General features: G+C 34.6%; 4 protein-coding genes and 1 long non-coding RNA gene across 7 annotated transcripts; 4 read left to right on the top strand and 1 right to left on the bottom strand.

Moving 5' to 3' along the window:
- The first annotated feature begins 21,590 nt into the window (after positions 1-21,590).
- On the top strand, positions 21,591-26,317 carry LOC112277974 (putative pre-mRNA-splicing factor ATP-dependent RNA helicase DEAH5). The gene has a single exon (XM_024510910.3). It carries the CDS (start codon positions 21,855-21,857, stop codon positions 25,536-25,538), a length of 3,684 nt encoding a protein of 1,227 aa, XP_024366678.1. The 5' UTR covers positions 21,591-21,854; the 3' UTR covers positions 25,539-26,317.
- A 1,084-nt stretch (positions 26,318-27,401) lies between these two features.
- LOC112293673 (uncharacterized) lies at positions 27,402-29,616 on the top strand. Its single transcript, XM_024543375.3, has 6 exons — positions 27,402-27,572; positions 27,930-28,017; positions 28,132-28,196; positions 28,491-28,559; positions 28,804-28,853; positions 29,313-29,616. The coding sequence occupies exons 1-6, from the start codon at positions 27,495-27,497 to the stop codon at positions 29,461-29,463; spliced, it is 501 nt and encodes a 166-aa protein (XP_024399143.1). The 5' UTR covers positions 27,402-27,494; the 3' UTR covers positions 29,464-29,616.
- A 67-nt stretch (positions 29,617-29,683) lies between these two features.
- LOC149989773 (uncharacterized) lies at positions 29,684-30,419 on the top strand. Its single transcript, XR_016501783.1, has 2 exons — positions 29,684-29,771; positions 29,894-30,419. It is a non-coding gene; the product is annotated as an uncharacterized LOC149989773 (long non-coding RNA).
- Positions 29,838-33,333, bottom strand: LOC112293654 (peptide deformylase 1A, chloroplastic). Of its 3 annotated transcripts, XM_090248230.1 has the most exons (7): positions 33,180-33,333; positions 32,649-32,892; positions 31,725-32,381; positions 30,947-31,102; positions 30,674-30,763; positions 30,348-30,418; positions 29,838-30,120 (listed from the first exon to the last, which is right to left on the bottom strand). In XM_090248230.1, the coding sequence occupies exons 3-7, from the start codon at positions 31,929-31,931 to the stop codon at positions 29,868-29,870; spliced, it is 777 nt and encodes a 258-aa protein (XP_090104356.1). In that variant the 5' UTR covers positions 31,932-32,381; positions 32,649-32,892; positions 33,180-33,333; the 3' UTR covers positions 29,838-29,867. The 3 variants fall into 3 exon arrangements, with proteins under 3 accessions (XP_090104356.1, XP_090104355.1, XP_024399106.1); XM_090248229.1 differs by having other exon boundaries at positions 31,725-32,900; positions 33,180-33,301; XM_024543338.3 differs by lacking the exon at positions 33,180-33,333 and having other exon boundaries at positions 32,649-32,901.
- A 33,057-nt stretch (positions 33,334-66,390) lies between these two features.
- LOC112279043 (uncharacterized) lies at positions 66,391-68,901 on the top strand. Its single transcript, XM_024513101.2, has one exon. It carries the CDS (start codon positions 66,391-66,393, stop codon positions 68,899-68,901), a length of 2,511 nt encoding a protein of 836 aa, XP_024368869.2.
- The last annotated feature ends 2,651 nt before the right edge of the window (positions 68,902-71,552 follow it).

Here is a 71,552-nt window from a genome sequence, read left to right as displayed (position 1 = left end):
ATTTTTTAAAACCTCATTTGGTTTTTATATAATTGATTTGTTTGTTGATATTGTCAATGTTGAGGATTTTTTCTATTAAACATTCTTTAACATTGATATCTTTAGGAATAATATCAATGATTCTATCAATATATAACTTATTAATGGTATCACTTGTATATAGAATTTAAGTAGGTTTTTTTAATTCATTTTGGAACAAATTCTTTTGATTCAACTTAAAATTAAGATCAATAACCAATATCATTATATTCATCATAATCAACTACCTTGCTTGTATTTACTACATATGTTCTATTTTTTTATTGCTTTAAATAATATTTTTGCTTTAAAAAAATATTTTATATTTTATAATAGATTTTATACTATTTTCATTTTGATAGAATACTAATTATAATATTTTACAATATATATTTATTCTTTCTTATATATCTTTTGTAGCCAATCATCTACACCATTAATATTTGCAACAATCTAAGTTTTGGTGTATTTATTGTTGAAAGTGTTGATAATATTTTGCTAGTGATAAATGCCATGATTTCCATTCTTTGGATATATATATGTTTTTTTAATATAAAAACCTAATATAAAATTCACTTAAAAATCTCTATATTTTACAATTTGAATGCATACATTTGTATATTGAGGAATTTTTTTCTTTATACTATTTATTATATATACCATGTAAATTAATATATGAAAAAATTATAAATTAAATATAAATTCTAAAATTATCCTATTTATATTATAAAAGTCTTTGTATAGTAAAATAAAAGATATAAAATTGTGCTTATAATTATCTAAATAATCTTATTTTTACTATTTTTTATTTTTTTTGTTTGTTTTAAATTTTTCTTAAAATAAATCATTACAATTTTTTTTTAAAACTTTTACACAGAAAAACTTATTAAAATTGAAAATACATAATATGAAATTTAAAGCATAGAATAAATCTTTATGACCAACAATTTTTTGAATATTAAAATAAAGAACATCATCTAAAAATCTTATAGCTACCAAAATCTTAAAAAAATATTTTTTTGAGTTCTACATATGAAGAATTTAAAATAAATAAATGAAAAATGATTCATATCTAAATACAAAAAATAAATACTATTTTTTTAACATCACAATTAAAAATTATTGATCCTACACTTCTTCTAAAATACTTACATACACTCAAAGAAATTAAAATTTTTACTTTTTTTTCTAAATTATCTAAATAAAATAATAACGTAAAATAAATTCTATATTTAAATTTATTTAATTCTTTTTCACTAAGAACACACAAGCACAATAGCATACTAAAAACGTATGTTAAAAACAGAATATTTAGGCTTAAGTAAACATCTCTTTTTAAAGATTTTACAAGCATGTGATAACAAAAAGATATATATCTTACAAAAAACAACTCAAAGTCACAATAATTTATGAGTTTTAACAAAAGCACGGTTCTTATGCTTGATTAGAATTTTAAATGTTATTTTCAAATAAAAATTTATAAATTGAATTCAATTTCTCTAATATGCCAATTGTAACGAGGCTAAAAATTTTCAATCTACAATTGGCAGCAAGATAGTTGAATTTCGGAGTATGTTTATTTATTAAAAAATTTCAACCTTAAACTATATCTATATATATATATATATATATATATATATATATTTGTTTTAATTATTGAGCTAGACCATAAAGTGGATTGCTTCCTATTGATAGGCTCAACTTAGTCTACTTCTCTTAATTTGCCTTCAGTCAAATTGTCTATATTTTTTTATTAGAATATACTATTGTACCATTGAAAGTTGGATTTTATCTCTCTCTCTCTCTCTCTCTCTCTCTCTCTATATATATATATATATATATTTTTTTTTTTTTATCTACATTAATTTTTATAGTTTTGAACAATCAAATAGATTATGAATCCAAACTAGTGAAGTCTACATGACTAAAATAGACAAATATGAGAAACATAATTTTCTTAATATTAGAATTATTTTGTTTTTTTGTCTACTGCATATTGTATTGTTTTGTGTTGCAAAAATATCATACCTTATAAGTTATCACATTTAACTTTTAAAGATGTTTGTGGTGATTGCACCACCTTCTACTATATTAATTTTTTATCTTTGTCTATTGTTTAGTTCCTAAATTGTCTTAAATATGCATATGTTTGTCTTATTAAAAATTAGGTATTAGAATATGAAAGTAGATTTCCAAGTATATATGGTATTTTGAGGAGTAAAAAAATAAAAACCAAATTAACTAGATTTTTTATTTTTTATTTTTTATAATTATTTAAATCAAATATTATTTTTCTTTATCATTCTTGAAGATATTCATCTATTTCTTATAATAAGATCATATAAATGTAGATGATTACGTATAAATTTTAAAACTAAAAATCTTAATCAAATAATAGTAAATAAATATAAAAATAATATTATATTAAAATTTTGAAGTTTTTAAATTTTATTTTAATTATATTTTAATTTTTAATCTATAAATTAGAATTGATTTTTTTACACAAAAAAAATATGATACTCATTTTTCATGAGTTTTTATTATAGAATTGACTATTTTTAAAATATATATTTTTTAACATAAAACTTTTAATATAATTTTAAATTTGATTAGTAATTATCTATAAACATAGTTAATTTATAAGACATATTAAGCTAAGGTAATGACTTCATGTTATAAATATTTAATAAAAAGATTCTATATATATTCTTAGAATATTATATTAGGTTCTAAAAGATTTTAAAAGATCTTTAAAACATTTCAATAAAAGATTTTAGAAGGTTTTCAAAATATCCCAAAAGATTCTAGAAAATTAAAATAAAATTAAAGAAGTTCTCTAATAAAGATCGTAGAGTTGTTTCGTCTCTAAGTAACATAGAAACTTCTTGAAAGGCTTCTTAACATCTAATATATATATTAAAGTTGATGCTAAGGCAATCTTCGCTCTTAATAATACATCTTTAAGAGGTCTAATTCATCTTTCTTGGTATTGATCTTGTACTTATTTGGTATAAACAAATTTATGCTAGCTTATTTATTGAAACTCTTATATTCAACTTCTTATTTATTCTTATATATAGTATATCCATGACAATTTTTTGACACTACCTTCTTATCAATATTAGAATTTGATTGTTTTTGATAGACAGTAAATTATCTCTCTTTTTGAAACCACTTGAGGAATTTAGAAGATATGAATTACTCTCTTCTAAATTGATATTATTTAGTATATATATATAATAGTTGGAAGTGAAGATGTTAATATAATTGAATTTATTAAGTCTAAGTTAGATACTATTATGAATACACTGAATGTTTTATCTTGTAGAACTACTAAAGTTTAAAAAAAAAATTACAAGATATTATAGTGATGTAAGATTTGAAGTAATTTAGCCTATGATGCAACTATTTCTTTAAGCTTCTACATTCAAAGAAGCAATGGTGTCAAAGACATGAATCTCAAAGAAAAAAATCCTCAATACATTCTTATGACACTAAAAAGAACTAGAAAGTCACTCAAAGATGATATCATATTGAATTACAATAGCTATTGCCAAAAACTTGAAGACTAGAAAGTCTTGAAATAAGACTAAGAACACAAAGGTGTTGACAAGAGTGAAGAAAGCTTCACTCTTGCCTCTATATATACTCTTAATTAAGAGCTATGTGGTAATGTTCTATAGGACCTCCAAAACATATTGACTTTATAAGACACATATCTTAACTTGCAAGGTAAATTTTCTATATGTGCACTACATAGTTAATTTGTTTCACAAGCTATGAAGACATGATTAACTTGTTGACCAAGTTTCTAACCTATCAAGCAACTACAAACATATATAAAATCAAAGTAGCATCTATAAAGCTTCTAAGAAGCTTTTTTAGAATGTATTATGAAATTAATTTACTTTTATCTACTTTTACCTACTTCTATCTAATCATATAGGTATTTATCAAAGTACCTATGTATATCCATGATATTACCACCCTTTTTAGGAATAAGTTCTATGAGGAGTGATTCTCATATGTTGAAGAAATCTAAGATGTAGCAAATTATATTTGCCACATATTCAAATCTTTGTTCTCTTTGAAGATGGTTGATAGGTCCACTTAGCCAGCAATATTATCCCATATCAGGGTAAAAAGATCACCCTATTATTTGATCATTGTTGAGGCCTTTCTAACTTCTTTAAAATAAAAAATTTGAAACATTGTCAAGAGTTTTTTCTATCTCTAATAAAATCACCAAACATCAAGAGTCTCTTCCAAGGTCATGATATCAAACACATTGTATCTTGCCATCTATTTGCGGAAGGACATGTCATTCTAAAGGATCTTCATCTCAACTATGTCGTCTTGAAGGTTGTGACTATTGTAATATCTTATGTGATAAGTTAGCAAATGAAAGCTCTTGAATTAAATCTACTGGTTGTTAGTTTTCCATATCTTTAGCGTCATAAATATACAAAAGCTACAAAACAAAATAGATGATAGAATGTTATCTTTCTTTGATCTTATTTCTTTTATAGGAAAGATTAGCTATTCTTCATCTTGATTTTGATGGATGTCATTGATGAAAATTTTTAACTCTCTTTGTTGTATTTGGAAGATTTTTTGCTGGCTCCTATGTGAGTTCACTAATATCATATCTACGCCAATAAATAAGATATTTCAACCTATTTTAGCATCGCCTTGAATCTGAGACTTCTTCTACCTTGAATTTTTCATTATTATCCACTTTTATAGAGAGAGGTGGCATTTGTCTTTTTTCCAAGATATTCACTGTCTTATATGGCTCAAAAAGAGACATGTAAAATATAAGGTGGATCTTTATAGATTCTAATAGATATAATTGATAAACAATAGGATTGACTTATTCACTAGTAAAAAAAGGTCTAAGTCTATGATAGTTCAATTTGTATTATTTTTTTGTCATTCTTGAGCTTCCTTAAATTACACCTTTATTGTTGTATATAGCTTTGACAAACGATTTGCCAAATCTTTTGCCACATGATTATCAAATTTTGAAAAGTCAAAAATATCAAGTTATGGATGATAACCTTAGTTGGTAAAGAAAGACATTTGTTGAGTGGAAGAATGTATGAAATTATTGTACGCAAACTCTACCAATGGTAAAACAGTTGTTAAATCATCTTGATAGTAATTGATGGTATATCTTAAGTACTGCTACAAAACTTGATTCACTTGTTCTGTTTGTCCATCAATTTAAAGATGAAAAGCAAAAGAGAGCTTTATATCCACTTTTAAAATCTTAAAAATTATTTTTTAAAATCTTGATATAAATTGAATCTTTCTATTTGATATAATATCTTCAGATAATTCCCGATAGCAATAGATATTGTTAAAAAAAAGCTTAGCCCTTTTTTTATCTATGATAGATTTTGTATATGGTATAAAACATGTCATCTTGATAAAACGATTTATTACTACAAATATAGAATCATATGAACTTAAGATTGAAAGATTTGTGGTAAAATGCATAGAAACGGAAGACCATGATTGTTCTAGAATATGTAATGGCTGAAGAAGTTGATAAGGTTGATAGCAAGGAGTTTTGGATCTTGAACAAATATCACATAATTGTACAAAGTCTTTAACTACATTTTACATTTGAGGCAACTAATGATCTTTCAATATTAGCTCTAAAATCTTGTTGTATCCAAAATGTCTGGATATTGAAAAGTCATAAAAAGTTTAAAGAATATGTAATTATATCCTACTTTTTAGAATATACAATCATCCCTTGAAATAGAATAGGTTGTTCTTGAATTCAAATTTGGAAGTATTATGAGACTTAGAAGAATTATTTTTGATATCATGGAGAAGAAGATCAAAGGTCATATTTGATTGAATTTGTGTCATAGACCTACTCATGTAAGCTAATAATTACATATATAAATAAATAGAAGTAAGTAAAAGTAGATAAAAGTAAATTAATTCTATAGTATTTGATATGAAAGCTTCATAGAAGCTTCATAGACGTTGTTTTGACTTTGTAGGTGTCTTTAATTGACTTTTTGGAATTAAAAACGTCGTCAACAAGTTGACCATGTGCCACACATGTTGTTAGCTTGAAGACTAAGCTAACTATGTGGCCCACACATAAAAAAACTTCCCTTATAAGTCAAGGCATGTGTCATACAAAGTCAACACATATTGGAGGTCCTATAGAATGTCTCCCCTTAGTCCCTAGTTAGATAGTATATATAGAGACAAGAGTGAAGCCTTCTTCACTCTTATCAACTGCTTTGTTATTTCCAGTCTAGTTTCAAGAGTCTTCATGTTTTCTAGTGTTTCGCAATAGCCATTCCAATTTTTCTTTCAATATACATACTTGTTTATTTATATTTTGTTACCTTTCTTTGAATGAAGGCTCACTTGTCTAAATTACTTTTTCATCGAGTTCTTGTCCTTGACAGACTGACAAGAATACACTTATAATATCAAAGCTTTGTCTTTTCTTGATTAAGAATAGATTACTCCTTTTTTTTGATAAGACATAAGCGTAATAAGAATTGCGGATTACCTTCTTTTAAAATAATATTATTTTTAGTATTTTCTTTGTTCTCAAGTTCGTTCTCTTATTTGTCTTGAGCAATATTAGATATTTTTTTTTTCTACGTATTACCATGGCAGAGTTTGTCAAATTGAAGAGTGCAATGACACAAATGCAAGAACAACTGAGGTAATTAATGCTTGTGATGCATCAACTTAATTCACCAACAGAAGAAGGAAGAAGAATAATAGAAAGTGGAGATGTAGAGATAGTCAGAGCTGCCTCAACATTTATATTGAATCATGCACTTTCTCCCATGGTAGAACACGATTCAAATACTAGTGAACCAAGAATTGCCTTACCTGAGAAATTTGATGGTACGAGATCAAAGTTTCGAAGATTCATTAATTAAGTACAATTGACAATCGAACTTCAACCCCAAAGCTATCCAACTCCAGGATCACAAGTCAGATTTATTGGAATACTACTTTCCAGTTCTACATTATCATGGTTTTTATCTTTTCTTGAATGATAAGATCCAATATTAGATAATTTAAAAGCTTTCTTGGTGGAATTTTGATCTATGTATGGAGAACATGATACAGTTTGTGTTGCAACAAATATGATCCATATCTTGCGACAAGGAAATTGATCTGTAACAATATATGCTTCACAATTTTGACAACTTGTGATTGATATCAAGTGGGATGATGCTGCATTCATTAGCCAATTCTTTTATGGACTACAATATGAGGTAAAAAAATTAATGCTCAATTTATCTAATCCTCAAACATTGAGTCAAGTAATTGATTTTGCTGTAAAATGTGACAATCGACTTTTTGAATTTTGATCTGAGAGTCACATAAGTAGGCTTCAACATTATTATAATTCAATGGCAATACCTACGTCTTTTCAATTCATATCTTCAGAAGTAAAAGATATGCAAATCGATGCAATACGTTTCAAATCTCTTACTGAATAAGAAAAGACTCGTTGTTGTCAAGAAAGATTATGTTTATATTGTAGAGAATCAAAATACACTGCTCAACATTGTCCAAAGAAATGATGCAACCACAAAATGAGGAGTATGGCTGTTAAAGAAGAAAATATATCAAAAAATAAGTTTGTCCAGCTACAATAGGGACCGTGCGACTGGAACCTTGCACAATATCTAGTAAAGGTCATATTCTCTCCTCAGAGCCCTCTCCTTGTTTTACATTAAATGTTATTTTAGAACCTAAACATTACAAAGCCTCTGCCTTGTTAGATTCAAGAGCCTTAGCATGTTTCTTAGATGAAGAATTTACTAAAAGACATAGCATATCTTTAGTAAAGAAAACTAAATTTGTTCATGTAGAAGTCATAGATGGTCGTCCATTGTCTTTTCGAGATATTACTCACAAAATCCTTCCTATAAAAGTAATAATCAATGGTCATAATATTTTTGTAATATTTAATATCATTAGATCTCCCTCTAATCCATTCATTTTAGATTTATTACGGTTAAAAAAATATAACCCTCAAATAGATTGGATTTTCCGAACTCTTATTTTTTCTAAAAGTATAACTACCAGTGTATTTAATCAAGTAGAGAGTCATAAGTCCAGTTCAATTAAACCCATGTTTATAGGTGCAAAAGCTTTCTTGCATGCTGCTATGCAAGAATCACCATATATTATGTATGCCACACCCGTTTTTAACTGTGCAAAGATTTCACGTGGCATTCCAAGCCAATATCAAGAATTTCAAGCTGTATTTGAAAAAAAGAATGCAAATACACTCCTGGAACATCGTCCCTATGATTGTTCAATTGACCTTCAAGAAGAAGCACAACCGCCATTCGGACCAATCTCCAGTTTACCACTAAATAAGTTGACTGAATTCAACGAGTATATTGAAGAAAATCTAGCCAAGAATTTCGTACGCCATTCTAAATCTCCAGCAGGAGCTCCAATTCTATTTGTGAAGAAAAAAGATAGATCATTGCGGATGTGTATTGATTATCGAGGACTCAACAAGATTACCATCAAGAATAGGTATCCACTACCTTTAATATCTGGACTTCTAGATCAGTTGAATCAAGTTAAGATCTATACAAAAATAGATCTCCAGGGAGCATACAATCTAATAGGCATCAAAGAAAGAGATGAATGGAAGACTGTATTTCGAACTAGGTATGGACATTTTGAATACAACGTCATGCCTTTTGGACTTACAAATGCACCAGCAGCTTTTCAATATTTAATGAATGATATTTTTTGAGAGTTTTTGGACGATTATGTGGTCTATTATCTACATGACATCTTGATCTATTCTAAGAATCCAGAAGAACATGAACTTTATATTCATCGTGTGTTACAAAAATTAAGAGATACGGGACTCTATGCCAAGATAGAAAAGTGTGTATTCTATACTACTCAAGTCGATTTCTTAGTTTACATCATTTCAAATGATGGACTTATGATGGATTCTAAGAAAGTTCAAACTATTATAGATTGAAAGATGCCAAAAACGGTAAGAGATGTCCAATGCTTTTTGGGATTTGTCAACTACTATCGGATCTTCATCAAAGACTTTTCTCAAGTTGTAGCTCTACTTACACGTTTGACTTGTAAAGACAAACTCTAATGGAATCAAGAAGCGGAAGTTACTTTTGAATCTTTGAAGACATCGTTTGTTTTTGCAACAATCTTCTATCATGTTAATTTTTTCAAAGCGTTCTTTATGGAAACAGATGCATCAGACTTTGTTCTGGGTGCGGTTTTGTCACAAATGGGAACAGATGACAAACTTCATCCAGTAGCCTTTTATTCAAGAAAATTCTCATTAGTAGAAATCAATTATGAGATCCATGACAAATAAGTTCTTGTAATTGTGGATTCTTTTCAAGAATGGCATCATTATCTCGAAGGCACTTCTAGTCTAATCACTATATATACGGATCACAAGAACCTTGAGTATTTCATGTCTACACGCATATTAAATCGTCGTCAAGCTTGTTGGAGCATGTCTTTATCAAGATTCAAGTTCATCATTACTTATCGGCCAAGAAAACAACAAGGTTTGTTCGATGCCTTATCTAGACGTTCTTATCTTGTACCAAAAGAAGGAAATGCAGCTTTTGAGCAACAAAGAATGGTTCTCTTGAAGCCAGAGCAATTTCATCTTCGAGCAATAAAATCAATATTGACTATTGATTTAACTTTTCTCAAACAAGTCCAGTTAAGTATGTCTTTAGACCCTCTTGTTCATGATATCAAGAATAATTCTTCTAAATCTCATGATCCCTCTAAATTTGAGTTCAAGAACAACCTACACTATTTCTAAGGATACCTATATGTTCTAGAAGGAGAAGCACGTTTACGTGTTCTTCAAGCTCATCACAACTTCCTAATGGTAAGACATTTTGGATACAATAAGACTTTGAAGCTGATATCTAGAGATTTTTGGTGGCCTCAAATGTGGAAGGTAGTCAAAGATTTTGTACAATCATGTGATGTTTGCTCAAGATCAAAAACTCCTTGTCATCGACCTTATAGACTTCTTCAGCCATTACCCATTCCAAAACAACCATGGTCTTCTATTTCTATGGACTTCATCACGGATCTTCCAATCTCAGGTTCTTATAACTCTATATTCGTGATAGTAGATCGTTTTACTAAGATGGCACACTTTATTCCATGTACAAAATCTATCACAGGTGAAGAAACAGCTAAACTCTTTTTTGACAATATCTATCACTATCATGGATTATCCAAAGATATTATATCAGATAGGGGAATGCAATTTGTATCAAGATTTTGGCGGACTCTTTTCAAGATTCTAAAAGTGGATATAAAACTATCTTTGGCATTTCATCCTAAAATTGATGGACAAATGGAGCGTGTTAATCAAGTTTTGGAGCAATATTTAAGATGTACCATTAACTACGAACAAGATGATTGGACAACTCTTTTGCCATTGGTAGAGTTTGCATACAATAACACGGTTCATTCTTCTACAAAACAAACACCTTTCTTTGCTAATTATGGTTATCATCCACGATTTAATACTTTTGACTTTTCAAAAGTTGATAATCTTGTTGCAAAAGATTTGGCGATTCATTTGTCAGAGCTACATGCAACGATGAAGGCGCAGTTAAAAGAAACTCAAGAACAACAAAAGGTCAATGCAGATGTCTATCAAAAGGAACAACCACCATTCCACTTGGGTGATAAAATATAGCTACTTTGTCGCAATATCAAGACCACTCGTCCTTGTGACAAGTTGGACTATCGAAGGCTTAGACCATTTTTTATTTCTGCACAAATCAATCCAGTTGCATATTGTTTATATCTACTAGAGTCAATAAAAATCCATCCATTATTCCACGTGTCTCTTCTTGAACTATATAAGATAGTGGACATACTAAAAAGACAACAAGCTCCACCTCCTCCTATAGAAGTGGACAATAATGAAGAGTTTGAAGTAGAAGAAGTCTTAAATTCAAGGCGACGCCAAAATAAATTAGAATATCTTGTCCATTGGCACGGATATGATATTAGTGAACGTACATGGGAGCTAGTAAAGAATCTAGTAAATGCAACAAAGGTGGTAGAGGCTTTTCATCGACGACATCCATCAAAATCAAGATGAAAACCTTCTTTATAAAAGAAACAACATTTAGACATGATAATTTTCTACTTTCAATCCTTGTTTGTAGCTTCTTTGTAGTTGTGATGCTCAAGAGATGGAGAACCAATAACCAACGGATTTGACTCAAGAGCCTTCATTTACTGACTTGCCGGATGAGACATTACAATTGTCACAATCTTCAAGACGATGCAATCGAGATGAAGATCTTCAAGAATGACATATTCTTCCTCGAATAGATGGCGAGATACAATGCATTTGGTATCACGACTTAGGAAGGGACTCCCTATGTTTGGTGATTTTACTAGAAGTAGGAACAACTCTTGATGGTGTTTCAAATATTCTATTTGAAGGAAGGTATGAAGGCCTCAACAATGATCAAATAACTAGGTGGTCTTTCCGCCCTGATATGGGACACTACCGATGGTTGAAAGGCTCTATCAATCATCTTCGAAGAGAACAAAGATCAGAGTATGTAGTGAATACAATTTGTCGCATCATAGATTTTGTCATCATATGATGACCGCTCCTCGTGGAACTCGTCCCTAGAAGGAAGGATAATGTCATGGATCTACTCATATAAGCCAATAATTACATATATAAATAAATAAAAGTAAGTAAAAGTAGATAAAAGTAAGTTAATTCTACAGTATTTGGTATGAAAGCTTCCTAGAAGCTTCATAGATACTATTTTGACTTTATAGGTGTCTTTAATTGACTTTTTGGAATTAAAAATATGGTCAACAAGTTGACCATGTGCCACACATGTTGTTAGCTTGAAGACTAAGCTAACTATGTGGCCCACACATAAAAAAACTTCCCTTATAAGTCAAGGCATGTGTCATACAAAGTCAACACATATTGGAGGTCCTATAGAACATTGCCATATAGTCTCTAGTTAGATAGTATATATAGAGACAAGAGTGAAGCCTTCTTCACTCTTGTTAACTCCTTTCTTGTTGCCACTCTAGTTTCAAGAGTCTTCATGTTTTCTAGTCTTTGGTAATAGCCATTTCAGTTTCTCTTTCAATATACATACTTGTTTATTTATATTTTGTTACCTTTCTTTGAGTGAAGGCTCACTTGTCTGAATTTCTTTTTCATCGAGTTCTTGTCCTTGATAATTTGCTTTATAAACTTTCAATCAACAATCAATGTTGATTTTATTTCTCAAAGGTAAAAACATTTTGGCTCCAAGAAAATTATGTTTTGATGATCAAAAGATACATTTTCTTCTTTTGGTGCAAGATAAGAATGTCTAAAAAAGAGTTCCAATAAACCTTCTTATTTTTTGAGTTGATAAGTGATCTTGAAATCAAATCTTGATAAAGACATGCTCCTACAAGCTTGACGATGATTTAAAATATATTTTGATATAAAATACTTGAGCGTCTTGTCATCTTTACATATTATGATTGGACTTGATGCACCTTCTAAATAATAATGCCATTTTTAAAAAGAATCCATGATTATAAAAAACTCTTTGTCATAGATTTCATAATTAATCTTAGCTATTAAAATTTTTTTGGAATGAAAAGCTATTAGATGGAATTTATCATATACTTTTATTTGTGATAATACTCTATTCAATGCAAAATTTGATGCATTTATTTCCATAAAAAATACATTGAAAAAATCAACATGATATAAAATTGGTACAAAATTAAATTCTATTTTTGAAGCATCAAATGATGCTTGAATTTTTTTACTCCACTCAAATTTGTCTTTATAAGTTAAAGGTATAAATGGAGTTGCAACTTGAGAAAAATTCTTGATGAAGATCTAATAGTAATTCGCAAAGCTCAAAAAATATTACACATCTCTTATTGTTCTTGAAATCTTCCAATCTATGATAGTCTAGACATTCTTCAGATCCATCATTAGCTCTTTGTTGGAAATGATATATCCTAGGAAGTCAACTTGAGTAGTATAAAATACACACTTTTCTAACTTGGCATATAATCCTGTATCTCTAAATTTTTTTAACACATGACAAATATGAATTTCATGCTTTTCTATATTCTTAGAGTAGATTAAGATATTGTCCAAATAATACATGATAAAATCATCAAGAAATTTATGAAAGACATCATTCATTAGATCTTGAAAAGTAGTTGGTACATTTGTAAGTCCAAAAGGCATGAAATTATATTCAAAATTTCCATACCTAGTTTTCCATTCATCTCTTTTTTTAATGCATACCAAATTATATGCTCTTCAAATATCTATTTTTGTATAGATCTTTACTTGATTCAATTAATTAAGAAGTCTTGAAATCAAAGATAGAAGATACCTATTCTTGATGGTAATCTTGTTGAGTCTTTGATAGTTTACACATATCTGCAAAGATCCATCTTTTTTCTTCACAAATAAGATAAGAGCCTTAATTGGAGATTTAAAATGATGTATAAAATTCTTATCCAAGTTTTCATCAATGTATTCTTTGAGTGCTATGAAGTCATTTTGTGATAGACTATAGATTGGTCCAAATGGTGGTTGAGTTCATTTGTAGAAATCAATGGAATAATCATAAAGACAATGCTTTAGACAAATATATGCATTTTTCTTTTCAAAAACATCTTCGAAATCTTGATACTGGCTAGGAATATTTTTGATGTCTTGTGACCATAAAAAATAGGTGCGGCATATAAAACAAAAGATAATTCTTTTTTTGAGGCATGCATAAAAGTTCTTGCATCTATTAATAAGGATTTGGATATATTAAACTTATATATTTTTACTTTACTAACAAGATTTTGGATTAAACTATCAAAAAAAATTAATATTACAAAAAATCTAATCTATCTGAAGATTATTCTTTTTTAATTAAGATAATTCTAAAATAACTGAATTAGACAAAGATCTTATTAAGTTAAATATTACTATGCTATTATGATCTTTAATTGCTACATCTAAAGGAATAATTTCATGAATAATATCTTCAAAAGATAATAAATGATTATCTATGATTTCTTCATGTACAAATTTGGTTTTTATAACTAACAATATTTCTTATTTTTTGACAAAAGCTTTGTTTATAAAATAGGCTAAGGCTCTTGAATCTATCAAAGCTAAGACTTTGTAATTTTTTAATTCTAAATAAACTTCTATTATAAAACAAGGTGAAAAATCTGAAAAGAGAATAAAACCTTTACTAGGACTTACAAAAGATTTTAACTGCACGGTTCCTATCGTAGCTAGAAAAACTTGTTTTTTGACACATTGTCTTCTTTGGCAACCATGCTTCTTATTTTGTAGTTGTTTTGTTTCTTTGGACAATGTTGAATAATATATTTAGCTTCTCTATAATATAAGCATAAGCCTTCTTGACACTATCAAGTCTTTTTCTACTCTGTGAAGGATTTAAAATATACCATATGAATTTGCATTGTTTTTGGCCTTGATGAATAAGTTTCTGAAAACTTAAGAGTTGCAATCATTATTTGATTTGTTCTTCTCTAACTAAGTTTTTTTTCTTGATGTCTTTCAAATAATCAATTTTTACATGGAATGTCTTAAACAATAAATTATTTTAAAGATTCTATCTTTGACATTGTTAGTAACAAATCTTTGATATTATCCTTCAATCCATATCAAAATTAATTGATAAGAGCTTTATCATTCTAGTCGATGTTACAAGCTAGATTTTGGAATTCAGTGGCATATATGGTGGCTGAATATGATCCTTATTTCAAAGATAAAAGCTTGATCTTTGCTACTCTTTCTTGATCACTTGCTCTAATTGTGGCCCTAAATACTTTTAGAAATGAATTCAAATTGTAAAAGAGTTGAGAATCCTTTTCCATTAAAGATATAAATCAAAAGAGAGCACTTCATGATAAAAAAGTATCTATGAATTTGACTTGAGTAAATCCATCAAGATATTAGAAGATTACAATCTTAAATAGAGCTTGACTTATTGTAGAAATCCTTGAAATTTTGATCTTGTTCCATCAAACTTCTCAGGCATACTAATCTTTGTTTCCATCATACTTGTAGAAACAAAACTCTCTAGATTTGTTTATGAGGTCAATCTATTTGCTTCTTTCAATTGTACAATTCTTTGCTACAAATTCTAAATTTTTTCTATAAGTATAGGAATAAAACCTCCATGATTCATATTGAAAATATGTGAGATTTCTACTCTTAAAGTGTTGATAAGCTCATAAAGATTTGTAATAGTTAAAAATCTATTTTCACTTATACTAAAATAGCATCTATAATCTTTTCTTTCATAGATAACTAAAATAAATTCAAAAAATTAAATTATCAAAGGATAATTTGTAACCTCTGATATTAAATAAAAATTTCCATAAAAAAAAGTAATCCATTCTTTTTAAGAAAAATATTAATATTAAAAAATAAGATTATTTATTTAAAAGTAGATAGTTTATAATCTTCAAACAAAACAATAAAAGCAAAGTAATCCACTCACTTCTAAAACAAGATAGAAATAGTAAGTTATTATTCTTATTAAAATTATCAAGGATATGAATCTCGTAGAAAGAAGTCCTCAATACACTCTTGTGATATTGAAAAGAACTAGAAAGTCACTCAAAGATGATATCATATTGAACTAGAATAGCTATTGCTAAAAACATGAAGACTAAAAAGTCTTGAAACAAGACTAAAGACACAAAAGTGTTGACATGAGTGAAGAAAGCTTCACTCTTGTCTCTATGTATACTCTTAAATAGGAGCTACATGGCAATGTCCTATAGGACCTCCAAAACGTATTGACTTTGTAAGACACATATCTTAACTTGCAAGGCAAGTTTTCTATATGTGTGTCACATAATTAGTTTTTTTTACAAGCTATTAACACGTGGTTAACTTATTGACAAAGTTTCTAACCTATCAATTAACTACAAATATGTGTAAAGTCAAAGTAACATCTATGAAGCTTCTAAAAAGCTTTTTTAGAAGGTATTATGAAATTAATCTACTTTTATGTACTTTTACTTACTTCTACCTAATCATATAGATATTTATGAGAGTATCTATGTATATCTATGACATATGACTCTTATATCTCAATAAACAATTCACCCATTCAACAATATAAGGAGCCTTAGAGTAGTCTTTCAAAAATATTTGATGGCGTACACTCAAAGTTTTAAAGATTTGATAACTAAATTCAAGTGGTAATTTTTTTACAACTTAAGTGCTATCTAACAAAAGAGTTGGAAGTTGGTTTATTTAGAACCTTGCTTATAGAATAATTATTATCTTTATTTCTTTTTTTTATTTGAGAAGAGATTTCTAATCTTCAGCAACTTTAAAGTTTTTTTAAAGCATTTACAAAGGCATTTGGAAAAAATTACAAGACCCAATGAGCTACAACTAAGATTCAATAAATATGCAAAGGATGATGCTTTGCATCAATTTATGTATTTGATTTTAGATAGTTGGCTTATAACATCAATTGAAATGAATAATTTTTTATGATCTAATTCTATTATAAACCAAGAAATGATAAAAAAAAAAAAAAAAAAAAAAAAAAACCTATTATTATCATTATTTGATCTTCAAACATTCAATGAAGCCATCTTAAAGTTATGAAGTGTGATAAATGATTATTTCAACGTTGTAAAGATTAATGATTGTTAACTTTGCTAAAGCAATGCATTGCAAATTTGTACTCTATTGCTTCAACAAATATATTGCTTCTTTATTCTAAAATTGATGATATATAAATTGATGTAGTACAATTTAAACATCTTATAGTAGAAGAAAAGAAGCATTGATTTGAACAAATTTTATAGTTGTATTGAAGTGAAGAAAGCCACAAATTTGAGAACTAGCCAAAAAAATAAGACTAAAGACTAAAAAGGCATTGATAAGAATGAAAAATGCTTCACTCTTGTCTCTACATATACTATCTAATTAGAAGTTATGTAGCAGTGTTCTACATGACTTCCAACATGTATTGACTTTGTAAGATATATATCTTAACTTGTAAGGTAAGTTTTTTATATATGCACTATATAATTAGATTATTCCAAAAGCTATCAATATTTGTGTCACATAGTTAACTTGTTGACTAAGTTTCTAATCTAACAAATTTCATAAAATTTCTTTAGTACAAAAGTCAAAACTTTTATATATAAAAGTAATAGATGATCAACCTTTATCTTCATATAATGCTATTCATGAGACTATACTACTAAAACCATCATTTGAGAGCCATAGTAGCAAAATAGTATTCAATATTATTAAAACTCTATCTAACCTTATCATTTTAGGACTTTTATAATTATAAAGATATTATCCATCAATAGATTGGATGTTTCATAAGGTTGAATTTCCTATAAAAATCTTTCAAACAAAACCTATCAAGTAGTCATAGATTATAAAGTTTTTTTTTTTTTTTTTTAATTTTAAACAAAGATTTTTATGAAAAGAATTTAAAATATATATTATTTATTAATTACACAACTTTAACTTGTGAAGAATAAGATTTGGTGGTAGCTATTTTAAAGCAATATAAGGAATTTTAAGGTATCTTTAAAAAAAAAAAAAAAAAAAAAAAAAAACCTAATATATTGCTGAAGCATCTATTATATGATTGCACTATCAATCTTCAAAAAAAAACTCAACTATGATTTGGTCCAATCTACAATCTATTACAAAAAGAGATTTAATCATTAAAAGATTACATTGACAAAAATCTTGCAAAGAATTTTATTAGCTATTCCAAATTTCCAACATGTGCACCTATACTTTTTGTAAAGAAAAATGATGGATCCTTGCAAATTTGTATTGATTATTGCAACCTCAATAAAATAATAGTAAAAAATTATTATCTATTACCATTGATATTAGAGCTTTTAAAGCAACTCAGTCAAGGCAAGATCTTTACTAAAATAGATTTCCATAGGTGTACAATTTGATATGGATTAAAAAAAGAGATGTATAGAAGATAATATTTTGGACAAGATATGGAAATTTTGAGTATAATATCATGCCTTTTAGATTGAAAAATACTTTAATTATATTCTAACATTAGATGAATGATTTTTTTTTAAGAACTCTTAAATAAGTTTGTTATCTACTAACTTAATTATATCTTAATCTATTCCAAGATTTCTAAAGAACATGAAAAATATGTGAAATTAGTCTTGTAAAAATTACAAGATATAGAATTATATGCCAAATTAGAAAAATAGATATTTTATCAATCTAAAGTAGAATTTTTTGGATATATTATATCTATTGAAGGCTTGTTGATGACTTGAAGAAACTTCAAGTTATAATGTATAGTACAAAATATTAAAGACAAAACAAGGTGTACAATGCTTCTTTAGATTTGTTAATTTCAATTGGATATTTATCAAGAATTACTTCCAAATTGCTATTCTTTTCATTTGATTGAAATCCAAAAAAAAATTGAAATAAGAACCTCAAATATAAAGAGCTTTTCAAGATTTGAAGGCAGCTTTTATTACAATTCCAATTTTAATGCATCCGAATTTTATGAAAGTTTTTATATTTGAAAACTGATGCTTTCAACTTTGCATCAAGAGGTGAACTAAGACATATAGGAAAGGATAGAAAGTTCTATCTAGTTTCATTCTATTCTAGAAAGTTTTCAACTATAAAAATCAATTATGAGATCTATGATAAAGAGTTTTTTGTGATTATAGACTCTTTCTAAGAATGACATCACTTACTAGAAAGTACTATATATCTTGTAACTGTGTATAAAAATCACAAAAATTTGGAGTATTTCAAATTAATTAGGATTTTGAATCACTACCAAGCTCGTTAGAATATGTCATTTTTTTTTTTAATATTGTGATTGCATATCAAGTAAGAAAGCAACAAGGACTATCAAATGCTTTATTGAGGAGATCATATCATACTTCAAAGACTAAAGAAGCAACATTTAATCAGTAATATATAATTTTCTTGAAACCACAACAATTTTGTCTTTGTGCTACTTCTATAGCTATATATGTTGATTTAAGTTTTCTTGAATAAATCCGTGCAACTTTAGCTAAGGATCCATAAGTTTGTAATATCAAGCAATACCAAAATAATAAAAAATTTAATTTTGTGGAAGAACTTTTGCATTTTGAAGATCATTTATATATTCTAAAAGGACCGATGCAACTTTATGTTCTTCAATCTCATCATGGTTTTTCAGCTACATAATATTTTGGATTTAAGAAAACATTGGAACTTATTTCTTAAGATTTCTAGTAGACTCAAATGTAGAAGGTCATGAAGGACTTTGTCGTCTTATGTAGAAGTTCATAAGGATAATGTTGGAATCTGTTCAAGATCTAAGAATTTCCAACACTATCCTTATAAATTTCTATAGCCATTGTTAATTCCAAAGTAACTATGGTTTTCAATATCAATGGACTTCATCACTAATTTGATGAAATCAGCTACATTTGATGCTATCTATGTTGTGGATTGACTTACAAAGATAACATACTTTGTTCTATATAAAAAAGTAATATATATATATATATATATATATATATATATATATAAAAGTATATGTTATTATGAATTAATTTGATTAAGAGAACGAATTTGTAAAGATATTTAAAAATATATCAATATAAATAACATCTATGAATTTTAGGCATATTTTTTAATTTAAATTACATGCATTGGATGTAAAATTATTTTATTAGAATAATAAAGGTACTTTTAAGATAAATATAGTATTATTAAATTTTATATTTATAATGGTTAATTATATAAATAATTTATTTTTATTAAAAGATATATACATATATATATTTATAATTTTTTCTATTTTAGAAAGAAATTTGAAAATATATTAATCAAAAAAATAAATGATTTTATTTGGATTTGTTTTTCTTCAACCATCTATTAATTAACCAATTTATTAATTAATCAATTAAAAAGATGATAGTAATTGCAATTGATTGTTGTATTAACAATTATTAATAAATTAATGTATAACAAACATATTTAGTTTTTGGATGTTAGAATTTTAATACATCTTTCTTAATTTTTCAAATGAATTGGATCAACTCAAAATTCAATGTTAAAATAGCTCTATATTAATTATTTGTATAAATTATTTGACATAGCTTACTTAATTTAGAAATTAAGAGATAGTATATATATATATATATATATATATATATATATATTGTAATAAATCAATTCTAAGAAACTTCTACATTATTACATTTATTTTTAGTTCTAAGGTTTGAATGGTAATTTTTACTTATCTAAAAAGTTACAAAATAAAAACTAATTGTCTTAAAGATATGTTTCTTTCTAATCTTAAGCTAGAATCTAAAAACTCTAATACATATTATGTATAACGTGAAAATTTATGCAATATTATTTTTCATGTTATTAATATCATAGCTATATTATCTCTATACTCCATAATTTTGCAAAAGATGTAAAGATGGCCCAATTTTATCAAGAATCATTTTTTTGTTCTTCCAATGTTAGAAAATTCTTCTGTAGAAGTACTTGGTAGCTCTACTTGCTCCTACCATATAAGCAAAAAATCACATTATTTAATCTTTTTTTTTTTATCAGTTGAATTTTATTAGAATTTATTAGCCAAATTTTCTTAGTGGTTAGTATTAAATTAGGTCAAGATATTAATATTAAAATTTAACTTTATTTTTATACATTTAAAAATCACTCTTTCTAAAAACCAATAAAAAATAATGGTAACCATTTTAAAAACTTTGTAAAAATATTATTTATTTTTCATGGATCTTTGGATATATATGATGCTAGTAGAAATTAGTCACTTCAAAACACAAATAATTATATTTTTTGTTTTAATATCTTGTATTTTCTATTTTATAAAAAAAAATTAAATAATATTTATACTTACAAAAATTAACCATTACTTGAATCTATGTGTATTGGCAGAGGCATCTACTTTTAAATAATACTCTAATTATGTTATAAATAATGTTGAAATTTTATACTTAATTGTTTTAATTACATTAATTTAAAAGGGTAATTATATTAATTTAAAAGGGTAATTATAAATTAATGTTTTAAATTAATGCTTTAAATTAAGTATAAAATTAAGTATAAAATTATGTAAATTAATGTTTTTATAATTATAATTACCCTTTAAAATTAATAATTTAAATATAATTACCCTTTTAAATTAATGTTTTAATTACTTTTAAATAATACTCTAATTATGTTATCTTACTTTATTACTAATCTTAATTTTTTACTAATTTATAACATTATTTATTTATAACATTCAAGGGGAAGAGACGTTATAACGATTTGATGTCTTCAATGACGTTACCCACGCTAATATTCGTACACGATATTGTTAGGGCTGACGTGGCTAATGGACTGGGCGTAGCACAGTGGAAGTCCCGTCAGAGGCTTCCATAAGGTCGAACACCGTGGCTTGGAGCTGCTTGACGAACGCATTGCTTGGCAATGGCGGACTGCGCTGTGGATTAACTGACTCGCCTCGCTGCGGACACTGGCCGTGAGCCTCACATTAAGCGCTACATTCTCATCCAGAACGTCGGTTTTGTGTTCGCGTCAAATTTGCCGTGATTAAAACAGAGGGTGGAGATATGGAATGGTGATAACTGAAATTCTTGGGAGTGGGTTTTGAGAGGGGAGGAAGTTAGGGTTTGAAGAATCGAAGGTCGGGAAAGGATTGGAGGTAAATTCTCAGGGCATAGGTGCGGTGATGGACGGGTTGAAGAAGTTAGAGTATCTTTCGCTGGTGTCGAAGGTGTGCACGGAGTTGGAAGCGCACATAGGGTGTTCTGATAAGACGTTGGCGGAGTTTATAATTGACTTGGCGCAGAAATGCGAAACAGTGGAGCAGTTTGGGAAGTCTCTCAAGTCCAATGGCGCCGAAATGCCGGAATATTTTGTCAAGACATTGTTGACGATTATTCACGCCATCCTGCCGCCTGTGAGTAAGGCGGAGCGGGAGAAGCTGGGCAAAGGTCTAGGTGGGGATAGTGACTTGAAGCGGGCTGCGTTCCCGGGATTGGCAGTGCCGGACAGTAAGCAGCGGGTGCGGGAATTGGAGGACGAGCTCGAGGCGGATGGAGTCGGAGTTAGGGTTTTGGAGGGTAGGAGAGATGAACGGGGCAGGGGAAGGGATGGCGGACGAGGTGGTGAGAGTGATGGTTTTTCCAGAGAAAAGGAGTTTCAGAGGTACAGGGACAGAGATGGTAGTGGGGAGAGGGGCGGAAGGCGGGACAGAGAGAGCGATGGCGGGAGGAGGGATGGTCGTGAGGAGAGGGATGACGGTGGTCGGCGGTTGGATACGAAGGGGAGAGGATATGACAGGCATGATGATCGAAAGAATGGAGGTGAGCGAGCCAGAGACAAGGACCGAGGCGGTAAAGGAGGTTATGACAGATCTGCTGGCGAAAGCGAGAGAGGCAGAGGTAGGGGCAGGGGTGACGATTTCGAGGATGGAGATAGAGATTGTCCTGGTTCGCGGAGTTATGTCCCAAGTAGGACTCCTATGGTGGACGAGCCGGAGCTGTATGGAATATATAAAGGGAGAGTGTCTCGGATTATGGACTATGGTTGTTTTGTGCAATTGTTAGGGGTTAAGGATCGGAAAGAGGGACTAGTGCATGTGTACAATATTGCGTCCCGGCGGGTTGTGAATGCTAAGGATGCCGTCGAACGGGACCAGGAAGTTTGGGTGAAAGTTCTCTCTATAAGTGACAAGAAGATAAGTCTTAGTATGCGAGATGTGGATCAGAAAACAGGAGAAGATCTACTCCCCATGAAGCGTACGACAGCTGAAGAAGAAAACTTGCATGCGAATCCATCTAGCTCGAGCTTGGCTCCAGAGATGCGGAAGGGACTTTCGGGTATTACTATTGTTGACGAAGATGATAACAATTCACATCGTAGACCTATGAAGAGGATGAGCTCTCCTGAGCGATGGGAGGCCAAGCAACTAATTGCGTCAGGTGTTCTAGGTGTCAAGGACTACCCGATGTATGATGATGACGGGGGAGGTATGCTCTATCATGATGAAGGTGCTGAAGAAGAGCTTGAGATTGAGCTCAACGAAGATGAACCGGCTTTTCTTCGAGGTCAAACTCGTTATTCAGTTGACGTGTCTCCAGTGAAGATTGTGAAGAATCCTGATGGCTCATTACAAAGGGCTGCTATGACACAGTCCGCGCTTGCTAAAGAGCGGAGAGAGTTAAGAGAGCAGCAACAACGGACAATGCTCGATTCCATTCCCAAGGATTTAAACAGACCGTGGGAAGATCCCATGCCAGAGACTGGTGAGAGACATCTAGCCCAAGAGCTTCGGGGAGTAGGTCTATCAGCATACGATATGCCAGAATGGAAGAAAGATGCATTTGGAAAAGCTCCCACTTTTGGGCAGCGGTCAAAGCTCTCGATCCAGGAGCAAAGACAGAGTCTACCCATCTACAAACTGAAGAATGAACTTATCAAGGCTGTGAACGATAACCAAGTTTTAGTTGTGATTGGAGAGACAGGTTCTGGGAAAACGACACAGATGACTCAATATCTTGCAGAAGCTGGTTACACTACTCGTGGAAAGATAGGCTGCACTCAACCCCGGCGAGTCGCTGCCATGTCTGTAGCTAAGAGAGTAGCGGAAGAGTTTGGATGCAGACTTGGGGAGGAAGTAGGCTATGCAATCCGTTTTGAGGATTGTACAGGACCTGAGACGGTGATCAAATATATGACAGATGGGATGCTGTTAAGGGAGATTTTAATTGACGACATGTGTGCTTCATATTCTGTAATCATGCTTGATGAAGCTCACGAACGTACCATTCATACAGACGTCTTGTTTGGGCTTTTGAAAGGGCTTGTGAAACGCAGACCTGATTTGCGACTAATAGTTACTTCGGCAACATTGGATGCGGAGAAGTTTTCGAGATACTTTTTTGATTGCCCTATCTTCACCATTCCCGGAAGAACGTATCCTGTGGAAATACTGTACACGAAGCAGCCGGAGACTGATTATTTGGATGCTGCACTGATTACTGTCATGCAGATTCATCTCACAGAACCTGAAGGTGATGTTCTTCTTTTTTTGACTGGGCAAGAAGAGATTGATACTGCGTGTCAAATCCTGTATGAGCGGATGAAGGGTCTTGGGCCCAATGTCCCAGAGCTTATTATCCTCCCAGTTTATAGTGCTCTGCCCAGTGAAATGCAGACAAGAATTTTTGAAGCCCCACCACCTGGTACAAGAAAGGTTGTTGTGGCAACAAATATTGCTGAGGCCTCTCTCACAATCGATGGAATATACTACGTCGTGGATCCTGGATTTGCAAAGCAAAACGTTTACAATCCGAAGCTGGGATTGGACTCTTTGGTGATCACTCCTATATCGCAAGCTTCCGCAAGGCAACGAGCAGGACGGGCAGGGAGAACTGGACCTGGCAAGTGCTATCGATTGTACACAGAAAGCGCGTATAGGAATGAGATGTTGCCAACAACAGTACCAGAGATACAAAGGGTCAATTTGGGTTTGACAACATTGACAATGAAGGCAATGGGGATAAATGATCTTTTATCGTTTGATTTTATGGATCCCCCTCCACCTCAAGCACTTATTTCTGCTATGGAACAGCTTTACAGCCTTGGAGCCCTAGATGAGGAGGGTCTATTGACTAAGTTAGGAAGAAAGATGGCAGAGTTTCCGTTGGAGCCACCTCTTTCTAAGATGCTTCTAGCTAGTGTGGACTTGGGTTGTAGTGACGAAATCTTAACTGTTATTTCTATGTTGCAAGCTCAGAATATCTTCTACCGACCACGAGAAAAACAAGCACAGGCTGATCAGAAAAGGGCAAAGTTTTTCCAAGTGGAGGGCGATCATTTGACTCTTCTGGCAGTGTATGAAGCTTGGAAAGCGAAGAATTTTTCAGGTCCTTGGTGCTTTGAGAATTTTGTGCAATCTCGGTCATTGAGGAGGGCTCAAGATGTGCGAAAGCAGCTTCTTACAATTATGGATAGGTACAAGTTGGATGTGGTGAGCGCGGGCAAGAACTTCACAAGGATAAGAAAGGCAATAGCAGCAGGTTTTTTCTTCCATGCAGCACGGAAGGACCCCCAGGAGGGTTATCGAACTCTGGTGGAGAATCAACCAGTTTATATTCATCCAAGTAGTGCTTTATTTCAGAGGCAGCCTGATTGGGTTATCTATCATGAGTTGGTCATGACCACGAAGGAATACATGCGAGAAGTGACTCTAATGGACCCTAAATGGTTGGTTGAACTGGCTCCTCGTTTCTTTAAAGTTGCTGATCCCACAAAAATGAGCAAGAGGAAGCGACAGGAGCGAATTGAACCTCTTTATGATCGGTACCATGAGCCAAATTCATGGCGACTTAGTAAAAGACGGGCTTAAGTGCCTAACCTTGGAAGTAAATTTCAGGCAAGTTGAGTTCCTCTGCACTTTGATGGAGGGGATGTTATGATTTTTAAGAGAGGCCGAGGAAAGACTGGCATGAAGCAAACTCTCCACCAGCAAGTGCTGTTTCATCGATGTGCTGATTTTGCTCTACCGAGGCTTGACTACCAGGACCTCACATCAACGCCGAGTACTTTTAATTCATTTTTTTTTTGACTTAGCGCCTCACTGCATATAGCATGGTCATTAATGTTGAGTAAACAACTGCAGCAGGTATCAGCTTGTTCGTCTAATTTGACTAAGATTCCGATCTCACGAGTCAGTCAAGAGAAGCCTTCACACAAACATGTATTCTAGGTCAGAGCTCAACATGGTAGTAGTCTACTTAAGGCTAGATTAGGAACTTCTTCAGTATCTGGTTTGGTACAAATAGTTTCAATAGAGGTATGCCGATTCTAGATTTGAAGGCTGGAAATGTTAGATAGTCTCACTTTCCCAGTGGGAACTGGGTCTATAAAAAAAACCACATAGATCTCATTTGGACATGGATCAAACACCTCTCAACTTCTGACGCTGGAGATATCACGTAGGGTCTAATCTTTGTAGTGCCATCAAATTGCAGTGCTAGACATCCAGCGGCTCATTGAGTGGAACTGACGTCTATGTTCTTTCAGTATTCGACAATTTTGTTAACGTGTAGCTCAGTAAACCTTTTCTGTATCTTTCTACGCATTTCTATTGAAGGTCTGGACTCAGTTCCGCCTTGTTTTAACGTGCTTGACTGGGGTGCCTAGTAACTCCGACCTGCATATCTGTTCAATTTTTCTTCTTACAGGTCTAAGCAGACCATGGAACACCTTAATATTCAATTCATGTAGACCACTAATAGTTATCCCTAGCATACGTTTGCAGTTGGCCAGTTACACCCGTGTACAATGGCAACGCTAGTAAATCATTTTGATATTCTTGTGTTAACAATCTGCATTTGGTGCTTTTATAAATAAAAAACCGCTTATCTATTAGTATGCCATTTGAATTGGTTTATCCATTTCAGTTCTTTTCATTTAAATTTGAAGTGTTTTTATACCCATAGGACAAAAATTGGAGCCAAATTGTAAATTAACATTTTTTGGACCTCATGTTACAATTAGGCCTCCTGTTAAATGAAATTCATAACCTAGGAATTTCATAGTATACTTCATTTTGCTATGTAACTGTGGCTTCTGTTAATTGTCATTGATCACATGGTTGCATGTCACTAATTTACATATTTTTAATTTATTAAATTTTAACATGATAAAAAAATAAATAATATACAGTGTTAAATAAGTCTCCATTGTTTTCCTCTTCATACGTGAATTAAACACATAATAAATCATTTTGAAACTATCCAAAACAACATCTATCTACTGACACTAATAAAAATTCATATCCCTTCCAATTACTCTAAATTAATTTTCACACAGTCAACCTAATCTGATTAATTTCTGTAATTTCATTTCATTTTTATTTAACTTTAATACTGTGTTAACAAAAACCTGATTTCAAATAAAATGCTATCATATACTGCAGTGTACTAAATTAGATTTATTCTTTTTAAATAAGAAAATTACAAAATACCTTTAAAGCTTCACCAATTTATAATTAACCCAAGCTCCTTTTGCAAAGATGATTTCAAACACACCTCAATTTTCCACTTCAATTGAGGTGAACACGTAAGGCATAGATCCTGGTTGATAGCCGTTAATGTCCAGGCCCACACCCAGGATTGATAACTGGTTGATACACCGACTTCTTCATCGCGCCTGGTTGGGGTTTGCACTAAGTGCCGTCGGTACTCTCAATTGCCGCTTCGACTGAAGCTTGCTCTCTTGCTCGGGCACCGTCTCTCAACTTTCAAAGAGCAGTTGGGTTAGCTGCTGGTGCTTCATTTGGAGGAACTAGAAATCCGAGATGGCAGTTCCAGTACATCCCGAGGACCCCGCACCGGATCAACCTCAAACACCACCCCCAGTCCGTGATTTTCTTCAGGCAAGACTCTCGCTAGAATTCCACGCTCAAAGTTAGATGCGTTGGTTTGTATTTGCTACAACTTTATCTTGATTCTTTATGTACATTCGCTGATCCGTTTGTGATGAGCGTAGAATCCGAATTAGGGCTTAGAGTTTAGTTTCAGTTTCAGAATGGTGCTGGTTATGCGGGATTGGAAGTGTGTTTATGGTGCGCCCAGATTCCATTAGGAACGTAATTCTCAATTATGGTTTAATTTCAGTGGGAACGTGTGAGGTAAGCAACGCTCGAAGCATCAGAGTAATGCAGGGTTTTCATGAGGGGAATATGCATTTCGGGGTGTTTCACTAACCATGATGTTCTTTCGATGTAGTGCAGGCCGCTAGATATGGAGATTTGGAAGACGTGCAGAGGTTGCTCGCACAGGGGACCTCTGTAAGTTCCCAAGATGTTCAGGGCCGGACTGGTATGCGAAAACAGTTCCTCGCAAAAGTAGGAAGTTGCTGTGATATCATGTTAATTTAGTCCTTCCTTTGTGACTGACCGCTCAAGAGGTGTTGCCTTTTGGGGTTGGGAGCAGCTCTACATATGGCCTCAGCCAATGGCCACCTTGACGTCGTGAAATGCTTGATTGAGCATGGGGCCGTAAGTACATCTCCTTTATCAGAAGTGAAGAAACTTTTAAGAGACATGGTTCTGAAAGAAATGTGTTTGTCTTTTCTTAGGTTTAAGTCAAAGTAGGTGACGAACTTGGAGTTTTTTTATTATTTCTTGGTGCATATTTGAAATAAAAATTCAGTCAGCATTGAGGAGTTTCTCGATCCTTATACTATGGCTTGTAATTAGGTTTAGCCAGATGCAGCTTTATGGGCGGACTGGCAGCTAAATTGTTTTTTTTATGCCTTTGATCGGATGGTCTTTTATTTTTATATTTTGCAGAATGTAAATATGTGCAACTTGGAGCAAAACTCTCCTCTGCATTATGCAGTTCTCAATGCACACAAACCTGTAAGCGCAGTTAGGCTTGCAAGTAGTTTTTAAGGTTCTTATTTGTTCTAACATATTCCTGGAAATACGTGTTTCGCAATTGAAATCCATTGCTTTAGGTTTTAGTTCGTGGAGTTATAAAATATGCCCTAATTTTGATGTTACTAGTGCATTGCGCGAGAGGGTTTTGAGTTCTTAAGTCTGGAAATGTTTTGTCCATGCTGCGTGACATACTTGTTTTTTAATGCTGAAATGCTTTTTGCAGGTTGTAGAGTTCCTTATTTCCGCAGGGGCCAATGTTTCTGCAATCAATAGGTACGATCTCTAATACTTTACTATGCTCATAGTGCGGCCTTTTTATGGTTTTGGATTAGGTTATAGTATGTAGGCCAGATTTTGAACACCACTAATTCCCCAACACCACTAACCAATCATCAGCGTAGTGAATTATACGTGCACTGTTCAGGGTTTACCATGCACTAGAATTTCCAGAACCTGTAATTATTTCGCAAACCAATCAAAGATGACTGTCAGGCGTGCAAGGAAAGGACATAATGATACAGAATTCAAAGTGGTCCTGTTTAGCTCTATTTTTTAATTTATTTTTTGGTTGTCTGCCATTTAAGTAAAACATGAAGGGTTGTCTTTCGGATGTTTAATCAACAGAAGGGAAGTTTTCCGTTACTTGGACCCGGGTTTTGTCATTTGCTAGAATTTCCTGAGTGTGTGTACGCTATATGTTTTTCCTCTTACGGTAGAATGGTGTGTATGCAGGTATGATAGAACCCCAGTAGATGAAGCGGTAAGCAAAGGTGATGTTTCGTTGATTGAGTGCATTACTCGAGCAGCACCAATTGCAGAGGAACCTACTAATGGCGAAGCCAATGGAGCTCCCGATCATGCTTCTGCTATGGAAGAAGAGTGATACGAATCGCCTTGCAATGCAGTTTTTTCAATTGTCTACATTGGTATGCGAAAGCGCTTTTTATGTATACGGTCCGGAGCATGTATATGCAAAACTGTATATTGTATCAGTGTTGGAGAATAACCACAGAATGTAAATTTCGTATACAAAGAATCGTGGGGTGCACCGCTTGCTACTTTCCTGAAGCATTTTAAGCCAACAGGTTGTGTCTTAAATTTCAGAAATAGTCCGTGACCAAGTTTGAGTGGCATCTCGCATCATTTGCAACGTCAGCAAGCAGTGAAATGACGCACGAGATCGGTCTCCAGGTATAAATTCCACATAACGACGTAGCCCGATATTTGATATGCAGGACATTATAAAACTCAAAAATATGTTCTGGAGAAAATTTCTAAATTACAGTTTTATGTACAATTGGGGCAAACACCAGGTCGAGGACAACCAGATGGTAAAGGAAGCCTCAGATTTTCCGTGGTTCGGAATGTCCGCTTCACCATTTTGTCTACATACAGAGTGCCCTGCAAGTGGTCATACTCGTGCTGTAATATACGTGCCTTCCATCCTTTAGCCGTTAAGTGCAAAGGTCTCCCATCTCTTCCAAGGCCAGTAACTTCGACTTCCGAGTGCCTTTCCACAAGGGCCCGATATCCCTCAACGCTGTCCCATTGAAACGCCAAGAAAAATCATGGTAAGGAAGTTGTCTTCAGCCATAGGCATATCACCGAAATGATGTGTGAACCACTTATTTAAGCCGAACTACTTCGCAGAACATGATTTGAAAAGAATTAGACCTTATTTAAAAGGATACGTTTAAAGAAAAAATCGATCTGTTTCTCCGTTGCATCAAGAATGAAAAGAATTTAGTCACAAGGATAACGCCGAACCTGAGACAACCTTCGAAGAAGTATGCTGTGCCGCGGCCTTCCTTCTTTTCTATCTTTGGGTTAATGATAACCTGCCCATCGCCGAGGTAAAACTTAGCCAGTAAAATATAAGTCACCTAAAACATCACTTCAAGTTGCCGTTTCCGTATATGCCTTACTGGAAAGTAGCGCTCATTCATTCACATTACTGACATAGCTACATCATCCTGGTCCAATGAGTTATTTCCAGCCTGAAACACTAACTCGCTGCGCTAATGCTTCGTAACGCCTAGAGCCACCTTAAAAGACACGAGAAGCGGCAACAAGGTGAATCAATCAGGATTTACCAAAAGATCGAAAGGTGATCTCTGTTGGGCTTCGCATTCTTCAGGGGATGTGTAACTCATAAGTTCTTTCGTATCCTCCAGCACGATAATCTACCCATAAGTACCCCCGCACACCCACCAACAGATATCAAGGGTGGGTGCGACAAGAGGCAGTTGCATGAAATTCACGTCGAGCAAGTTGTGACAGCAAAAACTGCAAGTTACGAATTGGGTTTGTCGACGCGGGTTAACATGTTGTGGATTTTCGGCGGAACAGCTGGTGAAGCTGCGTACCTGAAGAGGGACCCCAATCTGAGGAGCAGCCAAGCCTACACCAGGGCCGGCACGCATGACGTCCACCATGTCATTGATGGTCTTCTCAATGAGTGAGCTCCCGATGTTTTCTCTCTTCACTTCTTCTGCAGGCTTGTGCAGCACGGGGTCTCCTGCCTGCACCGTAGATAGGGTTCGATCACTCGTGTCAGTCAAGATTGGTTTATCTTTCTCAAAGCAACCTGAAATTGTGCATCCCTACAAGACTATGCGTGACAGCAACTGAGTGTGAGCATTCGCTACTTCTCACATGAATACTTTCAGTCGTAATAACCAGATATGTTAGGCATTGCCGAAGGTCCACCAAACCCTACTTGTAAGGACGATCAATTTTTATAGAGGGAAGTGAATCAGGCTCAACGATCCGCTGCCAGAGGGACAGTGAAAATACATCATTCTCAGTTCGTTCGCGATGATCAAGTATTAATCTCGTCGATTATGGATCTCAATTACATAACGCGGTCCGCACATGCGCAGATCAATCACCATCTACACTTGGTTTTGCCATCCTCGAAGTACGAAGTTGACTGCAACGAATTGGTGAATTTTTACGAGCACGTTAGGATAATGAGTCGATACCAAAGGCATTGTGACGGTGCCACGCTGTTAAGCATTCATGGTGTTCTCACAATTCAGTATTGCAGCTCAAAATTGTAGTTCTAGGTTCAACAACAGTCGAAGGCCCTCAAATTTGAAACACAAAAAAGAATGAAATGGTTGGGTGTGCGTGCGAACCCACTTGCACAACGTCCGGAAGTTGTTTCTTCCCAAAACCGAAGAACGCCATGGGCACTGTCGAATCCCTGGCGTCCCGCACCCGCGACGGCGCATGACAGACACCACGGAACGGCGCCGGGTCCATCAAATGCGACATCGCGAAATCCATCTCGTCCCTCCGCAGCAACCCACTCCTCCTGTGCGTCACAAATCCTCTCTTCTCACCCATGCCACCCCTTCTTCCCCTCGCACCACGGTCAAAATGCGCAAGAACATCCCGGCACACGAGCCTCTCGCTCGATGCCGATACCCGCACCCAATGATTGCCCGGTCGCGGACTATTCCTTGTACGCGATCTCCCTCTGAAAGGGTCTGTAAGAAAGGGTCTGTAATCATGACCGTGTCCGCCCCTGACACACACCGTGATGTCCCTGGCACACCCATCTCAAACCTCCCCACAGAGTCACATCGCAAGGTGGTTGCAGCGGCTCTTCTTACCTGTGATGCGCAGGTAAAGGGTACGCTTGTTGCAACCCTGCAACAGTAGATCCCCCTAACCAGCTCCATAGCCACACAGATCACCACCTCGGGTGATCTGATTCCACTACCGGCTCACTGTGATGCTGATGCTGATTCCAAGTAGACCACCCCACAACTACGTCAGTCTTCTTCCCTCTGCCTGCGACCATACCATCTCGACATGTCAGTATTGCACATTCCTAATTGACAGAGATTCAACCACCATCTTCTCCTAAGCACGATTTCTATTTTTTTCTTCCAGTCAGGCGCCTAATCCTCCGTCGTGTCCATTTTTAGACAGTAAACATCCGTCGCTTGTTGGCACTGGAGCGTCCACCCCATCTGACTGTGGAAAAGAATCCTGGTCACATAAAACTGTACATTTCTTTTGGGTCTCTGAAGTTTAAGTGGGAGATTGGATATGAACCTTATCCTGGTTTGCGGGTAGAGTTTGGGTTCTGGCAGAGTGCCGGAAGGGGCAGTTGGCTTGGGAGGTTGTAGAGAGATCTTTACTACCTGTGTCGAAGTCAAGAATGTCTACTTGCACAAGCAAATATTCGTCCACACTCTGGTGCAATTTGTTCAACAGCAACTTGAGGCATACTTTCGCGACGGATTGCATCTCGTCTGAATTGCACAACTGAGAGCTAGTTATCGCGGCAAGGCAGATCCTGGAAAACTTTTCGCAGAAAAAAATTCAGGTTGTGCAGGGATGATGCCAGGCATGATTATGTGAAACTAACCAGCTCATTACAACAGAACCGTAACTTATCAGTAAAAAAAACCAACACTCTCTCTCCTCATCGACAACAAAAAAACACCAGCATTGAACTTAACTTCAGCTTCGGATTGAAAGTGAAAACTCTTATCACAACTGCAATCAATCTGGACGCTGAGTGGACACAGTTTGAAGAGCCCTGGAGTCTTAACAAATCAAAGGAAATTGTAGCTCACACACCAGATTTTTTCGGCTGGAACTGGGGCCGAGATTAGAACCCTTGTGATCACTTGCCACTGTCGCCTTAGGTGAGAGCAGAATGGAAGGCTGACGTGGCGGCCACCGACGCCAGCTGCAGAGCGCCGAGCATTGCATTCTGACACCGACAGAGTGTAATACTCGTCTTATTCCTCTGTCGGTGGTGCGCTTGCAAGAATACGGACCTAGACGGAGTTACGGAATATAGATCAAGACTGGGTTTACGGGGTTCATCCGTCTTATGAACCCATAAACCAAGCCTACATCCAAAAGCCCCCCAGAGCTGCGCAGCGGGCTGGTCCAACGTCCTTGCGTTTTTGACAGTATAATATCTAATATATATATATATATATATGTTTCTCCTCTAGAGCGTTGTTGTAATGTCTAATTGTATTTGATTAAGTCAATGATTGATGATTACAGTGACCAAGTTATTAACTCAATATTTTTATGTTAATTTAATTGGTTGTTCAATTACATCAGGTGCAACCAACCAAGTAAATCGATTTCATGCAATTATTGTCAATGATATAAATCATAACTAATTTTAGTAATGAAAATACAATCTTATATTACCAAAAGGGAGAAAGTAGACAATTAAAAAATAGATATAGAATTGAAATTAGAATGGTTTTTGCCAAATGCAAAATAACTACAAAATCTTGAAACAAGATAAAACACAAGAAAAGCATTCAAATAAGTGAAGAAGTCCTCATTCTTGCTTTCATATGTATATATATATATATATATATATATTAAAGAATTACATGGCAATGTTCTCTAAGTCAAATGACACATGTCCAACTTGCAAAACACATGTCTAATTTATAGGACAAGTTTTCAATATGTACACCACATGACCAACTTATACTCAAAGTGGCTAAATGTACAACATGTGGCCAACTTAATGGCCAATTTGTCAACCAACTAATTATTTATGAACTTGTGTAAAATCTATAAAGCTTTTAAGAAGCTTTCAAACAAGATATTAATAATTTAATATAATTCTATTTAATTTTGCATAGTTCTATTTATCTAAGTAAATATACTAATAAATTTGACTATTTTCTATAGCTTGTGTAAATGCCTTAGCTTCCACAAATAAAGATTAAGATGGTTTGTTGTCATTGGAACTACATCTTAAAATAATCTTTTGTGATTTCAAATCAATATCAAGATTATGTAATTGAAACCAAGGAAGGCCAAGTACTACTAGATTTTAGGGATATTAAATAATGTTAAAGACAATGTTAGATACTTGATCTTCTAAAGCCACTTTCAATAGTTTGATTTCTTTTTATGATGTCTCTAAATAGAAGTAGTCATCTATCAATAACTTCTACTAAAGCTGATTAGATCTTCTTTGAAATTGTTAATTTTTGTTGCAATGCAAAGTCTTTATTTATAAAACTTGTTGAGGCTTAAATGTCTAAAAGTGCTTGAACTAAAAATTTGTGACTTGAAATTGTTATAACTATAAAAAATTTAAAATAGGGGATAGGATTTGGTAGTAGTATGAGACTTGTATTTGATGGCCTAAAATTGTCCAACTGCAAGGTCTCTATTGCAACTAAATGTCTTTATTTTCTAGTATTTTCATGTTTAATTATATGTTTCTTATTCTAAATCCTATTATTTTGATGCAATAGTCTTTCACCTTATGATTTTTTTTAATAATTATAAAAATATAATTTTTAGATTAAAAATAGAATAATTATTAATAGATATGATAGGAGAGTTGATCTTCAGAAAGGTGCCCATTAAGATAGAAAATACAACTGAAGGCAACTCTAATGTGTGGAATTTCTTGTTAGTAATACATATATATTAGTTAAAAAATGAAAGAAACAGCTTGTTATCAAAGATTGAAAAAATTATGCCAAAGATGGCAGTAATCTTTTTTTAAACTTATATGACCTACAAAAAAAAAGTATAAATTATCAATAAATTATATATATATATATATATATATATATATACATATATGGGAGTGGTCAATTTTTGACTTGGCAACTACAAATTAAAATTTTATAAATTTTTTGTATCCAATGGCACTTGTTTTCACTAGTTTTAAATATATCTAAATCTTTATGTACTAGCAATAATAAAATGATAATCTTAGAATCATTACTATCTACCCCCTGTTTTTTTTACCAAATGACCATATTACAACTGAATAATGTTTCTACTGTAATATTGTTAACATTCATTATACATTGATTATTTTCATCTATCCAATAAATGAATGTGAATCCCAACTGTTATTATAATTCTAATTGAAATTAACCTAAATTATAATAGGTAGTAACTTAGCACAACACTGCCTGAATAGTATGTGATAAACATCTCTTTAACCAACCGGGAGACTCTGCATAGCAAGCTTGCAATCCAGAAGTTCAAAAAAAGCAATATAAAAAACATGAAGAAAATATAATGAAGTTAGCATAGATTGTTGAAAGTTGGGCTTGTAAAATGTCAGTGAGATTGTTTCAAATGACCAAGATTCTCATGGTTTCTCAGCAAAGTTTTACTGAACGTTATTAAACTTTGTGATCTTGGAGTGAATCAATCTCACTCCCAATCCAAATCAAACAACTTTCGAGAATGATGATTGCTTCATTTCCAGTAGGTAGTTGCGAGATTGTGCCTTCCAACTTGTTTTGAAGGAGTCCTGAATATTCAACCTTCTCACAGAGGTTTTTGCTAATTCTCAATTGTGATTGCCTCCAATTCCGAGTTCGATCGAAGCTGCATGATTGTGGCAGAATGTTGAGCTTCCAAGTTGTCCATTTCATCTTTGTCTTGGATTCCTTCTTCCCATATATACCTCCTAGCGGTCCACTCTAGACCACCATCTATGATGTCTAACTCCATTAGTAATTGCAAAATAACATCATGGTGTCACTTTTCTGTTGCCTGTCGAGTCAAGGGCTTCAGAGCTTTCTGCATGATTCAGCTTGGTTCATTCTTGCATACCATAATCTGCTAACCGTTTTTTCGAGACCTCTTCAGCATGTGTCTCCTCAATAGGTCCGACTCTCTTGGCCCTTGGTGCATGAGTTTGTCGCCCCTTAGGCCGTAGCAACAGAAGCAACTTGCAGTTTCCAAGTCGAGGGAAACTCACAGTCCAAAGACGAGAGAAAATTTTGAACCCGCCTCTAACGTCCAACCGCACAAGAAGTGCCTCCTCATCAAATTGGTTCCCATGCATTGTCTCTGCTACAAGAGTTTCGATACAACTGTTTCGCTCCCCGGTACAGTGGTGATCGACAATGTCTAGCTGCTAAGTAGTATCCACCCTCGAACAGATCAAGGTGTGAGCCCATCGAAGCGAACCGTTTGTGACCATCTCGTTTCCACGTGACCGGACTAGTTCAGTGCAACGCACTTCAGGAGCATTGTCGCACAATGAGACATCCCATGCAGCGTGGTGCCGTTTGCTCTGTGCCTCACATACAATGACGTGCAACGTCTCATGACGGCACAACAACACTCCATAGGACTGGACCTGCATTGGACGCATCGCACACCACATTACAAAGGCTGTCACACGAGCAATGCGTGATTGAGGTCACTGAACAGATTTGTCTCATTAATAAATATTTTCCCGCTTTCACAGGGGAGTACACAGTTCCACTCTACTCGGGTGCACGCTCAGAGGTTTTCCGTCCACTTCGACCTCACGTGGCGACGGCGGTGCTCCGGCTTGGACCCTGAGAGCTCAGCTTTCTGGGACGCGAATTCCTGCACAGCATGCAAGTCAAAGCCATGAGTGGCAACCCCATCATCGTGATCGTCTCCTCTTCGCACACAGCTGTGCACTCGCCGCCGCACTGTCGGTAGCATGTCCACAACCATGACGTTCAAGGCAAGGCAGCAGGAGCAAGACATCACCAGACGACGCGAGGGGTGAGCCATGACAATGCGCTGCTACAACCCACTCCCTGGGGCGGCTGGGCGGCTGGAAGGCAAAGAACTGCATCAGCGTGGGAGAAGGCGTGAAAGCGTACCTTGGCACACGAAGCCCCTAGAGACGGCGATGCGGCATTTCTGGGAGATGCCAAGAGCGATCTGGGGAACCACCCCTTGGGATCTGGCCAGGGGGTGGTGCAGGAGAGAACACAGACACTTCGCTTCGGGAAGCCCCTTGCCCATGCTGGCGACGTTGGAGCAGCATTGCCTGGAGGGCATCACGTTGGTATTCTTGCTGGCGCTAGGTGCTAGGTGCTTGGTGGAAGACACGGCGCTAGGTGGAAGTCGTCGCAGCCGGCTGCTTGGGAAGTGACCAGCATCTGAGAAGTCACAAACAGGATCAAGGACACAGCGGCGACCGCGAGGAACTTCATGGCGCTGGGACTGCGGCGTAGTGCAGATGCAACCCCTGATGGAGAGAGCGAAGAAGATGGGGAACTCGGGGTGGCTCAGGCGGGTGCTCAAGCATCGAGAGCGGGTGATGAAGGTGGAGAGGGAGAGCGGCGGCGGGTGGATCTTATAGCATTGAGTTGAAGGAGGGAGGGAGGGAGAGTGACATACGTGGTGTGTTGTATTGTGCGGCGGGGGAGGATGCTGCCGGGATGAGCAGGTTGGTGGGGGTAGCTGCTACAGGGACAGGGGCTGCCGTGCCGTCATTTGGATTGCGAGGGGCAGGTCTAATAAAGCCCGGGGCTGGGAATGTCAACCTGCTCCTCGTTCTGAGAAAGTCTGATGTGTGTGTGTGTTTGTGTCAGTCAGAAGTGTGCGGGATGAAGCACTCGGGCGTCGGGCGGAGCAAGTGGATTTTTTTTTTTTTTCTTGACCCAAATAAAGTTATGAATTTACTGCAGAGGTGTTAGTATGCAATCCCCAGCCAGGTCCGGCCAGAGAGGTTAGTTTTAGTTCTCTCCTAATGACAAAATCTACTACTAGGACCTACCAGTTTCCAAATTGGTTTGGACTGTTGCGAAGATGCCAGTATATTGTTCGCGCACCATTGTTGACGAAACTTTTGGGCGTACTCTCCCGCCCGTGCTGGTTTACGCTATATTCGTTGTTGGGTTTTGTACTAGGCATATCTACCCTAATCCACAAGGTGGAGCCATATCTTTTGACACAATTTCGCAGTTGGCCAATGCACGCTGTTAAACGCGGCGTCATTTCTCTCAATCCATAGTACCCATGCAATGACTCTCCGCACTAGCAACCAAACTCGACTCACTCTCCTGAACGTGGAATCCTATACGCAAAAATACAGTGTTTCCATTAGGGAGATAAATTCACGAGATTTGAGTCTTGACGGTGAACATTTCCTGTGTTCAACCCTTGCCTTGACTGGCTTGCGCGGCCATCGGCGGAATGAATGAAATTGTCACTCAGTCCCCTCTGCCTCTCCTGTGCTGCTCTTTGGGTGAGGAGTGGGAGGATATGGATGCCCCATTTTTGACCGTGGAAGCACACTCCTAGAACCTATGTAAAACTGTTTCTTGTGCTCTCGTCACGCATACAGGGTAGCACTGATCTATTTTAACACACACTTGACCCCTCCACGAGTTAATTGTCACAGCTCTGTGCCACGCTTACCACAACAGGCCCTCTTCCTTTCTTACCCGTTCCTTGTCCCATATATTTGTCCATTTCAGTTTAAAGTTGGGTGGAAGTATGCCGCTCCATTTCATAGATATAACGTCCTGTGCGTTATGACGTTCCTGCATCAGCGTCCTACCTAATTTGGCTGTATAGTGCATAAAGGGCATTCCACCTGGCCACTGAAATTGCTCGGGGTCCCAGTCTTGTGAGTTGATCCTCCCGTAACACAGAATTGTAACCTTCGGATGAGAGTCTGTCTTCGAAGATAAAATCCGCACCCTTTTGAGGATGCCGTGTGCGTAGGTGGAGTCTCTGTCCACCCTCCCCGTACCCCTTGTTTGAAGTAGTCTGTCGCCCCTCGGGATCTCTACTAGACAATTAGTTGTGGTATTAACATTATACATTTTAACATACGGTGGAACCCAGAATTCATCCTCTTATGTTCGCCAGAAATTCTGTGCACGTTTGCATACTACTATGGGTTGCTAAGCCTCTTCTGAAGGGAACAGTCCGGCCAATTCTTTCACGTTTAACTGAGTGGTGGGGCCAAACATGAACTGTCGCCATTGTCGGGACTACTTCTCATGTAATGTTGTCCATGCACCCACCTCTTGCATTACACCGTACTTACTCCGTGTTTCCTTAAAATCCATCAGGCAGCCATCTCTCCATATATTTCTGAATTATCGGAGGCCCCTACTGTGTAGTTCCGCTGCTAGTGCCTTGGTGAATCCTGGTCCAATCCCTGTGCAATTGGGTTGAGTCCACAAGCTGCAATTTAACCATTCCATGTGACATGAAGGAGAAATGTATGTTACGTTAAAACATTGTGGATAATAAGATACTGTTAATCACCATCCTCCTACCTGATATATTCATCATTATTGAGTGAAAATGATTTAATTTTTGTTCATTTTTTTGTTGTAGAAGCCTATTAAAATCTCCTGAGGTAAAAGAGACCAAATGGCACCCCTAGTAATTTGCTTATTGGTCTCCCATCTGCCCATGTAATGTCTAAACCATTCATCCGAAGAGGGCAAGTGATTAATTAACTTACTTAGATTAATTTGAAAAGTTGATTACTTTTCAATTTGAAAAATTGATTACTTTTCAAATTGCCGCTAAATTTATGCTAATTCAATATGAGACCTAAGCTAAGGCAAAAAATTTCTAAAATATGGATTGTATGTCTGACATTTCCTTCACAATATAGGTATCATCGACATTGTATTAAGAGCTTCCGCTATAATACAATCATTATAATTATTGTGTAAAAAGTTTCTGCTATAATGAGGAAAAGATAAGAAGCTAATGGACAACCTTGCCTCACCCCTCTTTCAATTGTGAGGGGTTTGGAAAGTGAGTTATTAATCTTCACATTAGCTTTAATATTAATAAATAATAGTTAAACCATTTAAGTAAATTCCATTGGAAAGCCCATTTTGTCCATTATGATGAATAAAAACTCTCAATCAACCATATCATATGCTTTGGAAAAGTCTAAATTCAAGAAAAGAAGGGATTTTCATGAATTCTGTGTCCATGCATCAATATAGTTTCATGTGTCAATAGTAGATTGTCCAAAATTTATCTATTGGGAAGGATGGCCAATTGATTCATATTGAAAATACTCATAAGTATTGGTTGTAGTTGAATTTGCAAAGCTTTAGCATAAATCTTGTATCATAAATTAAGAAGAGTAATTGGCCTCCAATTGGATAGTCATTTTGTGCCCCCCCCCCCTTATATAATAATGCTATTAGTCCATGAGTCACACCTTGACGAAGACATCAATAAGTAATGCTCTCTTAAGTCGTAGTTAAATATTCTGGTCCTAGCATGTCCCAGAAAAGCCGATAAAATTCCAATATGACCTCATCTAGACCTAGGGATTTACTTATTGCTTGTATTTTATTTGTAGCTCCTCCAATGTAAGTGACTTTTGGAGGTTTGCTTTTGGTATTGGATCTAGCCTCTCATTCATGTACAAGACTAATTGATGGCTAGATGCTTGATTAACTAGATTGGTTGGTTGTGCCGCATATAATTTAGGTGTGCTAACATAAGTGTGCTAACACTTCTGGATTGCTATGGGTTTGACCTTGTGTGTCCAATAATTCTAAGATATGTGAGGCCGCTGACCGTTCCCGGTGAGCCCGGAAAAAATCCTTGTGCATCGGTCGCCTTCTTGCTGCCATTTCAGCATCTGGCCCTCCACCTTTTTTTTTTGCTCAAAGCGCTGTAATTGCTTGACTCTGTCCGCAAGCTATGGACAGTCTGCATTCTCGGGGTGCTATTGGAGCTCAGCTAATGCCTCGTTAAGTTCCCGTCAAAGGTTGTCTTCTACCTGACGCCGCTCTGCTGCCTTCTGAATGCAATGAGATCTGTAGTACTTGACACATTGGCGTTATTTTTCAAAGAACAAAAGTGTTGGGTGTGATCTCTAGATCATCCGCAATTGCGTCTGTACCTCCTCGGTGGAGATATTGGGCGTTCATTATATAAATCAATTTACGCCGCAATTCCTCTTCCAGATGTACCGCTCTCTACACCGCGAGGTGGTCAGAGTGCACGCTGTCGTCGAGGATCGCGTACTCTGAGCTGCGGGCATTCCTCCCTTGCGACTTGAATGTGTAAGTCCAATCCAATCGAGCCATTGCCCTATCTACACCTCGTCTCTTGTTATTCCAGCTAAACCGCAGTGCATGCGATTCTGGGAAGTTCTCCTCAACTTGAAGATTTTTTTTTTAATTCGTTGAACACTCTCTTTTCATTCCCTTAAAGCACCGATCCGATAAGATTGGTTTTATCATGATGCCGCTCCACGAAGTTCCAGTCCCTGGTGATGATCCATCTACAGTCACCGAGTTTGGATTTAAGCAACTCGCTCCAGAGTGCACTTCTTTCAGGGGAAGAGTGCGGTGCATATACATTCAACATCGCAACATCATCCCCCGGCACCCCTTTCAAACGTATCCATTGAGCCCTCATAGATCTAGATTGTCCGATCGAGTCCACCATGTGTGCGATCCGGGGGGATATCCACATCCCTATGCAGCCACTTCCCGCTCCTAGGCTCGTTAACATTGTGATTATACGCTACGTTTGCATTCTGCCCAAAAAAATTTGCACGCAACCACAGTTGATTTTTTGAAGTTGTTTGTGCTAGGTCTCGGAATTTGTGTTCCTGAATACATATTATATCCGTTCTGTGCCGCAATTGGTAAAAATAGTTTCGTAATGCCTTGACCTTTGTCGGGTCGTTCAGGGATTGAACAGTCTGTATTAAAACAGCGAGTTTCATTGGTCAGAGGGGGGGGGGGGGTGGGGCACAAATCATTGCTATCCAGATTCGTTGTTCCTATGCAGGAACCATCTCCTTGTCTTTTGCTGTGCAACCGCAAGGGAGCGGGGTTTTTTGGTCAGGTTCGATCTCTGATTGCGCCACGCAATGGTCCTACTGTTAAGCCGATTTGATACTGGAAGCTAGGCTGGCTCCGACGTCATTCCTTGACCGCAAAGCCACTCCGTGAATAAAGATGCCAGATATGCGGTTAATTCGCGATTCACCCCAGTAGATTTTTGAATTGTTTTTGTTGATGCTCCTGGAGATTGGAATGTCCCCTCCAACCGCACCTCTGTTACATTTTAATGAGCAAGACGAGATGTCCCGGCCGCTCTAATGCCGCTGTCTCTATTCGCGCCCAAGGAGGCCGAGCGGGATGAGTTCCCTTTGTTCAGGTCTATGTTCGACCCGCGAATTGATCATCGAGTGGAACATATGAGTAGGTGCTGGGCATTTTTGGTAACAATCTCACATTCATATTACCCCCGCCCACTTCCTCTGAACCTCCATCAACAACGATCCAATCCATATTGCGGGGGTCAACAGGGGATCTGGAGTTACAACACCGGTTGCTTTTGTTGTGGATCCTTCGGGTTTGCTCTGTCCCCCCTTGGTATGTTTTTTCTTTATTTGATTTGAGCCATCTTCTCTCAATGATCTATTGGAACTCGCTGCCAATCCAGTAGACTGTGTCCTGACTGCCTACAACCCCGCGTGTGGGAGGGGGTGGGAGAGCTTCCTGTATGATCGGGCCTGTCTGAATCTCCCCAATCTGCATGTATAGATTACCCAGCGGAGAAGGTTGATTTACAGGTTTAGGGTCTTGCGTGTGCCCCACTGTAGAGCTTGGTCGTCTATTACCGGGAAGAGAGTGACAATCTCTAATGATGTGTGACGTAGACATACAATACCTACACCTGATTGGTAGGTTATTGTAGTCTACTTGGATATGAGTAGTGCTACCGGTCACTGGATTGAGAGCACCAATTGTCAAGATATACGGGTTGTCATTACTCAAGGCTACACAAAACTTTTGATCTTGACCGTTTTTGTTACTGCAATCCCGTTGTAGGACTGGCCAAAGGCTTTGTGCCAAATTCCTTGCATTACTCAATAATTCATCTAGAATTGATTTTAACGTTATCCATGTAGGCATCTTCATGCCAATAGGGTGACTTGGATTAAACCTCACTATCCATGGTTGGAGTATTCACATCCTCCTTTGCAAAATGTGCAAGATTTCCATCAAAATTTTCTATGAAGCTACTTTATCTTTGTACATCATTTGAAAGAATCTATGTTCCAAATTGTGTCCTAAGCAAAGCTTTTCTTTTACTTTGGATTTCAACTTCCCAATCCATGCATATAATGCTCTAGGCAAAGATTTAGCTTAAACAAAGTATGCTATTACTGTGCAATACTGCAAATGCACCATCTCTTATTTTTTGCAATCTTCATTCAAGTAAACATTGATGACATGATTATTTAGCAAAAATCTTATGCAACTTCTAGATAAATCTTTAGGGAGCTTTTTTCCAAGCATAGCATAGATAGGATTAATATCAACATACTTACTTAAGTTAGTAGTCGTGGGGATCAACTTCAGCTCCACCTTGTTTGTTTTTCTTATCTCTTCTGCCATTTATCCTTCTTCCAATGTGGTAGGAGCCACATGGACATGTGGTAATTTTTTCTTAAGTATCTTTATACAAGTCATCATCATACTATCTAATTACTTGTTCTTGTAATGCAATAGTTGTTATTCAGTACCTATCCCCAATTCAAATCCTAGCATACAACTTTATCCCATCACAATATTCTATTGCCACAGTGTGTGTGAGTCATAGTAGGTTGAAAAGGATTGTAGTTTCTTTAACTATACTTGTGATTGAACATTTCTATCTTAGGTCACTAATATATATGCAAAAGCTACTCTTGAACCCTCTTCTTTTGTAGTAGCAGAACTTTCAAAAATAACATTGTGATCTCCTAAGTGGAACTTTTGTTGGTTTGGTCTTTCATTACAAAAACTCACTTACTTACTCCATTAGGTACTTATTCCATTAGGTACTTATTCCATACAAAAATTCACTTACTTACTACAATCAAAATTCATCAAGATATCAGATTCTAATTTTTTAACATAATAATTATTTTAATTTGCTAGTGGCACATTAACATTGAGGTTTGAACTTGCTATCTAATGTTCTCTTTCCAAATGAATATTGGTACATTAATATTTTTTATTTTATTTTTTTGACACATATTAAGAGACTCTTTACTACAAGAAAATTATAAATATAAAGATGCGTGCTAGGTTTAGCCAGCATTAGGTACAAAGACATCTAGATTAAAATGTAATAAGTCATCTTGGAACTTACTAATTTCAAATTTGGAAGCCTACAAGGCTTAAGTTGTCACAACTTCATTTACACACCATTGATGTTGAAAATTTTCTATTAACATTCTTGCTTTATCAAGTGCCTTTTTAATCTTTGCATGTATCAAAGCCCATGCAATTCTTGCATAATTAATAAGACTTAGTTATGTCTTGTTACAAATTTTTATATTATGGTAGTATCTTTCTTTGAATACTGCATTATTTTTAAGCTACAAATTCTATATAACTATTCCTTGCAACAACAACCATTGTTAGGTGACATTCATGTATATGTGTGGTATCCTATGGATAGATATCCTCTATTTTCATATGATGCTAAAGATATGATTTGTATGGCCTTCCACTACATTTCCTTCAATGAATTAGGAAATGTTACTTATGAGACTTATTCCATAGTTACTACTTAGTCCCAATTAATTATAGTATTAGTAGTACATCTATTGCCTATGCTTTCTAAGGACCTTCTTTTGCATATAATCTAAGTAGATGGTACAAGAGTACATTCTATTATAAATTTCTTCAAAATTATGCTATCCTACATCCATGCTTAGGTGGCTAATATTCATTTATAAAACTTATGCATAATGGTTTATTTCTTTTTTATGAGAGAGACAAGATAATATTATTGCTAATTTTTCTCCTCCATGCATTCATTGCAAGTCAGTAATGCCATAGAAGCCAAAGAAGGTCATTTTTTTTGTGTTCTCTATATCTATCCTATACATTGTCTATCTTAATTTACATGATATTAATAAGATATCCGATCACTTAGTTTCTTCAACATCCAATACTATGTATCTTTTTTCAAAGAATTATTGGCCAAATTGAGTTAAGTAGTTCATAAATGGTATGTTATATAGCCAGCAAAATCTTCCTTGATCCCATTAAAGACTGTCTTGGCTATAGAAAAATAACATAAGATATTTCTTTTGTCATTCTTCTACTTATTCCATTCATATTCTATAGGTAATACTAGCTTAATAATAGAATTAATTAATAAATTACAAGTATTTTTCTAACTTAGTATATTTGCACTATAATAGGTGTCCATAATTGTGTTAATCTCCACATTAGGGCAAGCAATGCACTTGCTTAAATTTTTTTATTGAGAAGCAAGTCTCTATCTGTTACATGTATGTCCATTCACTTCCTTACCATGAATCTATTTAAAATAAAGCTTAACATACTTTTCTATGTGTCATATAACACTTAACAAGTGCTATTTTATGATCAGTTTTTTTTAGTAGTAAGTCAGAGTTAGCTTCAACTTCTATAGTTGTAATGAATTTCTCTCCATTCCATATATTTTTGTAAACCTGTATGCCTATCTTATATAATTGAGAAGTTGTTAGTTTAGAAAACTTGGATCTAATTAGCAAAATATTACAATAGTACAATAAGCTAAAATTTAAAAATTCTTTGATATTCTTTGGTGATCCCTAAAAGGAATTTTTTTCAAGCCATAACAATACAATTCTATATTATGGATCTTTGATGGGACAATAGAATGAAATAATGAAGATAAGAAGCTACCTGCCATAAGTATATTATTGAAAGCAACCTAATTTCTATTATGATATAAATTAAAGGTTTGATTTTTTCAATTCTACTATCTTAATAATTTACTTAATCAGTAATATTTTTATAATGTATTGTAAGTATATGAGATTAATACCTCATTTATCTTTTGATTAATAATATTATATTTACTTAACTTTTAATCTAAATTATTTCATAGTTATGAAAGCAAGATACACTCCTAAAGTAGACTTGATTTTTAATATACTTTTCTTTTGTGTCCTTGCTACACTTATATGAAGAAAAATAACAAAGACAACAAGATACTATTAACCATTATTCTTCTATCTATTGCTTTAATTTGTATTATTTATGAATATATGAGTTTCTTCCATATTTGTGCTTGCAAGAACTTGTAAACATTATGAAAGTTTAGAAACAAGCCAAAATAAGAGTCAAGTAGTTTATTCAAAATGTCTTATTTATTCCATCTTATCTCAAGCTATTTTGTCTAAGATGATCTTGATGTGTTATTAGAGGCTTTTAAGTATTTGCTTAACTTTGATCAATTAAAGTTGAGTCTAAATGCCAAACATACTAATTTAAAGAGATAGACAATGTTACAGATGGATTCTTCTTCTTTTCATAGGATGAAAGAAATGTCATTGGTACATTAAGCTAAGATTTGCTGCCAATTTTTTGCAATCAATTAAATACCTTAGATCTTTCCTATCTCAGCTTCTTTATATATCATCTTGTTTAGAGCTTTTGCCACAAAGAAGAATCAGTAAGAGATAAGCAAATGTCCTTATGGTGTTATGATTTCAGGAGTCGAAGTGGATGGTGGCTCCACTGTTAATTTAATAAATATTGATACAATAGATTCTTTAAACTTAATAAATTTATTACCCACTATGTTGATATTGAGGATGGTAGATTATAGCCAGGTTAAACCAATGGATATCTTATGAAGTATTCAAACTAAAATTCCCGGTATTGAATATAAAATAGATTATATTATTTTTCAATTACAATGTTTAACTTTATCATATACAATTTTATTGGGACGACCCTCCCTTTATCAAGTAAAAAATAAGAATGATTGGGGTCGTGGTACTCTAATTATTGGAAAGGGAAGAGACAAGATGGTATTACAAATGTATTTAGTACACTATCATAAGGAGTCTCAAGTACCGACATCTGAAATGACATCTGATGATGAGCTTAGTTCTGATGAAAATATAGTCATATCAAAGGAGGGAGCATCCTTCGAGATAGCTCAATAGCATGGGGTGGTGTATCAATGTGGAGGACCGGAAAAATATTTGATATACTAAGAAGATACCAAAAATTTCAATCATATTATTGTAGATTAGATGAATAAATATGAAATGTATCAAGTCAGTGCAATGGAACCAGAGTTGATGAAAGGTTCAAAATTAGAGAGGGAAATAAACTAAGAAGATGCAATCATATTTATATGTCAAATTATTAACTTAGAAAAAAATGGAATGCCCTCGACAATAAGAATTTATAAAAGTATTGAGGATTTGGAGCTGACATATTAGAAGGAATTTTTCATTTATCATAAATCTACTTTTACTTAGACTTATGCTGATTTGAAAGGTATTCTTGCTGAAGTCTATTGACTTTGGATTATTCTAAAGAATGATGCTAAACCTGTCTGCCAACGGCAACATCGACTTAACTCAAAATATTCCCTTATGGTGAAAGAAAAATTAGACAAACTTATAGAGGTTGGCTTTATTTATCCCATACCAAATAGTGAATGGATTTCTCCAATTGTGATGGTACTGAAGAAGAATGGAAAAATTAAAATTTGTCAAGACAAGACTTCCATAAATTAAATGGTGCTACCACAAAGGATTACTTTTCATTATCTTTTATGGATAGTATATTGGATGCAATGGCAAGACATGAATGTTATTCTTTCCTAGATGGATTTTTAGATTATAATCAAGTTAAAATTGTAAAAGAAGATCAACTAAAGACTACTTTTATTACAGATTGGGAGACATTTGCGTATCAAATTATACCGTTTGGCTTATGTAATGCTCCGGCCACATTTCAAAAGGTGATGACTCACACATTTCAGGATTACTTAAGAATGTTTATGGAGATATTTTTAGATGATTTTTGTACTTTCAGTACAAACCAAGATCATCTAAAATGCCTAGGCAAATGTTTGGATTAGTGGGCTAAATACGAAATATTGCTAAAATCTAATAAATGCCAATTTGGTATTTTGTCTTGAAAATTCTTAGAGCACATAGTCTCTGAACATAGTATTGCCACTAACTTAGATAAAGTTCAGCACATAATGAACATGCCAAGACCAAAGACAGTGTGGAGTGTTTGAAGTTTTGTCAACCATGTCAGTTATTATCGATGATTTATTCATTCATTTGCAGTCATCTGTCAGCCTTTAACTAATCTCTTAAAGAAACCCTCATTGGATAGAACTAGTCCAATGTGGATCAAGGAGTGTATTATTGTGTTTGAAGAATTAAAGCAAAAATTGAAGTATGCACCAATACTGGTTGCTCCTTATTAAATGAAGCTATTTCATATTTATGTTGATGCATCGAACATTGCTATTGGATCTATGTTAAGGCAAAAAGATGACAAGGGTTTGAACCATCTAATATATTATGTCAGTCGACAATTGGTTGCTGCCAAACAAAATTATACTACTATTGAATGAGAAGCTTTGGGCATGATCTATTTTGTTCAGAAAATTTGGCATTATTTGCTTGGATATTTGTTTGTATTTTATGTACATCATGATGCTCTAAAATATATGATTAGTAAACTCCAATTGAGTGGACATATTGCCAGATGGATGTTACTACTACAAGAATTTAATTTTATTATTATCGTAAGACCTGGAAAAAACTATGCCAATTCTGACCATTTATCCCATTTGTCTAATATCCTGGACAATGAACTTGTCCTTGATGCACTTCCCAATGCTGATTTATTTACTATAGATATAATTTCACCTGAATATAGTGAAATGATTTAATATTTGACATTCCAAATATTTTTACCTACATTTAGAGAGAAGCTTAAAAAATACCTGATTTTAAAAAGTGAGCCATATACGATGATTGGTGATGCCCTGTATAAGCAAGGGAAGGATGGAATTTTATGATGTTGTATCTTTCAAAGTGAAGTATAGACGATATTGGAAGGTTGTCATTTGGATAGTTGTGGTGGATATTTTATCGGTGACAGTACTGCTCAAAAATCTTTAATGGCCAGATATTGGTGGCCAACAATGTTTTCAGATGCTTACAAATATGTTCAACATTGTGATCTATGCCAAAGAATTGATCGACCAATTGGCACTTCTGCCATGCCGTTAGTACCAATTTTGGCCCAAATACTATTTGAGAAATGAGAAATTGATTTGGTAGGACCAATTGCACTAGCATCAAGACATGGATAGAGGCGATATATCTTAGTTGCCATAGACTATGTAACAAAATAGGCGGAGGCTATTGCAATAAGAAATGATAATGCAAATATTATTGCCATATTTTTATACAAAAATAATATAATTCGATTTGGGTGTCCCAAGGAATTAGTTAATAATCGAGGAATCTATTTCATTAATTCTTCAATTGCAGCCTTCATGGCTACATATGAGATCAAGTACAAGAAAACAACTCCATATCATCTTAGGGCCAATAGACAAACTAAAAAGACCAATGGTATTTTATGCAAGATCTTAACTAAGACTATTTTGTGGGCGGACATGGATTGGGATATTAAATTATTTGTAACTTTATTGGCGTATTATACAATGTATAAAGTGTCAACCAATTCCACCTTGTTCCAATTGATTTACGAGCAAGAAGTAATCTTACCAATCAAACTAGAAGTCCAAAGTTTATGGATTGCACTAGATGAATGCATGAGTGATAAAGAAACTTTATAATATCGGTTAGCAAAATTGAAAGAATTGGATGAAATTAGAGCTACTTCTCTTTTAATGATAGAAGCTACCTAGAAACAATGGAAGAGTTATTACGATAGTAAATTGCGACTCAAAAGTTTTATGTCCAATGATTTAGTATTACTTTATGATAGTCATTTTAATAATTTTCCAAAGAAATTTCAAGTTCGATGGCATGGCTCATATTGGATAATTGAAGGTTTTTTCAATGGATCAGTGCAATTGGAGGATTTTATGGATCATTAATTCAGTACATGTATTAATGGAAACCGATTAGTATTATATAATATCTAAAATCCGAGATAGATTTAAATTGATTCTTGGGGAAGAGATTCCACATAGAATTGGAATGGAACTACTTATTGGTATAGGTGGGCTGAAGTGTAGAAGTAGCTAAAATGGTAGCTAGGGATGTAATTATGATTAGGCAAGAAGGGATGGAGGATCGCCAAAAACGTTACGAGAGTTTTGAAATGCACAAATGTTTCAATTCTTACAAATGTCAAAGAACTTGTTACTAATTAATGTGGGATTATTCGAAGAGTATATCGCAAACTACGACCCAAAGGACGGATCGAGTATAGTATAAAGGCACGTTATTGGGATTGATGAGACAATCCTACAAAAGTTGTTGCATCTTCTTATTAGAGAGTTTGTGGTGGAGGTCAAAGTGTTAAATGATTTCAGCCCAAAAAGCTTTTTTCAAAAGTAGAATGGCATCATTTGAAAAGAATCAAGAATGGCGGATGGCTAAGGCAATTATACCAGAGCTTTTGGAATAGTTGCGCTTCATTCAAAGGCGTTTAGGCTTGTATCGATATATCACGTATATGTCAAAATGGTTATTGTTTACGGTAGTAGGGATGCTTGAAGAGATAGTATTTAATTAGGTAACTTTTATAGTAATCCATATTCATGCGAAGATGGAAGTCAAGCAAAAACTGAGGAAGTTTACATCTTTGTTATGTCCCAACTATGTGCATTCCGTGATTGCGTATACATTGAATTAAGCACCATGAGTAACGGAGAAAAATGTACCCTTGTCTGTGCCTCAATAATATGAATGAAATTTATTAACACTGACCGCCAGTCCATGGGACATGGTACACAAAATTGAAGAATCCAGTTGTACATTGGAAGAGGAAGCTATTTCAAAAATTATACTAGAATGGATTTCAATTTGTTCAATGGTCAAGGTAAAGAATGAAATCCCGATTTTTTTGGATATCAATTAGTTGGCATTTCCACAGGATCAACTATCGGAAGGCATAAATGTTAAGAATGTTATATTAAAGCATATTTTTCAATTACATTGCATGGTACATAAATTAAAAGTAGAGGGCAAGGTAAGGCAAGAATTGGATATAAGCCAAATAGTGATATCAGAGCAAAGCCATCAAATTACAAATTAAGAACGAATAATCTAGGAAAATGTAGAGTCCAAGTTATTGTTGGAGTATAAGTTTGTACAAAAATATGAAGCTTTGACAAAAGAAAAAGAACACATATTACGTATCTTGGAAGGCCAACAGCAAGAATTAATCCAAAATTACAAGACATGGAATTTGGAACGGGAAGAGGCAAGGTATTAGTTGCAAGTAGAATGAGAGAAAGTAGAGTTATTGGCACAGAAAAAAGAGAAATTTGATGACGAATATAGATATGAAACAAAACAATTACGGGCTGAAATTGGAATCTTGAATACTAAAGTGACAAAATTAGTAGATAATTTAGCCAATATTGGTCAGTCACAAATGTTGATGATATCAATTTCAGTAATTATAGAATGGAAGGAGAAAATGAAGCAACTGCAACACTAGTTGGACTCAAGAGATGCCTGGATATTAAAATTAGAAGTTCAAGTTGGCAAATTGGGAGAGTACAATGAAGACTTATCAGTCCAATTCAGAGAAGAGCCAATGGCAGAATTAGAGGAGGATGAGGATTTACATTTGAAACAAGAATCAGTGGAACTGACAATAGAGAATGCAAAAATTGGTGAATTGAGTGAGTCAAAAGGATAGCAATTTTGTAGGATTTTAATGAAGAAGTTTATTTTAGATGAATACCAATTTTATGTTTGCAAAGACACTGTACAATTAGTAGTGGAGCTATGTAGAATGGATAGAAATTGATTTTTGTAAGATATTGATAAAATAAATTAATCATCCATAGGGTAGTTAACTCAGAAGGTAGGATAGATGATTTAGTTGTGAAAAATGACTAAGTAAGAAATGTCAATTAGAATCTAAAATTTCAAAGTGAAATATATAATAGTAAGAGAAGAAGCAAAAAGGGCTAGACTGTGATAGTCATGAGCCGGGATAAGATTGGTGCTATCTCTTATTTGTTTATGTTTTAAAGAGGAAGGAATAGATTTCAATTACTGTAAAGTGATACTATGAAATGAAAGAAAAGATTGATTTTTTAAGATATCGAGTGAGCAATTGAATTATTATGTGATTGAATTCTATGAAAAGAATTGGAAGATTGTTATCAGATTTTATAAAGATTGATTATTGGATGGAAGATCATGATCCATTGTTTTTTTAGAGTTGTATGTTTTGAAAGAAGAAGTATGTGAAGACAAAAATTGTGCAAAGCGAGATTGTTTGAAGTAACAATCCATTATTTCTAGTATTTGGATGGAATATATGTGTTTTGAGTGGTCTTTTGAAAAAGTGCAGGATTGCATATTATTGTCATCAATTTGATGAAGGAGTATTGTTAGTAGAAGCAAGGAATTGTAGTGTTCATGGATGTTTTAGTGGTTTGGAATACAGTTAGTTGTATGATCCTAATGTGTAAGCTCATGCAGATAGTCTTTCCCTATGTTTGAATCCCCCTTTACATGTTTATTTAGGAAGATATTTGTAAAATAAGTAAAATGACAATCACAAAGACGCTTCCAATTTAGTCATTGTATATATGAATTATAAGAATCTTAAATATTTCATGTTAGCACATATTTTGAATTATTTCTAAACTTATTGAAGCATGTTTTTATTAAGATTTGATTTCAAGATTAGTTATCAATCCAAAAAACAACAAATTTTATTAAAAGCTCTTTTTAAATATTTTTATTTTGTATACAAAAAAAATATAAATTTTGATCAACAAAGAATAATTTTTTTGATACTAAAACATTTTCATCTTCAAGCAATGAAATCAATATTAATTGTTAATTTAATCTTTTTCAAGTAAATTTAATTGAGTATGTTCTCTAATCCTTTTATTTATGATATTAAGAATAATTCTTTCAAGTTTCATGATAATTTTGAATTTAAATTTTAAAATAATCTATTCTATTTTAAAGAATAATTATATATTCCAAAAGATAAAGCATAATTATATGTTCTTCAAGCTAGTTTTATTTTTTTAGCAGTAAGATATTTTAGATATAAGAAGACTTTGGAGCTAATATCAAGAGATTTTTAGTGGCCTCAAATATAAAGGGCAGTTAAAGACTTTGTACAATCATGTAATGTTTGTCCAAAATCAAAAATTCTCCATCATTAATCTTATGGACTTCTTTAGTCACCACTTATTCCAAAACAATTATGGTCTTTTGTTTCTATGGATTTTATCAAAAATATTTTAGTCTCAAGTTCTTATGATTTTATATTTATAATATTATATTATTTTACCAAGATGACACATTTTATATCATGTACAAAATCTACTACATATGAAGAAATATCTAATTTTTTCTTTGACAATATCTATCCTTATCATGGATTGTTGAAAGATATTATATCAAATAAGAGAATTTAATTTGTATTAAGATTATAAAGAACTCTTTTTAAGATTCTAAAAAAAGGACATAAAGTTATCTTTGATTTTTTATCCTCAAATTGATGAATAAATGAAGCAGTGTTGTATTATATGATGTTTGTTTGAGAATAGACTAGACACATGGCTATAGAAGGAAAAATGGAACTTACAACAAGGTGATCCTAATAACTCTAATAAAATCCTAAATAAACTCTAATTAAATTATAAAAATGCTAATCAATGTATAATGAAATGTAAAAGAAGTTTCAAGAATTTATAAAAAAAATATTAAAAAAACTTAAATTAATCTTAATAAAATATATATAATAAAAAAATCTTTAAAAAATATTAAAAATAAAAATCTTATTTGAATCCTAATCAAATTTTAATATTATTTCTAACAAACCTTAATGAAATCCTAAATCAATTCTAATGAAATCTTAAACCAAATTCTAATGAAACCTTAATAAAATCTTTTTTATATCGTAATTAAATTCTAAAAAAATCATGATTAAATCCTAATCAAATTCTAATCAAATCCTAAATCCTAATTCAAGACTAAATCTCAATAAAATCATAAATTTTACTCAAATTCTAATTAAATTTTAATTCTAAACCAAATCCTAATTAAATCTTAGAAAAATCTTAATCAAATTTTAATCAAATCATAGATAAATCTTAAATTCTAATCAAACCTTAGATCTTAAATCAATCCTAATTAATCTGCAATCAAATCCTAAATCTTAAATAAACTCTTCACAAATCCTATAGCAGATTGAAAATTCAATAATTAATACTTTGACTATTGTTTTTGATTTTTAAAAATATATTTTGTAACAACCAAGTTAGCAACAAGTACAAAAACTTTGAAGAAGATTGCATATACTAAATAGATTATAATTCCTAAACTCCTCTTGGATGTCAATCAATCTCCTTCTCCAATCTTGATATTAATATTTTTCAACTATAATCTCTTAATTTCATCCTTCAATTGATTCAAAACTTTGAAAAAATTATTAGAAATTAAGTTAACAATCTTTGAGAAAAATTATATTTCAATCTAATAAGTAAATTGACAAATACGTTAGAAATCGTCACCAATCTTCTAAATCCCAATTTTCAAGATCATAACCTACAAAACTCTTTTATTCTTTAATCTAATCATTTAATTGGCCTCAAATTTCTCACACATATTTATAACATGTAAAATAATAAACTATCAAATTTTTACTTAAAAATATACTACAAAACTCACAAAATTCTTAAACTTGTAAACTTATTTTTATTTTTCAAAATCTAAATCCACCAAGTACATTATTAAATTTAAAAGTCCCTCAAAATCTCAATATTGATTCAAATACCATAAATCTAACTTTTAAAAAAAATATATTAAGTTTTTTTTCAAATCCTATTCTTTAATTGATAAAAGAATTTTAGAAATAGCCTAGGTACTTGATTTTGTGCTTCAAGGTCTAATTTTAATCTTAGTTGGTAATTGGTATCCTTTAAATATCAATTCTTATTTTCTTGAGGCAAATTTTGCTAAAATCAACTCCTAATTCCTTTCTACATATGCTTATATCCTTTATTTTCTAATCTACCTTATTTTGTCTTATTTTGGCCATATAAAGTAAGTAGTATCTATTTTCATAAAAAAAACTTCTAATACTATAAGATTTTACTACATGCCTATCTTTTATCTATATTTTTTATTATATCTTTTTTAATTAGGCTCTTTTATAATAATTTTTCTTCTTTCACTTAATAGCTATATTTCTATATGACAATAAGTAAATTAAGTTTTTGAGCAATATTTGAGGTATATCATCAACTATCAATAAAATAATTGGACAATTCTTTTGTCATTGGTACAATCTGCTTATAATAATATGGTACATTCTTCTATGCAATAAACATCTTTTTTTGCTAATTATGATTATTAACTACAACTTGATGCTTTTGACTTTTTAAAAGTTGATAATTCCATGACAAAAGATTTGGCAAATTTTTTGTTTGAGCTACATACAATAACAAAGGCATAATTAAAAGAAGTTTAAGAATAGCAAAAAATTAATACAAATGCCTTTTGTAAGGTGTAACTTCAATTCCATATTAGAATTATGATATGGTTACTTTTTCATAATATTAAGTTTAGTAGTCTTTGTGAAAAATTAGATTATCATAGGTTTAAATCATTTTCTATTTGTGAATAAATCAATCTAATTGCTTATTGATTATATCTACCAAAATCTGTGAAAATACATTCCATATTCTACATGTCTCTTCTTGAACCATATAAGACAATGAATATCTGAAGAAGAAGACAAATACCACCTCCTAATGTAGAAGTAGATAATAATTAAGAATTTGATGTAGAAGATGTCTTAGACTAAAGGCGGTGCTAAAATAGATTAAAATATCTTATTCATTGGAGCAAATATGATATTAGTGAACGCACATAAAAGTTAGTAAAGAATCTTGTAAATGCAACAAAAAAGGTTGATGCTTTTCATTGATAACATCCATCAAATTCAAGATGAAGAATAATAAACCTATAAAAGAAACAAGATCTAGAGAAGATAGCATTCTACTTTCTATTCTTATTTTTAATTTTTGTATATTTGTAGTACTTAAAAAATGGAGAATCAACAATTAGTAGATTCAATTCAAGAGCTATCATTTGTTGACTTTTCAAACAAGATATTATGATTGTCATAGCCTTCAAGATAACATAATAGAAATGAAGATCCTTAAGAATGATATGTTCTTCTTTGAATACATGGCATGATATAATGCATTTAATATCATAACTTTAGAAGAGACTATCAATGTTTGATGATTTTATTGGAGGTAAGAACGATTTTTAACAATATTCTAAATATTTTATTTGAAAGGAGTTATAAAGACCTTAAAAATGATTAAATAATAAAATAATCTTCTTGCTCAAGTATGGGATATTATTGATGGCTCAAAAGATCTATTAACCACTTTCAAAGAAAATAAAGATTAGAGTATGTAACAAACATAATTTATTGCATATTGGACTTCCTTAATATATAATGACTACTCCTCATAGAAATTGTTCCTAGAAGAGAGAATAATATCACAAACCTACATATTTAATTACATATAAAATACTAAGTAAAAAATAAATTTAAATAGATTTGATATTATCTTATAGAAAAGCTTCTTAAAAGCTTTATAGATGTGTATTTGACTTTTATCTATATTTATAGTTGATTGATAGATTAGCAACTTGGCCAATAAGTTAGCCATGTTTTGTACATGTGAATAGCTTATGATATAAGCTAATAATGTGGCATGCATATAAAAAAACATCTTTTGGAAGTTAAGACATATGTCTTGCAAATTGGACATGTATTGGAGGTCCTATAAAATGTCGCCATATAGCTCCTAGTAAGATAGTATATATAGAAGAGAGAATAAAGCCCTCTTTATTCTTGTCAATACCTTTTAACTCTTTAGTCTTATTTCAAGACTTTTTATTCCTCTTATCTTTGGCAATAGTAAATTTAGTTTAATATTATACTATCTTTGAGTAATTTTTTAGTTTTTTTGAGTGATACAAGAATTTATTGATCTTTTAGTGTTTTGAAATTCATATCCTTGACAAAAGTATATATCCATCTTCTTTGAAATTGTAAAGGAATTTTAGCATGTACTCAATATTTTAATATAAAATCTAGATAGAAGACTTTGGCAATGTAAGAAAAAAAAGTTTGGAAAAAAATTGAATTGAATGAAGGTAATAAAAAAATGGTAGCTAAAGCATTAGTCTATTTGCCACTATGACCTAAAGCTTAAATAAGATAGATTGATGATAATTTAAGCTTGTTCTTTTAGATGAAACGAAGGTAAAATAAATGCATTGATTTGAAAAAATCAATGAAATTAGTTTTTAATGTTGGAACTCGGATTTACAAGGATATAATCTAAAAGAAGTAGTAAGGCCAATTATAAGTCCTTGTGAGTGGGAATTGAAATATCCAAAATATTATAAGGTACTATAATAAAAAGCAAAGAGATAGAAGATACTAAGATGGAAGGTAGTAACAACCATTTTCAATACAAAAGAGAGAAGAAAAAAAAAAGACATTGAGATGGAAGGTAGTAACAACAATATTTAACACCAAAGAGAGGAGAAAAAAAATGTGCTGAGATAGAAGGTAGTAACAACCATTCTCAAGACAAAAGAGAGACAATCTTAAAAGCGTCACTTGTATTCGAAAAAATACATAACCAACTTAACAAAATTAATCATGATGGAAATAATCGTATATTTTTTTTAATACTTTGGCCTCACTCCCACAATATTTAAAAAAAGTCTTGCTATAGCATGTTATGACAAAAGTATAAATATAATCATTTTTTTTTCATGGCATTAATTATTTAAATTGAGTAGTATCAACTTTCATAGATTTTGGCCTAAATAAATAATTTTTTTAAAACTTAATAGTTGTGATTTGATTTATTCATCTCTAATCAAATCTTTATTTGTAGCATTGTTGTGTTGTAACATAGTTATAATATATATATATATAATATCTTAATTAAAAATATAATAAGAAAATATTTTAGGAATATAAGTAAAAATTTAAAAAATAATAAAAATATTAGTGTTAATTTTTTGTATAAAAAATTTTAAAAAAAGAAAAAAGAAAAAAGAAAAAAAAAATAAATATTTATTTTCTAAGATCATACAGTAGAAAAAATAATTAGATTACCAAAATTATTATTAAAGTCATCTTCTATAAAAGCAAAGAATAGCTTTTAATAAAGATTACCTAAAAAACCCTTAATTAATATCTAAAGAAGATTGGTTGTGAACTAGAGTCAAAACCAAACCTTGGAGTACAAAACAGCCTACTTAATGCAAATAGGAGGTTCTTTTGTTTATTAGAGAGCAAACCTAATAGGTTTTTTTAAGCATTAATTTAAGAGATTTTAGTGAATAATAATTTTATAAGAGCTTTTTGAGTTTCTTGCTATTTTTGCTATAAATTGAGTTATTTTTTTGCTACTTGATTGCTACGTTTATCAATTGATTCTAAAAGTTTTGGACTTTCTTTTAATTTTGATTGAACAATAATTGCACATTTTTGACAAAAAAAAGTTTTTTTAATATAAATTGAATTTGAAATCCAAATAAATAAAGAATTGAAATATTATAATTTTATCTTTGGTTTTTAAAGATACTTGTAAAGTATTAGAAGTGAAAGAAAGAGGTTTGAGAAAAATTTGCAAAATTAATTAAAGATTGTAGATCAAAATGTTGTCAAATAAATTTTCTAAATCTGCCATTAAAGAGAGATACAATTATATCTTAATTTCCATAACTATTTATAAACAAAGATGATAGAAACATATAAATAACATCTTATTTTGAATTGATTGATTTTCTAGCTTTTCATAAAAAGAATCCAATTTCAATCTAATACACATCAAGTAATGAAAAGCCTTATAATATGTTTGTTTAAAGTATTTAAGTTTATTTCTAATTTTCATGATAGATTTAAATTTGTGTTTAGAATAAATTATATATATATATATATATATATATATATATAATTTATTCTAAACACAAAAATCCATAGTTATAGCTTAATGTAAAATAAAATAAATACAAATTCAAATACAAAGAACTTGATTAATTTTGTAAGAGGTTAACATTTAAAATACTATACTTATATTATTTTTATTTTTTATTTTTTAAAAATTAAAATATGTTCAATAGATTTTTATTTTTAGTAATTTTATATTAGACATAGTTTTATTTTTCTTCATAACCAATCTAATAAAACTAAATAGAAATTTACATTTTATCTTTTATACAATATATTAATTTTTGTAAAGTTCAAATCGAATGCTGAACAATTGGGTGCAATAGGTGTTGTAGAATATTTGATAAGATGAACAATACCTTGTAGTTGTGGTAATAAATCTATTGGAGTTGTAAAACAATGTGCAGAAGAAAAATTAGAAAATTTATTTAAATTTAATTTTAAAAGTATAAAAATATATATAATCAAATGTACGTCATTATTGATCTCAAAATCTAAGATTGCCTTTGTGTTGACACTTTGTAGTTTCAAATTGCACTACCTAAATTTGTGTCAAGGCAAGATTGGACAAAAGAAATTCACAGCCGCAGTAAAAAGAAACAAATGAGTGGAGCACAGGACAAACATGCCACACTGCTATCATTGTGCTGCAATATCCATAGAGAGTGAGGCATCTTGTATCAAAAACAAATAAACAAATCTACACACTTAGAAGTCGTACATAGGCATTTTAAATTCCTTGGATAGATCAGGTCGTGGACAAACGACCCAACGTAAGCATCGGGATGAAGCTCAGCAATAGCTGACTTTGAAGCCACCGTCGTTCCTGTCAAAATGGTGACAGGTCAACATCAGATTAGTATATATAATCCTTGCCAATTGAGATAGGAATTATCACCTAGTTATCGAATCATATCCTGATTTTGCGAGGTCGAAGAGAAGAATAGAGAACTGTACAGTGCAGGAATTTCGCAGGTGGATTATGGTGCGATGACTCGGTAGGAAGCCGCCATGGCTCGTCTAGGTGCGATCTTGCAGATCTGTCCGCATTTTGCATCCATTTCCAAGTTTCTCTTGCTGCGGAGACTCCACCGCGGGCTGTGAAAATTGCCCTCCCACCTTTCAACAACAAGTTCATCTGTAGTGTCGACCCAGAAGTTGGAGTCGACCCCAACATCATTTGCACCCCTGGAGTGGGGTTCAATCCTCCGGTACTGATCTTATCCTATGACGATACTGTTATCTCCGCCCGCTGCCAACACAAGACCCCTGTGCAGCTCTGGAAACGAAACTCCAAGTTCGTCACTTCCTTCAAGGCCTTCTTCACGATAAACTTCAACAGAGACGTCGAGTTCACTGTGCGGGAGCTCTTCAGCGGGGGTGGGCTTGCGTTCGCCCTCACACCATCGCTGTCGGTGGTCGGAACGGGGGCGGAGTCCTTCGGATTGTTCCCTGTCGACTTGACGACCGGGTCGTCGTTGAACGGAAAAGTTACCAAGACCGTGGCCGTGGAGCTTGACATTTCTCGCGTCGAAGACCACGGCTTCGACCCCCAGATTCCCCACATCGGCCTCGACATCGACCAGGTTATCCGCTGGGTGCTCATCCTAGTAGTTTTGTTAGGGTTAACGGTTATGAAATCTTGCTTCTGTTGGGAAACAACGTAACTGGTATTATTGATTGAGTATCACAAGCCGTGGCGTGAGTTCGGTGTTTTGTAAGCATGATATTTGTATGTCAGGAGGATGTATTTTATTCACTTATCTTTAGTTAATGAAACAAACAAGACGGAATGTGAAAAGGTGATGCAGCCCCATGTTGTCTACACATCACACACCTGGATGTGTCCAAATGAAGCAATCTGAGATGAGAACATGGAATGATACATTTTATAATCAATAAATTAATGAATATGAACTAATGAATATAATTTCAAATATTTAATTTCAATTGTAGTTTTAAAAGCAAAAGTACAATCATGTACTGTGTTATTTGTATCTTGTAATTAAGCGTGAAATGGATAATATTTAGTGTATACAACATATGCAATCTAAAATAGATACCTTGGAGAGAGTGAAGTAGGGCTGCAAAACCAGGAGGCACAAAGTATTGATGGGTGGGAGGTGGTGTACATTAGAACCATTGTGCGTGCAGAGGATGATTGAAGCTCGAGTTAATTCTGTGTGTGCCACTAAGTCTGATACGAATGCTGGTGATGATGTGGCCTGGCATTGTTGAGTGGCTGATCTAGCCCTCAGGTACTCCAGATGCAGTTGGGGAGACGAAACAGTCATATGAGCCCTACTAATCAATAGTTATTGAAAAAAAGTTAACCCCTCAGTTATTATAGTAATATTAAAACTCAAAAGATTAAATGCTTGATTAAATATCTATAGATAAGAAAATAAGAAATTAAATAAAAATTCACACAAGAATCATATAGTGAAAACATAAACAAATAAAATTTTACTCTACCTTCAATAACTGAGTTATTAACTCCTTTTTTTTTTTTTCAGAAGAAGTATTCCTAAATTACATAAAAAGAATCTCTAAAACAGGGGTTTGAAAATCTTGGTCAGCTTAGTGAGAATGTAGCAAGTTGTGAAAGAAGAGAATGATAAATCTATACACATTCAGCACTAACACGCCGTTGTCACGTTTGTCGCCAACGTCATCATCCCGTTCGTCACCGTCATCATCTCGTTCGTCACCGTCGTCATCTCGTTCGTCACCGTCGTCATCTCGTTTGTCAACGTCGTCACATTTGTTGTCGCCATATTCGTCGTCAACATCATCATTACATTTGTCATGGCTTTCGTCGTCGTCAGGCAACGTCAAGTATCAAAGCCAAGTTAGTGTAGAGACAAACAAAGTAGCAATTTGTAATTCTCCTTGCAAATTTGATTTATTTATTTATTTATTTTTCACTTGAAGAAAGGACATCAATCTTTATTTTGACAATTTGGATTGGAATTTTATGAAATATTGAATTTGCAAGAAAAGAAATATGGATTTGCATTGTTTTGTATTCAACTTAATAAAAATATTATTTTCAATATGATACACTTGTCTTTTATGTCTAAAACTTTTTATGCAATCAGCTAACTTAGTCATCTTTATTATGGGCTGAAATTTCCAAAATCTATAGTGCAAAAATGAAAAGAAGAAAAAGTTAGAATGTGTTGACCTGATCGGAAATAGTGCCAATTTTTTTAAAAAACTTCAATTGCTATAATATTTTAATTAGTAAGGTCAATTTTAATAAATTTTTGAAAACCATCTATCATAATAATTTATTTAAAGATCTTATAGTTAAATTTAGAAAATAATGATTTTATAGTCATTCATATTTTTTGCATTGGAAATGGTAATTTTAGAGTATTTTTTGGTGAAACATAGTCAAGGAACTTTAAGGGCTAAGAATGCTAGTAGAAAAATTCGAAATGGCATTAGAAATTATATAGTCACCTACAATTAGCCTCCTCCACTTCTTAGCTCTCTTATTTATCTGACCACCACAATGTAGTGTTTCACCGCTTTCATACAAGATGAGACAGATGCAAAGGAGTTGGCTTACATAGGAGTGGTGTGTGGTGAAGAATCTCCATCATCATCACTCAACTTGTGGATCTCTTTGTACCATATGCAAAACCTTTGATCAACTCTATGTGGTGCACCTCAATTCTTAGCTGTACCACCAAGCATGTTCTCAGAAACTTCGTACCATGGCCACTTCGGCAATGTTGCACCGCTAGCTCCTTGCTTCTCCTTCTTTACTCCATACCTTTGCTTCATCCTTGACCATTTGTCTTTGTACTATAACCAACTTCTCTGAGATTCTTGGAAGAACTTTACATTCAACTTTGTTCCAAAGTTTACCAAATACTTTTCTTTAAAAGGCTTCTGCTCATATTCCTAGTACTTGTCTATGCACAAAGTGAGGAAATTTTCAGTACTCTCCTTTGTCCATTTTTTCACAAGCTTCTCTTCTTTAATCCCTAAAAATCCTTGACTATTCCTCATCAAAAACACTCCAAAATTGCACATTCTAGTCTATTGAGTATAAATCAAATAAAAAAATCTTTATTTATATTCCAACCATAGAATCTTGATTCAAACTTCATAAAGAACAAGCTCTCAAATTTTCATAAAAGTTGATTGTGTAGATTGGAAGATAATAGTGTTTGAAGTGAAGAATTTTTTTTTTTCTCTTTGCATTAAGAGGATCAACTAACTTTGAAAATGCATCGTGTCAAGTTTTTGCATTATGTATGGTCAAATTTTTATACCATTATCGTGATCATGATGTTAATTCCTTGTACACCAATTTTTTAGGTAATAGAAGGGTTTAGCATTTTCAAAAAAATTATGCAAGGAACAAAGGTTCAAATTTGCCAAAATTCATTTTGATTTATTGTAAACTAAATATTTCATAAAATACAATCCAAACGGACAAAACAAAGATTTATACCACTTTCCAAGTTTTAAAAAATAAAAATGAAAAAGAACAAAATCTCTAATTTTTATGAAGTTTTTTTGATATCCTGCCTAGCTTAAAAAAAAAAAAAAAAAAAAAAAAAAAATCTATATATTTAATTATAACTTTTGACTTACAAATCCGATCCCGTAAAAATTGCACTCCTACAAGGTACATACTTTTTCTCATCTTACAAAAAAATTCACCTCTATAGGACTTAAATTGAGATTATATACTTGTCCAATAGATCCAAAAGCCCACCTTAGGACTTTGGATTTTTAGGGGTTAATCACTTCAGAAGGCCCACTCTCATCACAAAACATCAAGTCCAAAAGCCCCCCTACATGAACATATACCATGATAATACCCTAGACTTGCATATGACGTAACAGACACAAATATATAGAGCATTATAAATACCATGTGATCAAACTCAAGAAAACTTGTAATTATTGTCGTGTTGTGGTTCGGCTACTATATGAAAATAATGTAATTGTGTACTTAGTATATAATTTACTAAGTAACATGGTGAAAGCCATATTAGTAGATTTTAGTTGGTTGTAGAATATAATTTAATTATTACCTTGAAAAGAGGTTGTTTAAAAAAATTACTATAGAATTTGTATAACTTTGATTTCTTTTGATAGTGGTTTTGATTGATAGTAACTTCTAAATATTTAGAGTCACCGTTGTTAAACATTAGTGACCTTTGAAAACTTATTTTGGTTCTCTTTTTTGGTGTTTAGAGCATAAATTATGTAAATTCTATAAGAAAAAGAGTTGAAGAAGGGTTTTAGTAGTAAAAAGAATTTAAGGCATCTACATAGATGAATGGAGATGGATGATGAAAATCTCCATTTCTATTGGTCAAAAATTATTATCAATAGGCTTTGAGGAGGCTACCTGAGGCCATATTAGAAATTAGGGTTAGTTTTTCAGGACATTTGAGCTTTGAAGGCTAAGGTCAGCAAGTTTAGGTTTTTGGTTATGATTTTGGTGCAAATTTTGTATAATTTGGAGTTTATATGAAAGAGATATAGGCACTCAAAGTTAAGGTGTTGTTTTGGGAGCTAATGTCACTATTTTTGACATAACGCATGCGTACAAAGGGCAATTGAGGATGGGCAACTACAACTAGAAAGAGCACTTTTGCGGCTACATTTTTTGCATACTGCTTGTTAGATTCCAAGTTGAAGTGAAAGTGTTATTGGATTTTGAAGTCTGCACATGCAATCTAAGGGTAGTAAGTGACTTGATTTACTAGTGGTTGTGTCTTGAGCTATAACTTGAGCAATTTGACAAGGTTTTGGCTCAAAATTTCAAAGAATGTGTAAATTCATGTCAATAAACTTTGTACATAAGTTTGATGACATTTGAGTATTGAGTTCTTAAGATTTTAAGAAAATAATGCTCATGTGCTTGTAAATTAGGGTTTAGAGCATCTGCTAGGATTTCTTAGATGCCAAAAGATCAGAAGTGAATTTGTAGTTAGTTTTTTTAGTGGTAAAAGTTAAGGATGAATTCTACTTATCCTATAAATTTGATACAAACCTAACAGTTATGTCAAGAGTTATGAATATCTAAAGTTTGAGAAGAAAAAACCCTTCGCAAGAAAAATATATTTTGAAGAGATTTTGTTATATTTTGAATTTTATGCAAATCAAAGGAATTTTGGAAGCTAAGACAAGATTGATATAAAAATTTAAGCTAAATTCTCTACACCTAAATACACAGTGTATTCCGAGCTAGCAAATCACACTATACAACATTGCACAAAAGAAGGAGTATCAAAGAAAATAAGAGAAAAAGAGAGGTGTTGGACTCGCTGGAGGTTGCTTGAGATGTTGGACTTGTTGCTGGGAGAGATGATATGTAGTGAAAAGGTAGTGGTGAAGTTTCGTGGGATAAAAAGACTCTGGTGAAGTTTCGTGGGGTAAAAAGACTCTGGTGAAGTTTTGCTATTAAAATCATGTTGGGGTCCGAACCCAACAGGGCATCAAGCTGTGGCTGTTCCGTTGAGGGAGGCAAACTCGACCTTAAGCTCGCTCATATGGATGCAAACGGGCAAGATATTGGGGTGTAGATATAGAAGGCGGGCCCCCACCAAACAACCCAATGCTGAAATCTCACGTTGTGATGTGAACCCAACAGCCATCGGGCCACCTCCGTTGGGGCCTCAGGGTTGCGAATCCGCACGCAACGGACGTGGATTTGCACCCAACAGCCTCCCGTTAGCACCCAACGGCCTCCCATCTGCCCCATGATGGAGGTGGATTGGGCCCCAACCCAGCCCCATTCGCATCCATGTGCGTGCGCTTTCTGACATGTATGGTGTTGTCGGTATATTTCAGGGGCGAGGTAGGAGTGGCCTTCACGCATAAGCTGACCCGCTCAACAGCTTGGTCCGAAAGTTTAGCTCTGTCAATTCAATCGGAAACTAATATCACCCCCTCCTTGGTCCGTATGTCGGATGTCGGAGCATGATTTATACCTGTGCAGAATCCAAGAGGCATCCAGTAGAAACCCATCGTTCCATATCCATTCCACAAACATGGCGGCCACTCTCCGAAACCACAGAGGTGGGCTGGCGCTGCGAGGACCCATGATAGATGACGCAGGGAGGGAATTTGGGGCGCATATTCGGGATTCAACTGGCACGCCATACCACATCACTCTCCTCACAAAAGAAGAGTATCGCTCAAAAATTCAAACCACTCCGACCATTCCTGTAGATCATCTTTACTTCCTGGGCCTCGGCGGCGCGGAAGGGAGCGGCGTGTACTGGGTAGTGTGCACATGGGCAGCCGGGGCGGCGTGGCGGAAGACGCTCAACCTTCCTCCAAAAGACTTCCACATCACGCTCACGAGCAACGATGTGCACAGCGTCGCCAAGGACGCGTCTTCGCTGCTGAACCCCTCCGAGCTCGTGGCGGCGTTTCCGAGCTTCCCTCCGGAGAAGCAAGACAATGTGCTGCACCATCTGCACAGCATCCGCAGCGACCTCACGCTCCCGCTCGCGATCCCGCGCGCCATCGCCAACCCGGGCGCGGCGAAGGATTTTTTGCGGGTGGGAGACGCGAGTCTGGGAGTGAATCCCAAGCTGTCCATGCTCGCGTACCAGCGCGCGCTGTTGCTCGACCCGTCCTCGCAGCGCTACGTCGAGCGTCGCCTCCGCAAGCTCAGTGCTCTCACTCAATACGGCCCCATGATGACGGCTGCGGAACGCGAAACCATCGCCTGCGACATCCTCATGGAACCGTGGTGCGCCGAAGCGCGTGAGATCGGCCACCATCTCTACCCTCTCGAGGCGCCACCCGCGGCGCTCGCTGTCGACTCGCGGGAGCGGCTATGGTGCGGTGACTACGAGTTCCCGAGATTCTTCTCCTGGATCGTGCCCTTCTTCCTGGCCGGGATGTCCACGCCGCGGAACGAGCGAGACGTAGATGCACTCGCGGACCTCGGCATCAACCGCGTCCTGACGCTCACCAAGGAGGAGCCGCTGCCGACGGCGTGGTTCCGGTACAAGGCGGTGCAGAACGTGTTCCTGCCGGTGGAGAATTACAAGGCGCCCACGTTCAAGGAGGTGGACTACTTCCTCGACGCGGTGAATGAGGATGAGACGGTGTGGCTGGTGCACTGCGGCGCGGGGAAGGGTAGGGCGGGGACGTTCCTCGCGTGCTACATCGCAATGCACGGGTTCCAGAAGCCGGCGGCGGCGTCGTCCGGTGCGAAGCCGGTCCTCGATGGGGGAACCGTGATCCGGTGGCTGCGCGCGATACGGCCGGGCTCCATCGAGACCGCAGAGCAAGAGCGATTCGTCGCGAGCTGGATCAGCTACCGGTGGAAATCCAAGGCAGATGAGCTTCCGGAGCCAATCGGCGCCATGCGCGTCGAGGGGCGCCTGCTCGAGCGCGCGGCGCTCATCCTCCTCGTCGGGCTGCCGGGGAGCGGCAAGAGCTGGCTGAGCGCCGCGCTCGCGAAGCGCGTCGGCGCGGAGGTTGTCTCGCAGGACGACAGCGGCTCCAGAGACGCGTGCGAGAGGGCGATCTCGCGGTGCCGGAGCGGCAAAACGGCGATCCTCGACCGCTGCAACGCGTCCCGCGACGAGCGCCGGCAGTGGCTGGCGCTCGCCGACGTCGGAGAGAGCGCCGTGGCCGTCTACTTCGACGTCGACGCCACGATATGCACCCAGCGAATCAATCGTAGGATCCACCACCCGACGATCCGACCTGGACGCTCCGACAACGCGATGGCGCAGATGCAGCGCCTCATGAGCAAGCCATCCCGCGACGAAGGCTTCGCTGCCGTCGTCACGGTCCCCTCATTCCCAGCCGCGCGCGACGCCGTGCACGCGCTCGGCGGCACGCCGCCGCTGCGCAAGTTCCCGCGCACGCCGCACCTGATCGACCTGGGCGCCGCGACGGGCGACGACCTCGTGGCGCCCTCGTTCCGCTCCTCCACCCCCTTCGTCGTCGTCGAGGAGAAGGTCGATGGCGCGAACTTCGGAATTTCCCTGGACTGTAACGAAACCCTCGTCGTTCAGAACCGGAGCCACACCGTGAACTCGCTCTCGCACACCCAGTTCCGCCCGCTCGACGCGTGGCTGCGCACGCACGGGCCCGCGCTCCGCGCGCTCCTCCTGCGCGACGCGCAGTTCCCCGAGCGTTACATCCTGTACGGCGAGTGGCTCGTGGCGACGCACTCCATCGCCTACCTCACGCTGCCCGATATCTTCCTCGCGTTCGACTTCTACGACCGCGTGACGGACACGTTCGCGTCACGCGACGCGCTCTCGCGGCTGCTGCACAACACGGGCATCCATCAGGTGCCGCTCGTCTGGAGATCCGTGCAGGGCGTCACGCGGAACGAGCTCGTGGCTATGGCGTCGCGGAAGTCGGCGTTCTACGACGGGCCCGTCGAGGGCGTGTATGTCCGGTTCGAGGATCCGGAGCGGATGGTCACTGTGGATCGCGGCAAGGTCGTGCGCGTGGATTTTATTGCTGGGAATGAGCACTGGAACAAGGGCGGGTTGCGCCTCAACGCCATCACCGAATGCTCGTGAAACTGCGTCTCTTCCGTTCCCACGCTCGCAGGATCTGATTATGAGTTCGTAATCTGCGTCCTCAAGCTAATTATGAGTTCGTGATCTCCGTCCTCAAGTTTGGCTTCATGTGAGTTGAACAAGCAGGTTCATCCTCGAGCTCAGCTTGAATCAACTCCATCCTCACGCTCTTACAGGAACTGATTATGAGTTCATAATCTGCATCCTCAAGCTCTTGCAAGAACTAATTATGAGTTCATGATCTCCGTCCTCGAGTTCAGATTTATGTGAATCGAACAAACAAGTTCATCCTCGAGCTCAGCTTGAATCAGCTCCATCGTCAAGCTCAACCCTGGGCCCCTGGACCTTAAACCCTGGACTCCATCCTCGGCTCTTGAGACTTGATCTACTGCATCTTCAAGTTCAAAATTGGATCCACAGGGAACTTTGGCCGGGTCACCATGGGGTAACCTGCGAAGTCACCCACGGATGGCCTGGCCCCAACGCACTCGGGCACATGAGGCCGCGTGCGACCTGAACGAGGCACATATCGGGCCATCACCCACCGCCAGGTGGACGAATTAAATTGTCTCCCTACACGCATGTTCTGGCAAATGTAAAAGAAATCTTGAAGTTATGAAAGTAATGAGCAGTGTATATACCCTAAAGTGCATGTGATTATTGATGTAGAGATGTCCATGGTTTTGGAGGTAGTGAGCTCAAGAGATGTTTGTGTGATAAGTACGTTCTTTCTTTATGCTTGCTTCAATTTTCTTTTGGTTTTTGGTTGAATTGTAATTGATGTAAATTGTTTATAAAATTATTTGTAAAGCCATCCAAAATTACAATCAAATGTGGGTCTATTATTTTCTAATACTACTTTGTTCTTGCTTTTAATAGCTACTAGATATGGAAGAGCATGGTGGTCCCTACAATAAATTAAAAATAGTATTAGTAGCCTTTGAAAATGAAGAAAGAGAGGTCATATTGTACCAAAAATTCATGGATTCTTAGAAAAGCTCCTTGGATGCTAAAGGATTAACCTATAAGTATTAGGGCATCAGTTTTTAATGCCTAGTTTATAGCCCAACCAAGTTGAAACAACACCATCCACAAATAAATTCTTGAAGGTAATTACATTTTTTAAATTTCTAAATTAATTCTTCATGTTGTGAACCTCTATTCCTAAAACTGCTTGCCATAGTAGTAAAATATTAGCCACCATTCTACACCATGGTATAGATTATTTTTTACTAATTTTAGTGACATGGATGTTTTTCATTGAATGGAATGTTCTCCATTTTTATTTGTACTTTTGGTTTTAAAAAACTATAATTCTTCTCTCGCCTTTGAATTAGTATGAAATTTCTTAACAAATATTTTAGTTGTAATGATAATTTTAAATCGTCACAGAAAATTTATCAGGACTGCATGGGGCACAATAGACAAATACTTTCATCAATCATTAACCTATAAAGGACAAATGGGTTTTTTGAGAATTCATGTAGGTTCTTCTGATGTCAATTTTGAGTGTAATTTTTAAAGATTCTTTTTGAGGTGGGGGATTGTACGAGCTTTGCAAGGATATTTTTTCTGAATCAAAAAATTGATGAAAACATTATGCTACCGAAAGTGGTTTTTCTGGGATTTTGGGCAGTTTAAACAAGTAGCCAACATGCAATTCTTTAAGAATTTAAAAAAAATGATAAATAAATAAATAAATAATCTTTCTGTAGTGCAAAAATTTCACTACAAGAGGAATAAAAGTTTCTAGGCATTGTTCAAAAATGAACTTTCCATCTTTCACATTTATAAGCAAAAAAAAAATTGAGATTTTCCTTTCTTCTTTTTTTCCTACCTCTAGAAGGAAAAATAGTCTCCAAGTTCAGCACTTGGATTAGGATTTTATAGTGCATTGAATTCACAAAAAAATAAAATTTATTTGGCTTCATTTTAGACCCCTTTCTATTGCAAGATTTATTTGGATAGGCTTAATGCATTTACTAAATCTAAAATTTTGTGCACAATTACTTTATATCATATGAATTGTGATGACCTGAAGAGTGGCAACTTTGCACAGCTCAAAAAATTATTTTATCAAGAACACATAGTGTGCTGACCCTATAAAATCAGGGTGCAAAAACATGATTTATATTACTTTCAATGCTATAATCTTCCAATCTAAGCAGTCAAAAAATATACAAAATACTGCATATATCATGCTAGTGGTCTTCAACAAGATCTAACGGTTAGAAGTGAAAAAAGATCATTAAATAAGAATATGTGCTAACCGCACTAAAAATTATAGTGTTGAACTTTTAAAAAATATATATATATAGTCACTGTCCTTTGGGAGTTAATTTAACAATGAATTTTTTTATAGTTATAATGTAAAAATTGGATGCAAGTGTATGGCCTAGACCCATGGTCATCTGTCCATTGTCTGAAGGTTAATTTTTTATTTTCTGGAAATCCGGTGTAGGCTGCTTGAATTCAGATCAATGTATGGGAAATCCAGCAATTGGTGTAAAATTAGCCCAACCGAATGGACAAATCTCCAATCCAAATTCTTTGTTATAAGCCAAAATCCAACTGAAATTGACGTCTTTGGATGTTGCCTAAATGATATATTTATATGAAACTCATTATCACCAATTACCCCAATACCATGA

Source organism: Physcomitrium patens, chromosome 2 (genome assembly GCF_059467195.1).
Source record: "Physcomitrium patens ecotype Gransden chromosome 2, ASM5946719v1, whole genome shotgun sequence".
Lineage (NCBI taxonomy): Eukaryota > Viridiplantae > Streptophyta > Bryopsida > Funariales > Funariaceae > Physcomitrium > Physcomitrium patens.
This window is presented reverse-complemented; position numbering and strand designations above follow the sequence as displayed.

Excerpts from the sequence above, each read along its gene's own strand:
- LOC112279043 (XM_024513101.2), top strand. The coding sequence starts at position 66,391 with ATGGCGGCCACTCTCCGAAACCACAGAGGTGGGCTGGCGCTGCGAGGA.
- LOC112293673 (XM_024543375.3), top strand. The coding sequence starts at position 27,495 with ATGGCAGTTCCAGTACATCCCGAGGACCCCGCACCGGATCAACCTCAA. Across the intron at positions 27,573-27,929 it reads CAGTCCGTGATTTTCTTCAG|GCCGCTAGATATGGAGATTT; the intron begins GCAAGACTCTCG and ends GATGTAGTGCAG. Across the intron at positions 28,018-28,131 it reads AGATGTTCAGGGCCGGACTG|CTCTACATATGGCCTCAGCC; the intron begins GTATGCGAAAAC and ends GGTTGGGAGCAG.
- LOC112277974 (XM_024510910.3), top strand. The coding sequence starts at position 21,855 with ATGGACGGGTTGAAGAAGTTAGAGTATCTTTCGCTGGTGTCGAAGGTG.
- LOC112293654 (XM_090248230.1), bottom strand. The coding sequence starts at position 31,931 with ATGGGTGAGAAGAGAGGATTTGTGACGCACAGGAGGAGTGGGTTGCTG. Across the intron at positions 30,764-30,946 it reads AGATTGGGGTCCCTCTTCAG|ATTATCGTGCTGGAGGATAC; the intron begins GTACGCAGCTTC and ends ACTTATGGGTAG. Across the intron at positions 30,121-30,347 it reads TTCTTCGAAGGTTGTCTCAG|CGTTGAGGGATATCGGGCCC; the intron begins GTTCGGCGTTAT and ends TCAATGGGACAG.